Genomic DNA, 71,932 nt, shown 5'->3' with positions numbered 1-71,932 from the left:
ATTTGATTTGGGCAATGGACAAGCTAAACTTTATCCTGCATGGTGGGAGGTCGATAAGGTTAGTATTTATTTTAGATTGAGTTTAAAGGTTTTATGAAATAAGTGCGCAAATGAATGAATTATTACTTATGATTGCAGGTGTTTATCCCTGTTTTGGAACGTAAACATTGGATTCTCGTCGAGCTTCAGCTCCCATCCCTTAAGACAATAGTGTATGACAGCATGATAAATTACATATCATTGGCTGATTTAAGAGATGTTATTAAGGGATGGAGCTCTCATTTGGCTAAATTCTTGGATGCGATCAATTATTGGACTCGTTCTGGAAACAAGAAGCCAAAGAAGCTCAATATTACAGTTATTAGAGACGAGACCGCGCCACAACAAACGAGCGGAGCCAGAGGAGATTGTGGTCCTCTCGTATGCTTGGCGTTGGAGCGTTTGACGACGGGAAGCATCAAGTATCTACCTCCCACCGATAGAGATAGAGCTGCAGTAGGCTTGTGGTTTCGGCATTATATGGCTAAATCGATATATACGAGACGCTGCCTACCTGCATCCGCGTTATAAAAATGTCCATAAACAATTGGTAAGTTTATATACTTTTGGTTTGAAAATGTTTGGTTAAGTACCTAGAATTCAATAATTTGCTGTTTGTAGGTTTTAGATGTGTAGAAAGTGTTGTTTGAGCAAATGTTTGGTTTCTGCAGGTTAATCTCAGAAGTGAACTGCGTGAAAATGATGTATGGCTGCAAAAGTTGATTCAATAGTTTAATTGATTGTTTTTTGATTGTTTAATTGATTTGTAAAAGTTGATTCAATAGTAGATGATCGGAAATAAGAATTATTGCTTATTTTTTGATTGTTTAATTGATTTGTAAAAGATGATTTGTAAAAGTTGATTTGTGTAATTGATGCGAACATAATTCTTATTTGTGCTTGTTTAATTGATTGAAATGTAATGGTTGATTTTGTTGATTTCAATCTGCATTATGTTGAAGGCAAAAATGACTATCGCAATGCGAAATGAAAATCGCAATGCGAAATGAAAATCGCAACGAGAGAATCGCAATGCGAAATGAAAATCGCAATGCGGAAATGAAAATCGCAACGAGAGAATCGCAATGCGATTTTCATTTCGCATTGCGATTTTCATTTCGCATTGCGATTATCTCGTTGCGATTTTCATTTCGCATTGCGATTTTCATTTCGCATTGCGATTCTCTCGTTGCGATTTTCATTTCGCATTGCGATTTTCATTTCGCATTGCGATTCTCTCGTTGCGATTGTAATTTCCGTGTTGCGATAGTCAAATGCATGCCTAATAGTGATAACAACTGAATAACAAGAGTTGGTTAAGTCAAAATGGTTGGCCTGAGTCATTAATTCAACTGAAAATGTTAAAAGTTCACACATAAAATCCACATAATACAACGTTTGCATATGAGCTTTTGATGGCAACGTTTACATAATACACATAAAATGTTAAATGTTAAAACGTTTACATAATACAACTGAATAACAACGTTTACATAATACAAAGTTCACACCATATGAGCTTTGGATTTTGATGAGGATCCATATTTTGGTAGAGGAAAAGATGATTTTGATGGCACTGGTGATCCACATGTCAACCTTGTATGACCACTTTCCTTGCACCGACTACATGTCGATCTCTTCTTCTCTTCACCCTTAGACGGTATATGATCGTGACTTTTTGGTCGGCCAGGTAGCCTTCTGTCCATGGCTGGTGGCAAAACTGTTTGTAAGTCATCTGGTATGTCCCACTCAGAAGGATGTGGAATAGGGTAGACAATCTCGGCATAAGTCTGTCGATAAACTTCTGTAGTGTAGCAATCCATAGCGTATGCGCTTGAATCATCTTGGTTTAAATGAAGAGCAACTTTTATAACATGGCCACACGGATAACCAGATGTTTGCCATTTCATACAACTACACGTCTTTGCATTTAGATCGACTAGCCCATTTAAGTTATTATCCAGTACTTGAAACAAAGTGTTTGAACATGGTTCAACTCTCCATGACGTTGACTTCACAACACGTTTCGTTATCTTTTTTTCAGTCCATGGTGTAACACGATGTTCCAATGTTCCTGTAAATTTAAATAAACAATACTTAGTAAAATATATAAATATGATAAGTTACGAATTCAAAGAAATAATACCTGCATGGTTTCTTTTCTTGTAGTACCACTGTTGAATAGAGGCTCGAAAAAACTCCATTAACATAGTAATGGGTAATTTCCGGGAATGACGACTTAGAGCGTTGATTGATTCTGCACTATTAGACGTCATGAAACCATATCTTACTCCAAGTTGATGTACTCTTGACCATCTTTCAAACCCGACATCTTCTAGTGTTTGAGCACACTGAGGCAAAACACGTAGCATTAGAGTTTCATAAGTTAACTTTTGTAAAGACAATTTTAGTTGAAGATTCATGGGTAAAGGCATATATTGTAAAACACCATTAACATTATCCCATGACCCTCCAAAACACAAATCTATCCAAACATGATCAACATTAGATGATTTCATGGTTGTAAATTAATTTACTAAACAGACGAGCTGCGAAACTAAAACCTGTTGCCGGATTGGGAAGGATGTCGTTGGATATAGGAACGGATGTCGCCGGAGAGAGTGATAGATGGAGATGGAATGAGTTGCGATTTAGGGATTTAGTTTATGATTTCAGTGTTATATACCCAAAATTTCAGTGTTGTGATTTACAGATTCTCGTTGCGATTTACGGATTATCGTTGCGATTTACGGATTATCGTTGCGATTTACAGATTCTCGTTGCGATTTACGGATTATCGTTGCGATTTACGGATACGCGTTGCGATATACGGATACGCATTGCGATTTACCCATACGCGTTGCGATTTACGGATACACGTTGCGATTTACGGATACGCGTTGCGATTTATGTGTTCGCGTTGCGATTTTCATATTCGCGTTGCGATTTTGGAAAATCGCAATGCGAATTTGTACTATCGCATTGCGATTTTCAAGAATCGCGTTGCGATTTTGGAAACTGATTTGCGATTCTGGGGATCGCGTTGCGATTTTTATTTCGCGTTGCGATTTTGTTGGTCATTTTGGCAAATCCAAAAAAAGTTGGTTAAAATCGTATATTATAACTTTTTTTTGGTCACTGAGGCGATTTTCTCTTATTATTATTGGTTTCATTTATTTCCTTGGTTTACTCTTTAGTTTTGTTATTTTCTTTTATTATTATTATTTTCTTTTAACATCTTATTTTAATTTTTTAAGGGTATTTCCGTAAACTCATTAAGGGTAAGTAATTCAGATCAAATTTTACCTTTTAATTTAACTTGCAATTTTCTTAATCAAAGACAATTGGAAATTATGTAGTACCGAAAGGGCGGTTCAAGGGTGTTAATCCTTCCTTGACCGTAACCGACTCCTGAACCCGACACATCTTTGGAAAGACGCAGATTAGGTAAGAAATAGGGTATCCGATCAACCCATTTGTTTTAAATAAATGATCAGTGGCGACTCTCAATCCACATTTTTCAAGTCGAAACCCAATTTCGGGGCCCAATCGAAAGACGGTTACGACAAGTACATCATTAAGAGACGGTGACAACGAGTATTTTATGATGTTAAAATAAATATCCTTAATCCCAATAAAATGAATAAGAATAAGTAGAATAGTGAAGGTCGATCTACAGGGGCTAGGAGTTGGACAATTTCCTCGCTTTTGATTTTGGCTTCAGACGTGATTTGTAAAAGAAATTTGTGGGGAGATTTTGGAGAATTAAAGCAAAGTAATAAAATTAATTAAAATAAAAAAAATTAATTTAATTGGTAAAAATCAGCCTTGGACTAAAGTTTTTGCCTCGATTTAAATCGATTCTCGAATAGGATTTTACCTTCGGGCTCACGCCGGTTACAGTCTATAGGGTCCAACCCCTGTAACTTGTTTTTCTCTCAAATGAATCGAAAATCTAAAATCAATTTTTGTGAGTTAACAGCAGTAATCGCTAATTAATTCAACACCTTTAAATTCTGGAAAAACCCGACTCAGATTCTATCGTCTCAATTGAGAATCTAATCCGATTTCAGTTCCCTTAGCGGACCGTCGCTAAGTGTGTTCACAGGAAGTTAAATGTGCCAAAGGCCGATCATTCCTCCCAACCATTAATCGAAACCGAAATTCAATTCCAACGTGCACTTTTTTGAAATGAAATCGCCTTGATTATAAAAGGATGATCAATTATCAATCATTGATTTCCGAAAACTGAAAATGTAACCCTTGCGGGTATGAAGCACTTTTCGATTCTCACGACTTAGAATCAAGTCATTGCTCTAGCCCTTGGCTATAGAAAACTTAGCTAAGAATGGTAAAAATCATACTTAAAATTTTGAAAGAAAAAAATAAAGTAACTTGAAAAAGTAAAATGAAATAAAAACTTTTATAAATATAAATGAAGAAATAAACAAGAATTGAATAAATTCGGAATGAAAATTAATGCTTAGAGGCTTACCCTAATGGGTATTTATAATCCTCAAAAAATCTAAAAAATAATATTCAAAACAAAAGATAATTCGTAAAAATAAAAATAAGATAAATCCTAATTTAGAATTAAAATTCGACTAAGTCTCCTTCTCCACGCCATTGTTGATTGGATCTTCTAGAAGTTGCTGACTGTGCCTTTTAGAAGCTGTTAGCTGGGTGCCACTTCACCTGCCACGCTAGCTATCATGTCATCGTCATGTCAGCTACCACATCATCGCCACATCAGCTGCCACATAAGCCGCTTACTAGATGTCATGTCGGGTGTGTCATGTCCCAAGTCGTGCCTACTAATCCGGCCTACTAATTCGGCCATGAATCCAGAAAAATAAAAAAGTACACGATTTCGTTGTTCTTAGCATAATTTCTGAAATTCAATGTCCTGTATCGAAAATGAATGAAAAGACCAAGTTAACAATTAAAATTATATAATCAATGAGTAATTAATTATAAAATAATGTATAATTTAAACACTAATCAGACAGCGAGAAACTTGTAGAAAAACGGTCAGAAGAATGCCATCTCTATGATATTTAACTGGCATTAACATCAATACCAGTAGTCCTGTGATACATAGCCAACTGCATTGAACTGAACATAAATTCAACATAAAGTAAGGACCACAACACCATAAGCCGAAATTGTTCACATCGGGAAGAATGTCATCACTACGACATTTAACCAACATTGACAATACCAGTAGCGCTATGATGCACAGCCAACTGCATATTCCCACTGCCAAGCTTATCAAAATCGACAGCAACAGTACATTATTAAGAGACAACCAGACACACTAGCAGAAGAACGGGTTGCGTTCAGAAGAATGTCATCTCTATGATATTTAACTGGCATTAACATCAATACCAGCAGTCCTGTGATACATATAGCCAATTGCATTGAACTGAACATAACTTCAACATAAAGCAAGGACCACAACAACATCAGCCGAAATTGTTCGCATTCGGAAGAATGCCATGACTACAATATTTAACAGACATTTACATCAATACCAGTAGCATGGTGATGCACAGCCAACTGCATTGAATTGAACACAATTTCTACATATAGGTGTAGCAAGGACCACAACAACATAATCCAAAATGTCCATCTTGTAAGTTTTTTTTATATCCATGAGAAAAGCTTGCTTAAAACCAATTGCTCTGCCTTAAAGAGTGGTCCATCCATCGACAAGCTTTTCACCAAGGGCAGCTAAATCTACCACATGATGAACTGCTGAAAGTCCGGAAAAATGAAAATAAAATGGGCCCTCAAAAAGATGAATACCTTTAAAAGTATTAGTAAACAATTTAAAAGTAAAACTACAACATCAACATGGAGAAGGAGGAGGAGGAGGGAAGTCGAAGAAAGGGTCTAAATAATCTGAGAAAGAGAATGGAGTCCTAAAACTTGAGCTAAGAATGATATGCTAATGCCCCCTTGAGAAAAACCAGAAATTTGAACCCAAAGTTTTTTTGAAAAGGAACCATATTTATCAGAAACAAAAACCAATTTCAATTATGCAGACATTGAAAAACATATAGTTTCTAAGAAAGAAAGAAAAAACTAGAGCACATGCTATCAAGACCAACATACTTATAGTAAATAAAATAACAACTTTGACAATCCTTACATCCGTTTAACATCTCATATCATCAAAGCAAAGCATAACCCACAAACAGAGAAAAAAGGGAAACTCCATTGATGATTTAAAGGGGAATAGGTTCCCTTTTTCCTCATAACCAGTAAAAGTAACTTGAAAAATGGTTTTAAATAAAACTACAAGGAAACCCCTTTACCTAAATAAAACTAAAAAGAATGAGATTTGAGAGTAGAATCACCATTGGCAGCATCGGGTTTCTCCTTAACACGAGAAGGTGGGATGATGAGATTGTCTGTTTTAGACCCAAAAGAGTGTCCAACTTTCATGGCCGAGTCTTGAGAGCTCTTATGCACTGATACACATGAACCCATCTCTCTCCTTCTCTTTTCTTTTTCACTTTAGTTTTTTTTTATATATCTCCAACTCTTTAGAACCTTGACATCAGCTGCATAGTAAAACAGAGAAAAATATGAAACGTTTCTTCCTTTTTTGTTAATCCAAAGGCATAAATGGGAGAGAGGAAGAAAATAGAGCGTTTTATTGGCGTTATGCTAAATGAGAGTAGACAATGGGAACCTTCAAGCTCAACAATAACCATAAGCAAAGCGATGCATGGAATAATTTTATTAAATAAATATTTAAAAAAATCAAAGATAATCAAACATAAAGTAAGACAACTAAAATATTTGGATAAGAACTTTAAAACTGTTAATATTCATACAAAAAATGTATTCTTTTATTTGACTAAAATATTCTTTTGATTGATGAGAAAGGGAACAGATTAGAGACTTTTGATGAAATGTCCTCTGAAGTCATTAACTTCTTCTCAAATCTGCTTGGTTCCCCTGACCTTAATGTTAAACCTCCTGATCCTCATCTCTTAAAAGACTTGCTTTGGTCATCCTTACCTTCTGATTCCACTGCTGAACTGATCAAAAATGTCTCTAATGAGGAAATCAAAGAAGCTTTCTTCAATCAAGGGAATGACAAAGCCCCTGGCCCTGATGGGTACTCTCCTTTATTCTTCAAAAAGTCCTGGCATGTTATTGCTGAAGACATTACTGCTGCCATAAAACTGTTCTTCCAGGATTCTTTCTTGCTTCCTACTTTTAATGCCACAACTATAGCATTGGTTCCAAAAATTCCAAATCCAAGTAAAGTCAAAGACTTCAGACCCATTTCATGTTGCTCTGTGGTTTACAAAGCTATTTTTAAGATCCTGGTCAGCAGACTTTCTAGATTTTTTCCTGACTTAATCACTCTCAACCAAACTGCATTTATCAAAGGTAGAAATATTGTTCACAATACCCTCTTGGCTCAGGAACTTGTCAAAGGCTATAGCAAGAATTGTATTTCTCCTAGATGCTCTTTGAAAATTGATCTTCACAAAGCATTTGACTCTCTAAATTGGGGTTTTATCATTGCTATCTTAAAAGCTCTTGATCTTCCTCCTGTCTTCATTAACTGGATTCAAATCTGTTTTTCAACTACAAGCTACTCCATCTCTTTTAATGGGAGTTTAATTGGTCATTTCAAAGGTGCAAGAGGAGCTAGGCAATGAGACCCCCTTTCTCCTTTCCTATTTGTTCTCTCAATGAATATTCTTTCAAGACTTCTCAACCTAGCTGCTGCTAAAGGTACTTTTGGTTACCATCCTAAATGCAAAAGAATTGCTCTTACTCACCTCTCTTTTGCTGATGACCTTTTAATATTTTGCAAAGGGTCAGTGGATTCTGTTATTGGTATTACTACTGTCCTTGATCTTTTTTATGAAATGTCTGGGTTAAGCCTTAATACTTCTAAATGTGATATGTTTGCTGTTGGAATTTCCTCTGCTGATCTTGAAAAAATTAAATAGATTACTGGCTTCAAGCTTAGCAGACTCCCTGTTCGTTACTTAGGTATTCCCTTGGTAACTAGGAAAATTTCTGAAAAAGACTGCTCCTCTCTCGTTGATAATATTAAAGCTAGACTACAATTTTGGTCTGGTAGAACTCTCAGTTATGCTGGCAGATTGGAATTAATTCGAGCAGTGTTATTTAGCATTGCTAACATTGGAGCAGACAACTTAATCTTCCTTCTTCTGTTATTAAAAAGATTGAACAACTCTATTCAAGGTTTTTCTGGAAAGGGACTGACAAATCAACTGTTGGTGCTAGGGTGAATTGGCAGAAAATTTGTCTTCCTAAATCTAAATGGGGTCTTGGCCTCAAGGACTTAAGAACATGGAATAAGGCATGTCTGATGCTTCTTTAAAACACATTCTGGCAGGTGAAGGTTCTTTATGGGTGGCATGGCTTAGGAACTACATTTTCAATGTTTATGACTTCTGGAATATTGAGATTAAGTCTTCAATGAGCTGGAACTTAAGACAAATATTGAAAATGAGACCAGAAGCTTTTTCAACTTTACTGCCTTCTATGACAAAAGTCAAAGAAATCTGGAATGTTATCAGAGTAAAGACTCCTAAAGTCCCATGGCATAAACTGATATGGTTCCCCCTCCATATCCCCAAACACAACTTAATTACTTAGATGGTTTTCCTTGACAGACTTCCTACAAAAGCAAGGTTACAACGCATGAGACTTCTTAACGACTGCCATTGTATTTTCTGTGGTGCTGCCATGGAAACAAGGGACCATCTTTTCTTCGAATGTTCCACTGCTCGTTCTCTATGGACTGATGTATTCTCTCTTAATGGTTTGCAGAACCATCTTTTATCTTGGAATGATCTCCTTACTTGGGCTAAATGGAAGGGTAAATCTCTCATCAACTATATCTTTAAGCTTGCTTTCAATGCACTTATTTACACTCTATGGGAAGAAAGAAACAAACGGATTTTTCAAGAACGTTCAAGGACCATTGAAGATCTTATTCAAGTCATTAAGGAAACGGTTGGTTTTCAATTAAGGGGTAGAAACCTTAATAGATTAGATACTGTTAATATGACTCTTTGTAATAATTGGGGTATTATTTGATTGTTGTTATTTTTTGTATGTAGCAATCCTTGTATCCTGAACTCTGTTTTTTGTAGCATCTCTTGCTCTTTGGGTAATAATATGATTTAATTATCCAAAAATAAATAAATAAATAAATAAAATTAGTTTTGCTCTAATTTTCTCGATTTTTGTATAGTTTTTTTGTATCATTTTTTTTGTTGGTCGTCAACCGTTGATATTCATTTTTTTTATTTCACATCTTTTGTTTTTCCTTTGTTTTTTTAATTTTTAATAACTTTTTATTTTTCTATACTTTTATGACTCGTTTTTAGTCTTCTTCATAAATTGTTTGGTCGTTCTCTTCGTTTATTTATGATTGAATTTGAAATTGCTTCGACTGATTAAGATGATGCTTATTTGTTATCATGTTGATCTTCACTCTTTTAGATTCTCGTATTGAATTTGGATATGTTATTTGTTTGCGAGATAATTTTCTCATGATGTTCGATTCTGATTTATTTATCGATTTAATAATATATATATATATCATTCAAATGTTTTTGGATGAGTTATTTTACCTTATTCTTGTATATTTTCAAGTAACTAATTTCTTATGTCAAAGATTATAGAAAATATCTTAATTCTGTTAATAGGTCTAAAATTATGAAATAATAATTTTTTTATAGAAAGTCGCTAGTTTTATTAAAAATTAAAAATATCCAAAATTACAATGAAGATTTACAAGCATAATCATAAACCTAAAATATAATTATGACATTTTCCTATTTACATAAAGACAAAAAACTAGCCACCTAGATCACATAAGAACCAAAGAATGAAAAGGTTAAAAAACCTAACAAAAAACTCGAATAAAATAAAGATATGAACATATCTGATTGTATCGGTAAACGAACCACAAGGGGATGAAGCTACTGAAAGATTATCGACTCGCAAATCAGAGTCAATCGACGTGAGAAAACTATTCACGAACGCAAAATGCGTATCCAAATCAATCCGAGAGTTCAAAGCAGGGAATATCATCATAATAACAAATAAGCACGAACTTGATCAGTCGTGGCAATGTCAAATCCAACCCTGAGAAAAAAAAACAAAAATAACGAAAAAAATTGTAAGCTACCAAAAGGCAGAGAAAAACATGCCACAAAGACAGAGATAAATGTATCATAAAGCAGAAAACATATCACAAATACATAATTATTCTTATTAAAAAACTAAAAAAACAAAGAAAAAAAAAGATAATCGGTGGGCGACAACCAGTATTAAAACTGGTAACGATGCCGGTTAAACAAAATTAAAGAATAAAAAGTTATATTATCAATAAAATTAACACAAATTATAAAGAATAGTAAAAGGGAAAAGAGTGAAATAATAAAATTTTGAAAAAAAAATACTGTTGCCAAATAATATAATTATATTCATTAATTAATATTTTTAGTAATTTACCAAATACAATTATATTTATAATTAAATTTTTAATATTTAAAAATTTCATTTATCAAAATAATATCTTACAATATAGAAGATTAATATTTCATGATGTATATTTCTATTTACCATCAACAAATCAAATGATGATATATTATCATAAACTTTTAAAATTAAGTAAATTAAATTCATTATTGATGTGAGAGTGATTATAACATATATATATATATATATATATATATATATATATATATACCTTGTACGAATCAAGTTATCTCATTATCATTAGTTAAAAGGATGATTATTATCTTTAAACAAGGAATGACGTAAGATTTTATGTTAAGATGACGAATTTAAACTAAAATTTCAGGGGACGAAAACGAATTTTCAATAGAAAATACGTAAAAAAAATATAAAATGTATGACAATTTTAAATTTTCAGGGGAGACTGCCCCCACCTATCCCTCGATCCATCCTTGTCTTTAAAGGTCTAGAGTTCGAACATCAACAACTGTAAGGTATTTGAGTGATTATTATCAAATAGTCAAGAATCTTTAAAACATATACTACCATTTGTAATCGTGTTAAATTAATTAAAAAAAACTAATTCATATTTTATTTTCTTAGATTCGATAACAATATTAGAATAAATTGGTTGAATTCGTTTCGTAGCTTTGAATTTCTTTATTTTATAAGATGTTAATTCATAGCTTTGAATAAATAAATAGGTATGGACCTAACTCTTGGATTCCTTTCATTTACGCCAGCTAGCACGAATATGTTTGCATTGATTTAAATGGTTGGATTTGGATTCAAGTTTAGTGTGTATATGAAATAATAATATAGCCAATTTTATTTGAATTAAACAACTAATTTTTTAATATCGAAAGGAAATTTTCTAAAATTCAAAGTAAATTACTTATAATTTTTCATTAAATAATGAAAAAAACACTAAATAATTGGATGAAAAAAAATCAAAAATTGAGTGATAAAATATTTTTCTTAAAGTTAGGTGATTATAACAGAAAAAAAGAAAACATTAAGTGACTAAATACGTAGTTTACCCATGAAGAGTAGGTAAGCACGTCGACAAAATTGAGTAGTAAACGGTGCGGTTGAGGACAAATCTATATACGCAAGTCCCCAACTACAACGATCTTCTTCTACCTCAGCCAGCGGTCCAGCGTCCTTTCATATTGCCGTCTGAAAACATCTGCAAACCCGAAAAAGAAAAGGCCGAAATCGGGTCGGATTCCAAAAATGGGCGTAACACCGAAAATTGCTCCGTCCATGCTTTCATCGGATTTTGCTAATTTAGCATCGGAGGCAAAGCGCATGCTTGACTTTGGAGCTGATTGGCTTCATATGGATATCATGGTAAAAAAAGCCTCTAACTTTGCTCTTCTAATGGATAATTAATTATAAGAAAATTTATTTTAAAAGATCTAACCCTTTTTTGGTTTTGGGTTTTCTTCTACAGGATGGGTATGTTTCATTGCTTTGACCAAAGTTATCTCCTCTTGAGATTTTGGTTCTTTCTCCTTCTCAACTTTTTTTTTTGGGTATTTTTATGAATTATTTTAGAAAAGTAAAGGAGGCACTTTCAAATAATCAGAATCAATGGCTGCTATGCAAAATTTTTATGAATTCTGTTCTTAGACTGAGGGTATGAATATATGTTGGTAAAGTGAGGAACTATGTGTGTTGTATCCATAATTGTTAATATCTTGGAAAGTGATTAGAAAGTACAAACATTGGAAAAGAATAACTAATTTTAATTGTTTAAATTGAGCAAAAAAAAATTTGGGTTCTTTTAATGACTAATCCATATTGTTGTTTAGATTTGCAGTTTTATGATAATAGCCAAGCTCTTTCTGTTAATCTTGTCGAGTACTTTTAGATGATTGATTACTTGTTGAATGTTGTTATATTTATATACAGGCACTTTGTCCCGAATCTAACCATCGGCGCTCCCGTCATTGAGAGTTTAAGAAAGCACACAAAGTAAACATTCTTTATGCCCTGGCACTAATATGGCTCACTAAGATTATTACCAAGTTTGACAACTCTAAATAGATCAAGGATTCTGCTTTTCCTACAGTGCATATCTGGATTGCCACCTTATGGTTACTAATCCGATTGATTATGTTGAACCTATGGGTAAAGCTGGCGCATCCGGTTTCACTTTTCACGTTGAAGTATCCAAAGGTAGGTTGTGATCCGGTCTTCCGTTTTCATTTTTGTTTTACTTCATGTAATCTTATCTACCTTTCAAATTCCTTGTTCCTTATGAAAAAGTATCGGCTTTTGCAGAAAATTGGCAAGAACTTATTGGAAGAATTAAGTCGATAGGCATGAGGCCTGGTGTGGCGTTAAAGCCTGGGACACCAATTGAGGACGTTTATCCTCTGGTATGAATTCCTTTTGCCTGATTTTTTAGATTTTGAATCTTTTGTTTCAGCTGGTTCTTGGAATTGAATGGGGTTCAGCCTAATGCTTCGATCACCATTATCTCGTTTTTGTCAATTTTTCTCGTCGGTGGGTGATTACCTACTAGATTGACAGCGAGAATCCTGTGGGAATGGTTCTTGTGATGACTGTAGAGCCAGGATTTGGTGGACAAAAATTCATGCCAGAAATGATGGATAAGGTTCGTATCATTTTTCATTGTTCAAATTCTATTTCAGACTTTCTGGAATTTAGGCATAATAACATAAACAGCCCTTAACATTTGTCACCTTTTCCGATTGTTGTGCCCTTGAAGTTTTTTTTGGGGTACTTTACACCATAAAGTTTCATTTTTTAGTCACTATGGTCATGATTTTATTTGAATGGCATTTTCTTTTACTTGCTTTGAAGGTTCGCGCTCTAAGGAAGAAGTACCCATCACTTGATATAGAGGTAAGTGAAGTTCTTACTTTGTAATATTCTATAGCTTATTCGTCGCTTAAATTCGGTGATGATTACTTATTCGAAATTACCGTCTTCTTTTGATACTGTAACGTTATGTTACAATGATCCTTCATTCTAGTTGAAGTATTCTTATACAACATATAAATGAACACATAGGTATGGAGATATGACATCCTCCAAATACCTGGATGAAATTTGTATCCGACAGTTACGCTTGAGTCCGAGTGACTTGGCTGAAACAGCCTAGCGTTGAGGGTTTTTTTTGGGGGTTGATTTGCAGGTGGATGGTGGTTTAGGGCCTTCGACAATCGAAATGGCGACTTCAGCAGGAGCAAATTGCATAGTAGCAGGGAGTTCGGTATTCGGAGCTCCTGAACCGGCGGCGGTTATATCCCTCATGCGAAAGAGTGTTTCCGAAAATCAAGAGAAATATTAACACGATTTCACATGCAGTATAAGGCGTTTATGGGTTTCCATGAGTATGTGTAACAGAATATACAAACATGATGAGTGTTGGAATTCAATAAAATGATACTAATGTTCATCATCTCATGATGAGTGAATAATATTTTGTTCTCAATTGTCGCTTAATTTCAAAATTCATGAGACCTTGTTTCTTGTTTTGTATGTAAGATGCATGAAATTACTAACAAAGAACTCGTAATAGTGGACATACATGGCCCTGAAATTTAGATAAACCCTTGCTTTTGAGAACCTTTCTTCCTTTTGTCTTTTTTGTGTGTGTTCTTCGTTCCTCCCATGTATTTTTTTTTCCTTCAAAAAGATGATTGGAAAAGTTAGTTTTTAGAATATGGACTTTTTGAATTTGTCATTGACAATTCCAAAAATTGCAGCGGAAGAAGGGGTTGTTGTAGGCCGTAAATAAGACGAGATATATCGTAAGTTATTCGAAATTGACTTGGTCAAAGTTCGGTAAATATTCTACTTGATACTCGAGCTCGGTCCAAAAAAAGTTGTCATAGCTTGGTCAAAAATAGTGGTCAAAGCTCGAGCTCGAGTAGAGTTCTTACCAAGCCGAAACGAATTACTTGATACTCGACCCAAAAAGCTCGTGAGTACCTCGAAAATATAATATTTAAGATTTTACTTTTTTTAAAAATAAATTATTAATAATATTAATATTTATGTGTTGATTTTTTTAAAAAAATATACAATGTAAGTTTTTTATATATTTAAGGTTCAAGTTCGAGTTTGATGAGTTAATTGAGTTAAGATTTTTTTTCGGGCTTCAATTCATGATTTTAAGTTCGAGTTCAATTTTAAAAATTTTAGGTTCACAAGTTTTTAATCACTGATATTCGATTTATTGATCGACTAATCTAGATCGGATATTAGAGAGGCAAGAGCGACTCTCTCAACTCAGTTTGCTCCATTTGCAAACGTCAGGATTCGAATCCTTGATCTTGGTTAAGGGACTTAGTGTCTCATCCCACTAGATCAATTGGTTGTTGGTTATAAAATGGTCTTTAATTTAATCAAAATTTATTATTATTTTAGTATAACAATAATAATTTTATAACCATCCAATATATAACAATTTTATACTTTTTTAAAATTAATAACTCAAAAACATTTTAATATAGTTCAGTAACCTAGTAACCTATTGTGTATTTACTTTGGATGGGTCTACAACGCACGTCGTGCACTGTAACATACTATTAAAGTGATACACCAAAATACATTACTAATTAAATTATCCTTATCAAGTAAATATAAAAACAAATTACACGCTTTATATCTAAATTATCACTTTTATTTTATTTTAGTATCTATTTATAATACATTTAGTAATTAATTATTATTTTAATTCTGTATAATATTATTTAAAATCAAATAGATAATTTATCGAAGAATTTTCCTTACCCTAACATTATCGGAGACTGATTCCAAAGTTATTCGTCTGGAAAGCTGCAACGGATCCACGTGTCACTACATGAGTCTTCAACTATTTCTAAAGCTCCGAACAACTTTTCTGTTCCAAACCGCATATCAGATGGTAAGAATACATCGTTTTCAGGGATCACAAATCTCAACCACGTGATTTCTTCAAGCACCGAGCCAAGAAATGAAAAACTGACACGTGTCAGTGCCACGATAGTAATTTTCTCACTCAACGGTGGCATTTGTCTCTTTCCCATCGCAAAATGAAGGAAAGATCCACTGCTCTTTCGTTAACCCTCTCCCTCAGTTGCCCTTTTCTCTTCCTTAAAACCCTACCGCCACCATTGCAATGGCTTGCCTCCCCAAGCTCCGAGCTGCCACTGCCGCCGTTTCCGCCTTCGTTCATCCACTACGGTGCTTAGGATCCGCGGCTGCTTTGGAGCTCCCCTACGACGATAAATATTACGACTACGAACAAGCTCACTGGGACCGGCGCTCGGCTCAGCCGAAGATTGATGTGGATGGGTCGGCGACTGAGAGGGGAGTACAGTGGGTGCTTATAGGGGAGCCTGGTGTCAAACGACATGCTTACGCGGAGAGGCTCTCGAAGCTTCTAGAAGTTCCACATATTTCAATGGGCACCCTCGTTAGACAAGAGCTCAATCCCCGCTCTTCTCTTTACAAGCAGGTCTAAATTTTTTTTCTTTGTGAATAAGTATCTGTCTAAATTTTAGTGTATTATTTGTTGTTTGTGTGTTTTTGAAGGTTCCTGTAATATGGGAGAAGATCCTTTTTTTTTGTCTAGCGTAAAAGATTACAAAGAAATTTGTCATAGTCTGATTATTGAACTTTGTTTAATATAATATAGTGAAGAATGCTAGTGGCTTGAAGTCATTTGGGTTTAGGTTGCAAATGCTGTTAATGAAGGGAAGCTTGTTCCAGAGGATGTAATTTTCGCTTTGTTGTCTAAGAGACTTGAAGAAGTTTACTATGGAGTTGAAAATGGTTTTATTCTTGATGGGATTCCTCGTACCAGGATCCAAGCTGTAAGTAATCTGTGATTTTGATAGTGTTTATATGTAGTCCTATTTAATTTTAGGCAAATCAATCTCCTTTTGGTGCTAAGATTCTAAAGCTGAATGTACCTCCTTTTTTTAGTCCCATTGAATTGCTTGTTCTCTTGTTTTTTATTTTCTTTTTCTTGCAGGAGATTCTTGATCAAATTACCGACATTGATCTGGTAGTGAACTTTAAATGTACTGAAGAGTGTATGTTGAAAAGCTCAGAAAGCGAGGTTCTTCACATAGGCAATTCCAAAGATGTAGGAAATTCCTGGAAGAAAAACGTCCGTGTGTACTCAGAGCAGGTAATGACATTGGATTATCCATTTGTCTGAAACATGTTATGTATTAGTCTCTTTTGTTACTCTCTGGTTAGTGAAATGCTTGTGTGAAAATATGATAAACAACTGAATTCTTGAAATCAGGATCAAATATTCGTTTTGATGTATGTAGGCGAAGTCGGTGGAGGATTATTACAGTAGGCAAAAGAAGCTTCTCAACTTCCAGGTGCCTGGTGCACCAGCAGATGCATTGCAAGGTCTTTTGGCTGCGCTACATCTCCAGCATATCAATGCTCTCACTTCTTCACAGAAGCTGACGGCGTAAACGTTGATATTCTTTAAAACTAGTGATATCCCGTCGCTATTCTTTAAAACTAGTGATATTCTGGCGTCGTAGTAAGCATGTAACTATTGAGTGATAGACGAGTTTTTGAGTGTGGCGAACAACCTAGTTGGATACTTGGATTTGCCTTGAAGTTTTGTTTCCCTTTTGTGAGTTACTATGCAGTTGGAAAGTATGTAATGCACTTTTTGCTAGGAGAACAGATGATCATTGACCTATATAGTATCTTAGGGTGCGTTTGGTTCACGGAATGTAAGATTACCAGTGGGAATAAAAGATTACTAGGGAATAGAATTACTGGAAATGTTATATTACTGTGTTTGGTTGGTTTGGCAGGAATGTAAGATTACGTGTTTGGTTGAAGGAATAAAAGATTACTAGAATGTATATTTTATCAAATTGTTCTTGTTTATATTTTTTAACAATTGAAATTTTAAATATTTAAATAAAAATTATTTATATAAAAATTCTATTTGTTGATAATATATTACTTGAGTATTTAAATATATCATGTATTATTTTAATTTTAATTAATATTAAATTTTACATAATTTATGTAAAATATATTAAAATTTTACATCAACATTTAACTAAAATATTCATAATAATAAAAGATAAATAAAATGTTTATAATTTAAGATATTTTATAATTTATAGATATTTTAATTAATATTAAATTTTACATAATTTATGTAAAAATGTTTACATTGTAAAAATTCTTCAAAGATATTCGTAATAATAAAAAATGTAAATTATTATTTTTATCTAAGATATAATATTTATTATATTATAAAAAGATATTCTCAGATTATAAGATTCGATATGAATAATAAATCGATTTAGATGTTGACATGAATAACAAATAATAACGGTCAAGTAAGCAACAATAGAATTGACCCAAGACTCTGTCAAGAAAACAAAATCTATAAATGAAGTCAGCCTCTCATTCCATAGCTGCATTACAAAGAAATATGCATCTCATTTGCTTGCCATTTCAACTATAAAATAACGACATAAAGAATGCTGGTTCATAAATAAAACAAAAATACCTGTTGCAGATGCAGTGGGGGCTACCAAGCATCGTACAACGACTGCACATATATAAACTTCAGTTTCAACTTTTCCTCTTACTCGTATGATTAATTAGCAAGGAAAAAATTGCCAGATCTCTGAAGTATGGCCAACTCTATGTTGTTGAAGCTTGGGAGGAGAGACATGATGAAGCCGAAAACAATCATATGGATTTCCTTTATAATCCCCCACCATTGATTACCACCATTTCCTAAATCGGGGTCGGCTTCATTCTCATTTTCAACTGCCTGGTTGCAATCATCTGTTGGTCGCTGCTCCTCCTCCGCTTCTGCTAGTCGGTTAACATATGATGTTAAATAAATAAAATATGAATGAAAGGATGACAATAACAAATAAAGCAATCATTTCTAGGTTGAGGAAAATACAGCGTTTGTTAACAAAATGTAATGCATCAAAAGTTTGTACGTTCTTAGCCCTGTCAATGGCTTGATTAGTCTCATCCATCATCTGGTTTCCTCTATCCATTAGCTGTTGATTTGTCATATCTGCAGAACATTGAAGTTGTCTCAGAAGAAGTTCAAAATTGAAGAAAAATATGATGCCTACAAATCATTTCCAGTACATTCCAACAACATCCCAAGAATCAATGTAAATGACTCAGAATTGGATCAGGCAGAACGGTAGAACAAAACTTCATAGTAAGATCATTTATGAAAATTCATGTTGTCATACTAACAGAATATATTAGCCACTAGATAAAGCTCTAATCAACGTTCGAATAGTTCTTCATAGTAATGTTCGCATTGAGAATTACTGGCACATCTTACAGCCACTACCATTAGACAGTCACTCTAAAATAAACGAGAAACTGAGAATTGTTATGGCATGCGTAAAAGTAAAAAGGGAAATAAAAGAGGCAAACAATGTTTGGTGTGAATTGATGCATATGTGTATATTGTCAATTTTAGAAAGAAACACTGATTGGTGAAGAGCAATGTCTATCTATGTAACTATTATACGCACATTTTAATTTTCAACTTGTACTTCCACAACCTCTCTTCTTGTTACACAATGCAAAGCAGTAACAATACCACTATACCAGAAACAGAACCTCCATAATTTCATCTAATGCAAAATTTTAATGTCTATCTTTGTGTTCATATGAATCAAATGCAAAATTTCCTCTAATTTTTACAACAAAAAAGAACCTCCCAATCCAATACCAGAAACAGAACAACCACAACTCTACGTGCCATGGACGCAGAAAACAAAAAAACTCCATAATTAGAATGAAAGAGTCTATATAATCCAGTTATAAAGCGCTCACCTTAGATTTCAAAGGCTTCCAATAGCAATTAGGATGATGACACCAGTTATTTTCAAAGCCTCATGTAAAAGAAAATTAATGGATGCAGAATTGAGCTTGTAAAACATAACATCTGACAAAGATCAAAAATTACAAAAGAAATTCTCATGATAGTTACTTCAAGGTGCAAAAGAATATGCCGCATGAAATAAAGGGTAGCATCTATTTCCTTTTTGAATTAAAAGAAAATGCAGCACTAAATATCATACGAAAGTTTTATACTTCATTCAACTTACACTTTCAGGTCTATTCTATCTAAAAGAAACCTGAGATTATCTCATGGGATTTCCCCCTCAAGATCCATCATCTAGCAAGCAACAGTAGAGAAAAAAGGAACAAAAGCAGGGATTTGCAAAACCAGAATACGTCACAGCCTGAAAACTAGAAACATAAAAGCACTATTGATGTTACTAACCCTGCAATTTGAACAATAGCAGTTCAGCAATTAGCAACAGGATTATCCGCAACCAAGAATGAAAAGGCATAAACTTTATTAGCAGTCGTCCCTAACATCTGACTAGCCAAAACCATCTTCATATCCCCAGACATTCCTTTCGATGATTCATAATCTTTAGCGTACTGGCACATCAATCTTCCCCCAAGTTCCATCTTCTTCTCGACTAATTTCTTCAGCTCCTCCACGTTTCTAACATCTACAACCTTTTCCCCCTTCCCCTCCTCTCCAAACACTTTATTTTCCAACTCCGATTCATCCTCGTACCACGCACTCTGAGGCATTTGAGTTTGACATTTTTGCTTTTGCATTAGGTTTCAAAGAGCTCAAAGTTCCTTCGCAGAAGCAAGCTTACGGGGAGTGGGTATTTTAGCCAACAGACGACGGGAATAATCAAATACCTAAGGGAGGCGGGGGATAGATATTCCCGGGAAAGCTGACTAAAAATTCACTGTTTATATTATTTCATTCCTGACACTTGGTAATATGATTGATCCAAACGTATGTATTTTCTCCCAGGAAAAAAATATTACTCCCAAGGAACCAAACAGGACCTTATAATATAAACATTGCTTTGTCTTCTTCATTTTCATCTACATTTTGTTTTTCTAATTAAATGCCAAAAGGCTAATTGTCTCTTCAAAAGTATTTTACCATTTATAATGGCTTTGTTTAAAACAAGTATGACGAATCTTTGATTTATACATTAATAACCATAAAAAACCAAAATTTACTTGCAAATTTACATCTCAAGAAAGAAAACAGTAGTGTCAACCATTTATATACTTGTCCACATATATGGTCTACAATTTATTCCGAGTTCATCCACACATCTCTTAGGAGTTTATATCTGATAGCATTTTGATTGCTATTTTCCTTTGATATCCAGTTGGGCTTTGATTGAACAGATGATGGGTGGTCATCGAAGATTGAAGATAAGGGTGAGTTCAATTCATCGAGTTCATCATCGCTTACGTGTGATTTTTTGAGGACTGACGATCCACTTCTTCTCAGGTGAGATTTGCTTCCAACTTCACCAATGATGCTAGCAACAGCTGTTGCTGAAGGTGGCGAATAAACCGGAGGAGATGCTGCACATGGAAAGTTTGTAATAGACCCTTCCCTGGCTTCAAGAGGATCCTGAGTCGAAGTAGAGGCAAAAAGGGGCTTAGGCTATCAAACAAACTAGCACTTCTCGAGGAAATCGTTACATGGTTTTACTCGAGTAAAGTTCTTTTCCGGTGTAGATATGTCAAGAACACATCATACTTCATGAATTGACATTTTAAGTTCAAATCATACGCACATGGAAGATGTCTAATCTATGAGTACTTCAAGATTATAAGACTAACCTCAGTTTCCAGGGCTTCAAGCACGTCATCTGGAACTGGATCAGGGCAAAACTCATCGGGGACAAAATGTCGAGAACTCTCTTGATCAATGTTGCAGAAAATGCCGGACATACCTTTGAAAATAAAGATTAAGCAGCGTAAATAAACATCAAAGCATGACCATTAAACCCCCCCCCCTCCCCGAAATAAACCAAAAGGTCTAAAGTTTGGGTGCTGAACCTCTTCCCTGATGGGTTTACTTAGAAGCATGTCCTTGGGAAGCATCATGAGATCACTCAAGGCATTCAAAAGATTGAAAGACTTTACTGATGTGGTTTGTCGCTCATCACCGTCATCCTGCTTATTCTCGTTTCCAACAAAGTCATCATCGTCAATACCAAAGAGATCAGTCAACCATCTGGACCAGTTTCCGATCTGACATAAAAAAATCGAAATTTCTTTACTTCAAAGGAGAAAAACCAAGGTACTATCACCAATATCAAAATATTGCAAGCAGTTGTAACCACTGCTTTATGATGGTTATGATGGATTATGGATAAAATATAATACACCATTATCAAACTCAGATTAATCTCAAGACTACCACATTTGCATTGCTTACCGCATTTTTCAGCTGTGCACCAGCACCGAAACTTGTTTTCCCAGTTGGAATGGGAAGCACCAGAGGATCGCTAATGGGATCAGACACAGGATCAGTGGGGATTTCATCAGCAGAATCACGAAGAATGGCGTTGAACATCGCCGCATCTAATCTAGCCACGCATTGCTCCATTATCTAGATGCATGATAAGGATGGATTATAACATAAATGAAAAGGGAAACAAAATCATCACAGTACTCGAATTCCATAGCAGACTGCCCTCTAGGATAAAAGGCAAAGCAACAATCAGTTTAGCACTTCTAGAATTTCAGTTTTTACCTCCAATGCTTTTCTAGTCTCTTATACTAGTGTGTGTTTGTGTACGTTTTAGTCGATTTTCAAAAGCAAAATATAAATACCAATTTAGACAGCAAACACAAGCAGCCACATTCATGCCCTGCAGCTCGAACTGGGCAAAGTTTTTCACAAGCATCTTTGAAAGCCTTCTTCCAATGGTCTAACGAAAAGTTCACTCGGTCTTGATTACTTGAGCTACGTATCCTCCCATAGCTTTTACTTGAGCCAGAGCTCAGACTTTTATCAATTTCCTTTCTAGACACAGTCTGCATATGTGGAGTGAGAGTCTGACGATGGAAATAAGGAACATAATTTGGTCAGACAACCATCGGAGTATGACATTCAGTGTACGATCATGTAATAGAAAATCTTTATCGATATAAGGGAAGAAAAATAGTTTATAGGGTTACCTGCCACCAGACAGACTCGTTGATTCTAGAAAAGATCCATGTTTCAACTCTTTCTAGGGCAGAAATAAAGACGAACGGATTGTCCCAATCACTAGATGTTTCCTTTTCTTTTCTCCCAGGAGATGACTCTTTCCATTTCAGTGGAGATGATGCAGGTTTCTTTCCCTTTCCACCTCCATTTCTTTCCATGGGTCCAGCAGAAAGTGGTAACTTTAACTCTCTGATACTTTCATTTATAATCACTCGCAACACGACACAGTTTGACAACCAGAATGTCAATCTGTAGTTATCATACATATGATCTATGAGCTAATGAAAAATCATGCATATGATATATGAGCTAAAAAATGAAATCCAATTGCCAGCTTTGTGAAAAATGTTCATGTGAAACAACAAGCTTAATATGACTTGAACGTACCTTGGAACATCATTTCCACATGCTTTTGTAACCAGAGCAAGTCCCGAAACAGCACTTCGAGCTGCACTCCCACTCCTTAATTGGGAGCCTTCCTTACAAGCATGAAGATACAGCCTAGAAAGACGCCGAGCTGGAGCATGCACTTTACTCATGGAGCTTCCGTGCTCGGCAACTACTGAATAAAGAGAAGCCTCGATGGCAGCAGCTTCTCTCAGCTCTCCTTCAAGCATCTTTATCATGTTTTCCAACTGCTGCACTTTGTTATCTAAAACGGCACTTCTGGTATCCTTGGGATATACCTTTGAAACTTTTCTTTCGTTGCTCAATTTGCTTCTGAAGCTTCCTGCCCCATGCTGTGCATCTGCTGCAACACCAACTTCCTTCAACTCCCCATTCTGGTTATTGGTCAACAACCTGTTGCTCCTAGCCAAGTCGGATGAAGCTCGAATGGACTTCACATTCATTAGTCTATCAGTTTTGCCATCATTTGTACCATGATCCCCCTGGCTTAAAACATTTTCTTCTGATTGAATATTCAATTGCCCATTCTGTTCCAGGTATTGTCCTTCATGTCTGTTTTCTTGCCAGCCATATCCCGAGTATCCTTCCAAAGAACAATCATATGCATCATCAGCAGCTGAAGCCTTAGAACCAGAAGATGCATCTTCCTTACATTGATCACAGCCATTGCTACTCATGTTGCTCTTGATTTCATCCTGTGTCTTTTCATTAGTCAACAATGATGAAGACAAATGAAATTTAGGGGTAACAACATTTTCTCGTAGTGGTGAATTAGAACCATAAGAATTAAACGTGGAAGCACGAGCATCTACAAAGCCCTCAAAGTCCGATGATAAATCCGTTGATGATGACTTTGCTACACTTGTTCTTCCCAAGTTCAACTTTGAAGCCAACATATTTTCCCCTTTAACTTCCTTGCCATCAATTACAGCAACTGATCCATTCTGCAATCCAGTTGCGATGAAAAGAAGGTGCATTTCAGCTAAATAATTCTTTCAGATAAATTTTTCCAGCATTGGGAAATCATAAAGGAAATAAGAAGTCACCTCTTTATTTTGAGGAAGTGAACTACGATTAGATTCCAACGTTGAAGAAGAAATGGTCAGAGATGAGTGCGAGGAAACATCATCATCAGTGAAGGAAGCAATCTCAGCTTCTTCGGCATATTCTTCATCCATGAGGGACTCGCTTCTTTTCCTGTCTGTGGTAGCTCCTTCGACAGGCCGCCTCTCGACGAAGAAATGTTCTGACCCTTGTAAATTCGATCAATTTTAATGAACAAGATTGGCTGAGCAGCGCTACTACTATAGGTCCTTTTGGTGTTCATTGAAACAGTAACATCTACTGCCTCTTTGATAACACCACATTCGGCCAAATCCAAGATGCCAGTCGCCAACAACTGGATCTTTTCCCTTCGAGGTTCATACAAGTTAAATTCTAAGAAATTCTTATGGAACACATCAGCATCCCGGCCTTTAACAGACATGTCCCTCACTAGATTCACGGCTAACTTAAAGACTCATTAAACTCGATCTTCCCCTCGCCCACAATCGAACCCAGTGTGGGCGAAGCAGTCTTGGTAGACCCCGAATTACGTTCACCATTTTCCCACTGAATCAGGACGGACCGAAGTGATCTCAGTGACTGTGACGGTGGCCAAGGTTTAATCTCCTGAATTTGGATTAGATACTCAACGCGAACCGTCGGCCCTCTCCGGTTCTTTGCATTCAAACCGAGAACCATTGTTGCACAAACACACTAGTATTTGACCCTAAACTATTCAATCCACAGGAAAATTGAATTCCTGCAATGCAAAAAGCATTATAACTTCAAAAAGAAAAAGAATTTCATCAATAAATTAAATGCACAACTAATTTGTAAACCCCAAATACAAAATAAAGGCATCCCCTTTTTGCCTTTCAACGTTTCCGGTTTCCAGGCATTTTCTCAGCAACTAAACATACAAGCTTATATCTAAAACACAAACACAAACGCATACTCAAAAGCAACCGATTTTTCACTTTGGGCTATACTTAATGAGGGAAGAAGGTTCACCAGTAAAATTAGAAGAAGTGCAACAGCAAAAACATCGGCAATGCGGGAACTAGAGCACTAAAACACCGCGTTTTGGAGTGGTTTCCATAGTAGAAGAATACAACAAAGCTGAGAGATATATTTATGGCCTTTCTTTTGAGGTCCTGAGTATGTCTGGCTGGCTAAACGCCGACGTTTTGGAAGGTTTCGTCTCGTCCTTTTTCATTTTTCACTTTGATCGTGACGCCATGGCGGAAACGGTTCATATTAATTTAAATATCCCGAAGATGTAAAATGAGATTTCATCACGCGCTTTGAAGGAAAGTGAAGGAAACTCTGGGGGTCTTTTCCGTGTAGTTTGCGTCACTCTTTGGGATGTCGCGTGGGATTAAAGTGAAACAGGGGTTTCCTTTCACCGACAACACACTGCAGTTTTTCACTCCAATTAATAACGCTCGCAATCCTAGGAAAGTGGGCTCCACGCTTTTATAGGCTAAAATAATTTTACATAAAATGTAAATGCCACTTCAATTACATTTTTTTTAAATGTTTTAAGACAATATTAATATCAGTGGTTTCAAATATTAAAAGAAAAAGAAAATAATACGTATAAAAATAAAAATAAAAAATATTTATTAGAACCAAAGCAAGTATCGAGTAGGAAAGGTGGTGAAATCAGATTGTAGTTTGCAGTTAGTTCCCAACCAAAATGAACTTCAACTCAAAGCGAACACTGTCACCAAAGGGAAAGAGAAGAAGAAAAACGAAACAAAAGGAGAGAGAGAGTTGAGATGTCAAAGTCCAGATGAACAATTTTTTTGGGGTAAAATATAAAATAGTTCCCCAACTTTTATGTCTCTTGCATTTCGGTCACCTAACTTTTGAAAATTACAATACAGTCATCAAACTTTTAGTTCGTTTTCATTTTGATCCCCACAGTTACCTCCGTTAGTTTTGCTGACGTGCCACTTAACCCCCTTAATTTTATGAAGTTTATGAAGTGGCAGCAGCTTCTTCTTCTTCTTCCTTCCTTTTTCCTTCTTCCTTCTTTCTTCTTCTCACACTCTCTCTCAAGGAAATCTCAGATTCAAAACCTTGCCATTTAGGATGGAGCGTGGAGATTCAAATTTCAAAACCTTCCTTCTTTACCTAGTATTCTTAGGTTTCTTTGCTGTGGAAATACTCTTATTGTACTTTCTCAATGCTTTGTTTCACAGGAGGGTGAACTTGATGCCGTTGCTGTAGTTCATTCTTATGAGGATGACATGCCTGCAGGATCTCATAAGACAAGGCTAACTGCTCTGAATGTATGTTTTAACTTAGACATCGTTTTCTTCTCTCCAAAGGATTTACCACTGATAGTTCGTTTTAAACAGGTTCCTCCTATGGGTTTGTTCCACCCAACACTTTTGATTTCTGATTTATATCCTCCTCCACCCCGTGCTTGGTTAGTAATACTTATGCAATATTGCTCTCTTCTCTGGAAGTAGTTTTGAATTGTTTCCTTTAGGGTTATTTTGATGGTGTGCTTCACCAGCTTTCATGACTATGAAGATATGCTGGAAGAAACATGGCATATAGAATTCCCAAGAAGATCTGGCATGCCAGATGGTATTTATCCTAGCAATAAAGCTGGTTTACAAATGTGGGATAACTATCCATTTTTTCCAATGAAACCTAAGAAAGAAGAGACGGTTGGCCTAGCGGAAGCCATAACCAGTAGCATTCTTTCAACTGGTAGGTTTTTGCATAGTGCTAATTCAGCATGTTCTAATAACCCATAATATCCCATCCCAACCTAACTACTCAGATTTTTATTTTTATTTTCATTTGATAGGTCGCATAGACTTTCAAAGAAAATTGTTTTGTAGCATACAATTGGTGAGACTCGTAAGATGTTTAGACCATGTGATACCCTTTCATATTTTGAGAATCGAACTTTTAACTTGGTTTTGTGCTTCAGATTGGTGGAGTGGCTTTAATAGGTGGGTTCATTCCTGCTGTGGATGAAAGGTCGGTTTCTCTTTCTTCCCCCTTTCTCTTCATCCTACTTTGGGCATAGAGCAGTTAATATATGCAGTGATGGCATGTTCGATAAAAAATAAGAATCAGATTTAGTTGGTTTATTTGAACCCTAAATCATAAAGTATAAGTCTTGAAGAGTACTTGGGCTAGGTCAAATACCCTAGTTCTATATTGGCACTGTTGACTAAGAACGCATTAAGTGCATCGACTAAGTGGTAATAATGCTTCTAGATTACGTTGTGTTTCATATTTCGTTGCATACTATCTTCATGGAAACTTTAGTTTAAGAATCTTTTATCTGTTTTTCGTTTAAATCATCTCAAGAGTTTTTAGAATAATTTAAATAGCTTTTCGAATGTGCTGTGATTTTTGGTTTTTTTTTTTTTTTGAGATTAGGGTTTTCAAAGGAGGAGGAGGAGAAGGAGTTGACGGGAGGTTAACTGCCATGTCAGCCTAAAACTAACGGAGGTAAAGGCATGAATAGAAATGAAAATGAACTAAAAATTCGATGATTATATTGTAAGTTTTAAAAGTTTGGTGACCAAGATGCAAGTGTCATAAAAGTTTGGGGGCTATTTTAACATTTTACTCTTTTTTATCAAACCAAAAAGATGGTCGGTTGGTGAAGATCGAAGTATTATGCTACACCAATTCAAAAAACAATTATTTAATATTAGTATATATTTCATAAAAGTGTTCAAAAATAATTTATTTGTTTATTTAATTTGATATTTTAGTGAAAGAATTGAGTAATAATGTATTTTTGAGGTAGCTAGGATATGAGCTATGTGCAAGTGGCAGTACAGAAATATTTTTTAGGATAAATATATATATATATTAACGACATAAAATTTTTAGATAAAATAGATATGAATAAAATTTTAAGACGATTATCATCCGTAAAATAAATAAATAATAAAAAAACTTAAATTTTAAATTGAGTACGAAAGATTTCAGGGTTCAAGGTAAACACGTACCCGCCCTCCTGGGGCTCGCCACTGTATGTGCTTGTCTTATCTTGTAAGATTCATTCGATAACAGCCATCGACCATAACAGATCAGCGTCTCTACTTGCTGTTGAATCAATATCAAATAAGATTAGCACACCTGACGACATATTGGTTGGTGCTGCTGCCCACTGCTACATGAAATCCAGTTCTGAACTTGCACGTAACGACTTTTGTCTCTCTTTTTTTTTTGGTAAACAACAGTGGAGTCATTTTTATCGGTATTTATCTTATTTTGATCATTTTGAAAAAAACATTATTTCAATTATTTACATTATCGAATTGTAACAAGAGCCTAAAATAATTGGAATTGAACCAATAATTTATAAATTTGATTTGGCGTATAAGAGTTTTGAATAAGAGATCTAGTCGTGAGACAGATGGTACTATTAATAACATCATTAAATTTCGGTGAATCGAGATTGAATAGGATGATGAACTAGAGTTCCACCGAGTTTATTGTTTGTTGAGGGGGAAATATGGGAAATTATAGTTAAAATAATATAAAGGGTATATCATCACTAATATTTAAGTACGTTTTTGTTTTTCTCACCAAAGTTTTAGAAATGACATATTAGTCTCTAATGTTATCGATATGTAACAAAATGATCGTTCTACCGTGGTGTGACAACGTTAACAAAAAAATTAATCTTTAATTTTATCTATAAACTATTACTAAAATATCAAATAAGTGCTTGAACAATAATTTTTTTTATCAATTTATTACAAACTTTGAAGGACATTTTTGATATTGAGATAAGTGAGAAATTATTTTTATAAATCAATAACGACCGAAGTATAATTTTCTTTTAGCGACGATCAACAAAAAAAACCTAAACTTTAGGGAGCCATTTCTTTGCAGACAATGATAGATCTAACCGAAACCAAAACTTTAGGCTGAATTTGGAATCACGGAGATTCTTAACTATTTCTATACCATACACATATACCCCATGATAGATAGAGGATAATAGTCGTCATCTTTTAAATTATCATATATTTTAGATTTTTTTAAATAATATGATTTCACTTTCATTATAGAATTTTAAGTCCGTCCCTACGTGCAACTTTCCTTGTTACCTATGGCCACACAGCAACTTTCTTCTATTAAAAGTGAGTGCAAGACATCTATTTTACCAGAAATTTCTATTTATAAGGTCTAAAATATGAAAAGTTTTTACTTTACATTTCTCAGGAATTGCAGTCAAATCCAGGCCTAACTCATTCACGAAACCACCTTCCAAGAGCTTTATCCGAGCAGTGTCAGCAGGTTTTGTTTCGAAACAAGCATCAGGTGTGCACCTACCATATACATTGGCTACGATGTAGAATCGGATTTCTGATCAGCATCGGCTGCCGCCTGAACTTGAGCGGCATACTGCAAGTTCCAGAGGACATCCGCAAAAGATGGCCGAGACGATGGGTCGGGACATATGCATTTTCCAGTAATTGACACCACAATGGATAACGACTCCTGTGAGCAAGTGGTCAACACCGTTGGATCCACAATTCTCTTTCGGCCGTCCTGGCTGCCGAAAGATGCCTGTGATGTGCAATACAGGATGTTAGCCGAAAACAAGAACTTCAACTTAGATTGCATATTTGCTAGCTGATAGTCGTTGTGATAATATTTTGTATGTTGAATGGAGGAATTCATCAGAGAAAAACAATGGCTTACCATTTCATTCAAAAGAAATGTCTCTCCTTTTCCACTCACTATAGGCCCGACAAGCGACTCGAGTAATATAAATCCGAAGTTGTAAACATCATCCTCTAAATTTTGCCTTTGACTGCAATATAGAATGAAAAGCAGATTATTATATAAACAACAATTGCCGATGAAGTTTCAATAGTCTGCTGAGGATTGGTTCCAGGCAATACCTAGACTTCAAGCCGTCTCCCTTCGCCTGCAGAGCAATAAAATGTTTGTCATTTTCTTTTGCAGGTAAGAAGTTAAATGCAAATAGCAAGGAAACATGCCTCTAGTCTATCATTCTCTTCCATGATGATTGACATCCCATAGTCACTCAGCTTTGCAATCCGATGCTCGTCCAACAATATATTGTTCGTCTTCAAACGGTTGTTATAAACTCCGGGAATAACCCCGGTATGTAGAAAATGCACGGCCTTGGCTACATCGATTAGAATTGCTAACCTATCTGACCACTTAAGAACCTTTTCTGGACAAGTCTCTGCATCATTTTCCAGATTATGACTGTCAGAATACAGTACAGTACTTGTGTACATCTATAGCTTGGCACTTGGCATATGCATATAAATACAATTCAAAGTTCAAGCAACACTGACCTGACAAAAGCAAATGATAGTTCCCGTTCGGCACATAGTCGTATACAAGGAAGGCTTTGTTTGCTCCGGAATCGTCTTGTACACCACCATCAATGCAGTGACCTAAAAGGCCTACTAAATGTGGATGCTGAATCTTTGACAAGAAATCAAGCTTAACTTTAAGATTTTGAATTGAATGTTTCTTCAGTAAACTCAATGATCGGATGGCGACATAGGTTCCATTCTCCAATCTTCCTTTATATATCTGAAAAATAGAAACAAATGAAGTCAGATAGGCCATTGATGATATCAAATGCAAAATGTCTGAACCAAGTACCTAATTTGTGACCCTTTGTTCTAGTATTTAAAGGGTATAATCTTGTTCTGTAAATCTTAGCTCCTGCAAGCTGTTTTCTTCGGAGCCGAGCTTCGAGGAAGGAAAAAAGTGAAAGAGAGAGTTTTGAGGATACCTTTCCAGTAGAGCCTTCACCCATAAACATTGATGAATCGAAGTTATTTGTGGCTTCCTCCAACTCTTCCATGGTAAACAGTATACATACCGGAGCACCTTTTGCCCCTAGTTTCACAACTTCAGAAATGAATCCTAAACAAATAAAATCAAATAATTAATGATCAGTAATTAGCATTAATAGTTACTCAAATATCCCTTTGAAGCACTATAAAAACCGGGCTAAAAATCATGATGAACCCCCTTCTAATAAGTATGAACTTGGATTGATTTGGATGATAGTAGTAGCAAAAGAATAGTTTTTGCTTACTGGCATTTGCAAGAACTTCGGGTGAAACTCCGGTCGTCGGGTTCTCTTGAATGGCCTTTTGCCGTATATTAGTTTCAAATGTTCGCCTTGGTCGGCATCTTTGAAACAGAATAATAATCCCGAATGCCAAAAGCATCAGAAGCAGAGCTGATACTACAACAGCAACTAATAATGCTATCTTTCTTCCGCTGCTTCTTGTGCTTGCTTCATTGCAATAAGAACCTTGATGCTGATGTTGGTCATCAGTTGACAAGCAATTCCCACCATATTTCACTACTCTCTTTTCTGATTTATTGTCTAAGCAAGAAGGAAGACCACCAACCAACTTGTTACCAGAAATATCGACGAATCCGAGTTTGCTACCACAAATTAGATGCTCCGGAAATGAACCACTCAGCCCATTTGATGCCAAATTCAAGTAACTGATGCTTGGCAAATCGAACAAGGCAGAGGGGGGAGTTCCACTCAGATGATTGGAAGATAAGTCAAGGTGCTGAAGATGACTCAATACGCCAAACTGAGCCGGAATGTCACCGGAGAATAAGTTCTTAGCAAGAAGAGCTGTAACCAATCCTTGGGGCATGACAGGCAGTTCAGAATCAAACTGATTCTCTCTTATATCCAGCATGCGCAGGCGAGTCAAGCAACTTAAATCAGGCAAATTACCCGAAAGCTTATTGTGGCACAAAGCAATATCTGTTAGGCTTGAAATTCGGCATATCGAAGACGGAAACTGACCCTTCAACCTATTTCCCCTCAAACTCAGAACAGTAAGATTTGATAAGGAATCAAGTGTATCAGGAATAGTACTATTGAAGTAGTTGCCATCCAATGTTAGAGTTTGAAGCTTAACCATTCTAGATATCTGAGGGGGGATTGAGCCAAACATGAAATTGGAGCTTAAATCCAAAAGTTCAAGAGAATATAGCCTATGAATCTTATCAGGAAGCGAACCCCAAATTCCAAGTGACACTAAGCTAAGAACCCTCAAACTGGTTAACCTTGTCAATGTGGTAACCAAGGAATCAATAGAGAAAGTCTGAGACAGTGTTTTACCAGGAACTGCATGCCCATTGAAGCCACTAATATTGGCAAGCTTATTTCCCCTAATCTTAAGCTCATTGACAAAATTATCCCGGCAAGATATCATCACATGTGAAGTTTCAGACAAGTTACAGAGGTCCCCATTGTAATTTTCCAGAATTTGGAGCTCTGGAGGGTACTCTAAATGCTTCCTTATTTGCAGCAAAAGTTGAGTTTGATAACTTTGTAATCCATTTGCAGTAAGGAAAAAGGAACTCCATGAAAACAATACTAAAACAAACAAGTAAAAGCATCCCATTGAACGCTTGTGAAGAAACAAACCCTAGAATTGAAAGCAAGAATGTTAAATTCAGAAGAAACTGGAACATTCCTAACAAAAATGAAATTTTGATAAGCAGTGGTTTACCTGAAGGTTGAATCTTTATCTGCAAAACCCAAGAACAGAATTTTCAATGAAGTTGAGAGATGCAAAATCCTGCTGATGTTCTCTTAGTAAATTCAAGAGCACACTTAAAAGCATAAATGCCTGAAATTTAAGCAAATGTTGGAGGAAAAACAAACAGAAAAAAAATCTTACTCGGGAAAATCAAAGACGGTGTTTTTTCCAAGAAAGTTCAGCTCTTTAACTAACTTCCAGTCAAAAAATGAAGATACCCAATGGAGAGAAATACAAAAAACATTAACAAACAAGCAACTTTCATAATCCAAGGAACATGTCTTTAACTCTCTCTCTCATGCTACTTTCCGGGAAAGTGAACAACCACGGAGAAACCAGAACAAGGTTAAAAAAATGGTAACATGAAGCAATTAGCAAACTGTAAGGGGTAATTTAAGCAAATGAGACATTAAATAGAAGCCTGCAAAATGTAATGGCAGGTGGTAGTTGAAAAGTACCGTACAAAAAGAGAGAAACCATCAAAGATAACCGATAAATCAATTAAGAGGGAGGTGCATTAATGAAAAAAGCCTTTAGTTTTTGCTCAAGAGAAAGACAAAGTAAGAGAGGACTGGCTGAGAGGAAGCTTCTTTGAGAAATGCAGAAATGGAGAGAGAGAACATTTGTATAACTAAAAATAATAGTTTTTCTGATATTTGTAACCATACCATCACATGGGGTGGGTTTTTATTTTATTCTATTCTATTTTAAAATTTTAATAAAAATAATTATCTCCATCATTGATTAACAAAAGCAAGGCATCATTCATATCAGTACGAAATCTAGTAAAAGGACCAAGCGATTTCTGTCTTTTCACCAGAAAAAAATGGTTGTTAATGGAAATAAATCAGTAGGCATTAGCATTGAAACTTGGATTGCTGCTAAAAAAAGCTTTGCACTCACTTTACACTTTAGCTTTGGAATCCCATGCAATATGATGAACTACAACACGTTAGGCCACGCGCTTGTGCCCATGTTTTGATTGAATCCCACCTCAGAACCATGGGTTTTAGTCTCTTTTTTCTGATGTTATTATATGTTAATGGAGAGAATCTTGCACGTTCGTGAAAAATGAACCATTTCACGCGCCTTTCAAAGTGGTGGAAAACATGCCGAGACAAAGAGGCATGTCGGCTGAGGGACCAAAGCAGACCGGCTTGGGCCAAGGCATGTTTGGATATGGAAATTGCATCTGACTCAGTCAAGCCATCGTTGCAGATATCTTCATTCATCAGCTTTACCTTTTTGGTTTAACATTCCATTATTATTTTTTAAATAAGAAAAAATGCTTTAATATTTCTTTATTGTCAGGTTCATCAGCGGCAAACAAGGGGTGTAAGATTCCTTGTTTCATCCCATGACAAATAGATAAAGATGGCTCTTATTTTTAGGCCTAAAGCCATAAAGACAGCTCAAGCAAAGAAGATTAAATAGCATGTAAATGAGAAAAAGCTAAACAAATGGGACAAAGATAGTCAATGATGAGATAGATAAACGGACCCTCGTCTATTTTATTTTCTTTCTTATTATATATAAATATAATGTATTATGTATATGTATAGACATGGTTTTTGTGGAATTGACAAAAGATGGGTGGAGTTGAAAATAGTTGCAGTTATACAGATGCCAACAGTTGTGAACCACCACTACTGGTTTCTTTCAAAGCTAAGCGCCATTTCCGAACATGAAAGTACAACCTTAAAAAGGAAACTGAATTTTGTCTGTAAAATACATAAATAAACCAGCAACCAAAACCAAACAACAAATGGAAGGCTGACTATTGACACAGATAAGCTGAAACTACAGTTGAGCAAGCCATGAGTACATTAATGGGTAAAACCTGCAATGGCTAAAACCATACAAACCTTATTTCATCATATATACGTATGAAATTCCCATAAACTATTTAATTAATTGTAGAAATGACAATCTTTGGCACTTAGAATGATGTTCCTCAAACCTCCAATGGGTGATAGAATCATTAGCAGAAGGCCCAATATGATACAGGTCTGAATATTAAACAATAAAAATAACACAAATATCAGACTTATTGTCAAGAAAATAGATGAAAATACGAGTAAAATGAAGAAGTAACATAGAACTCGAGGATAAAATACCCAGTTTGTACACCAAGATAAGCTGAACCCCTTTGGTTTATATATAGCAAGCCACATGATGCAAGGAAGCTGAAATTGCAGCAAATACATATACATACATTACATACATCAGAATGACAAATTTCACAAATTTGACATATATACACTCACTTACAAAATAGGTTGTTGTTGCGAAAGCAAATCCTCCAAAGAATCCAAGAAGACCCCCAGAGAAGGGAAATGTAATGGCAACAAACATTGTTGCAGCTGTAACAGAGAACATGGCAACATGCAGATATCGAGATTTTAACCTCGGATTTTCGAGTTGTAAACTTCGGACAGGGAAATTACTTTACTTACCGACGTAAAAGTTGCGGACTAAGAATTGAAGCATTTGAGTTGGTCTAAAGTGAAATTTCTTCACCATTACGGTTTCGATCATATCGAAAACAGGCATGGCAAATAGCTGCATTTTACCGAACGGAAAAAAAGGACACCAGTGTGAAAACTGTGTTCTTGTTGTGCCGATAGAACAAGGATATTTAGATATCTGATAGCTTCCGATGACATGGATTACGACAAACAAGTTAGCCGCGACGATAAGCCATGTAGGTTTCTCCAACGTGATAAGGATGTTATCATTGACTTTGTTGCCGAACATGTAGTATCCAATGAGTGCGACGGGGAAATTAACATAACGCCACAACAACGTATGCAATGACCACACCTCTCCACATTGGACCTTTTGATGGCTTCTCTGGTGTAGAAGGGATTGTTGCTTGAATCTCCAACACCACATTGTGTCCGGCATATGCAAAAGCTACATCGCCTAATGCAGTAAAGAAGTTAAATACAGTTACGGTCGGGGTGGTGGCTTGGTAGCCATATTGCAGATCGGGTTGGATGCCCTTGTGGACTGAAGCAGTCCAGGCAATCGTAGAGTAACTGCATAAAACGAATTAGAACATCGATAAAATTCAGGGCTTTTGTTCAATGTTTATATAAAAGGCAAAAACATACGTGAGAGACATGAGAGCAGCAGCCAAAAAGACCCCAGAAATGGAATTGAAATTCGGGAGGTGGGCGAGTACGAAGTGGACTGAGGCAAAAATCATGATAAAATACGATGTTTTGATGTGCTTGCAGGGCTGATTGCAGACCGAATGATAGATTTTCTCCAACGATTTTCCTCCTGTAACCATGTAAACTATGTCGATACCAACGTCACAGATCAGTTGTTGAGGCACAACTATGTAAAGGCCGAGCTTTTCACCAAAAGCTTGCTGGCGAGTTCGTGATATCGATCCAACCGTTTCCCAGGAATCATTTCATGCATCTCAACTATTTGTCACAGAGTGTATAGTGTGATCACCCATGATAGGATCAGAATCACAACACCAGGACCCCTTCACACACACACATATAGAGTTAAACTATGGATACATGTATATCGAGATTGATCTCAAGAAAAAAGGATCGATCCCTTGAACATAGAGATACACACCGACATAAAATACTTTAATCGAAACATACCATCCGAGATGTGACATGGCATAAGGAAGACTGAGGACTCCTGCACCTACCATAGCAGTGACATTGTGGAATGCAGCCAGTCATCAATCTCCTTCTGCTTCTTAAGTTCATCTTCATCTACCTGAAATTTCAATAACAAAATACCATTGATCTTTTTTTCTGTCAAATTGAATTCAGAAAAACATGTTTTCGTTCATTGTTGTTCGAACTTCCTATAGGAACTTACCGTGGTTGGAATATCATTTTTTAGCTTGAGGATGAGGAGATTGAGTCTCCATTGTTGGAACAGAAGTTTACACAATGCCAGAAACTATGTAGGAACAAGAGAGGAGAAGATCAAGATATCGGATATGATCATGAAGCATTCAAGAAAAGCAAAGAAATAAATATTTGATTGGTAGTTTCAAATATGAAAATGACGACAAATGTAAAGCCAGCTTGATTGGAACAGAAGTTTCCTTCTTTGATTCCAAAGGATTCCATGAATATTTTATCTGATTTTATTGCCTTTTTTCGCATGTTCATTTTCTGATAAAAACTTTTACTATGAAAGGGGATAGATAGTTGATTCTCCTTGTAGTGTTGCAGGCTTGACACATAATAGCCCCCATAAATTTTGTAATTTCGACTTTTCATTTTTCTTAAAATATCCGTATTCGACCCATTTATTCAAATACATCCCCTAGGGGGCTTAGTGTATCCGCCCCTGGTTCGTATGCATTAATAAGATCCCCAGAATACATAACAGGACAAAAAAGCGAGCATTCTACTCTTCCACTGCAGGCTCCTTGAAGCTTAATGACTATAATAGTTTGTTTATATTCTGCAAACTTTTACTATAAACCATATGCATTGATTGAGAATGGACCTATATGCCTACAATTCACGAGTAAAAGTTGTAGTCTTTGGCTTGAATTACGATCTGCCTCAATCCTTCAATTGGTGATAGGACCATCGATAAAACACCAATTACAATGCAGATCTGGGGGAGAAAAATGAAAGGAAAGTCGAATAAGATCAACTAAACGACGATTCGAAGGTCGAAGAACGTCGAAAAAACGAGGTTAGTAAGATTTTAATCACGTGTTCTTACCCAGTTAATCCACCAAGACAAGCCAAACTTCTTTGGTTTATAGATGGTAAGCCACATGATGCAGGGGAGCTGAAGAACACAAGGTAAAAAAATGAGTTCTGATGTGCAAATTCTTCCAGGAGAATTGTTAGTTTTTTTGTGATGGAAATTTGACGTACGAAGTATGTTGTTGGTGCGAACGCCAGTCCTCCAGAAAATCCGAGGAGACTGCCAAAGAAAGGGAAAGTAATCCCGAAGAACATCGTTATTGCTTCAATGAAAATATGTGATTCATAAACTTACATTCAAGTTACGCCGAGGGAAATGAAGAGTTCTGCTTTTACTTACCAACATATATAAGAGTTGCGAACGATGAATCGAAGCATTCGGGAAGGCTTGAAGTCTAGTTTCTTTACTAGCAGAGTTTCGATCATGTCGAATACCGGCATTGCATAGACCTATAGAGAGAATACATAAACCGGAGCCTAATCAGTTAAATCTGAAACCGAGAGATTAATAAGAAGCATCCATGGATGTGAACCTGGTAGCTTCCGATAACATGAACAACGACAAACACGTTAGCCATTGCTATGAGCCATGCTGGTTTCTCCAAAGAGAGGAGGATGTTATCTCGGACAGAATTGCCAAACATCCAATACCTGATTAAGGCAACCGGGAGTAGCACATGGCAATGACTACATATGCGACGATGACACCTTTCCACATCGGTCCCTTTGATGGCTTCTCGGGTGTAGATTGGATTAACTGAGAACGTGAATTGCAAATTTTGCGATATACCTCAAGGACATGACAGCAGCAGCCAAGGAGACACCAGAAATCGAGTCGAAGTTGGGAAGGTGAGACAGTATGATTTCTACAGAGTCGAAAATCATGATGCAATAGGTCAGTTTTATCTGTCTGCAGCTGGGGCAGACACTATCATGGAACTTCAACGATTGTCCCCTGGTAACCATGCAAACGATGCAGAGACTAACTTCAACAAGTTGCGGTGGTACCACACTGTAGAGACCAAGTTTTTCACCAAAGGCATATATTGCTCGAGTTCATGGTATCAATAGAAACGTTTTCCGGCAACGAGTTCGTGCATCTCGACCATTTGCCACAGAGTATACAAGGTAATGATCCATGAGAATACCTTGATAAACACACCAATACCCCTGAAAACCAAATGAAAACGAGACATAAGTGGATTGAATTTAATTCCGGCTCGAAACTAACTTTCGGTAAATACCATCCGAGTTCGGCCATGGCATATGGGAGACTGAGCACACCAGCTCCAACCATAGCGGTGACATTGTGGAAAGCTGAAAACCACCATTTCCTACTTCTTGATGAGTTAATTGATAGCCAATCATCAATTGCATTCTGCTGGTCTGTTTTTTCTTTCAACTGTGTATCACAAATGGTACGCAATTCTCTCAGTTATACATACGTACGTACGTACATACATACATATATACATACATGCATACATACATACAAACGATAACAAATTACAAAAGCTGGTCTGGTCAGAAAGAATGATATTACAAAACTTACCATGTGCTTACATGTGAACAGTTATTCATATATATGTACATAAATAGTTATAAATAATTAGGCTTGACTTTAAAGACCATTGTTCGGACAAGTTTGATTGATTATTACACTAGGTCCGATGAAGCTAAAAGTAATAAAAAAACAGATGTAATTGACTTAAAGACTTATTGACTAAGAGCATTAACCAATGAAAAACAACTATCGTAAATTAATATGCAGTTTCCGAATAAAAATGGTGAATTTTTCAACAGTCATAGTTTGAAAATAAGGTGCCGTATGAAAATGATATTAAGGTTTGGTGTTCCTTCGGTTGAGCGTATGAAGTGAGCTATACAGTACTGCCTTTTCTGATGAATCTCAGCCATAGATATCACGACACGTGTGAAAAAAGAGACATTTGAACCAGGAATGAGTTCTCAGGCACAGGACTTCATTGCCATTTTCAAGCTCCTAAGCGAAAATCAGCAAATTTTACAGAAGAGCTGAAGGGCAAACAAATACATCATACGGACAACAGACGCAAGACAAAACAAAGATGCAGTTTTGCATGCAAAAAGGAGATGATGTAAGATGATAAAAGGGAACTCACTGAGTTGTCGGGGACATAATCAACATTGTAAGTTTGATGAGTTTCCATGATGTCTGAAACTGAAAAAGAGCAGAGAGGAAAGGGAAGGTGACAATGATAATCAAACGTTAAAAAACCAGTGGAAGACAAATCCAAACTGGTTCGGTTCGCTTGGTATTTATAAAGGCTGAAGGGCTCCTCTCAACCATGTCATAATGTACACTCAATCGACTTATTACAGTCGTTGGTGCTCGAACCTATAACTTTTAAGAACATTAACGATTCTTTTAACTATTAAATTAAATTAAACTAAATTAATTCGTGGTCTACTTACAAGTTTCATGTTCTCTTTGTTCTCCCTTTATTATTAAAGTCTTTATGCTGAAGAAAGCTGGGACTGAATTCTACGAACCAAACAGCAGGTTAGTAGGTTCTACGGAAAAATTAATTAATTTTATTAAAAAATAAAAAATATCGAATATTATAACGAAGATTTAACTAATTAAAAATCATTATAAAGGTTAAAAATTTAATTAAAGATTCAAAAAAATAAATTAGAATATATATGATCGTATCGATAAATAAATCACAAAAAAGGATAAAATTATTTACGAATTGCAAATCAAAGTCGAACAATATGAAAAAACTATCCACGAATACAATTTACGTATCCAAATTCAATCTAATGGTTTAAAGCATGTAAGATCAACATGATAATAAATAAGCGTATCTTGATTAATGTTGTTATCTTTTAAAGTTCTAGGTTCGAGTAATTGTGTCCTTATGTTGTGTGTTATCATAAGCTTATGAATAGATATTATCTTATAATCATCATAAATTATTTAAAAAAAAATATGATTTAAGTTTAAAATTTAGGTACGTTTGTTTCACTGCAATTGGTTTTATGAAAACATTTTTCTTTTCTTTTTTTCCAGTGTTTGATTGGTGTAAAATAGATTATCAATGTAATTAATTTTATTGGTCAATATAATTTTCTTTATATATTTTTTGGAAAATAGATTACAAATTGATTTTTTGTAAATTATTTTCTGAAATTTTCATTTAAGAGTATAAATACTCAAAAAATATTATTTTATATAGTTAATATTGATATAATATTTTAGTATTATTTTAATAAAAATATTAATTATTAAAATATATTACTAATAATTTTAATAATATAATATTATATATTTTTTAGTTCCATAATAATATATATGATACTATATTTTATTTTAATAATATATAATAAATTACTAATAAGATTATTTTTATTTATTAATTTCATAAAATAATATTATTAAGTATATAAAATATATTTATTAATAATTTTTTAAATATAATATAATATTTTTATTTTAATAAGGAAAAATATAATCAATAATATATTTTTATTGTAATAAATAATTAATATTTATAGAATTTTATTTAATAAAATATAATAGTCTCGATATTTTTATTTATAAAATTTTAATTTAATAATATTAACAAATAATAGTAAATGAATTATTTTAATATTTTCAAAACAATGATATTAGTTCTTTTAATAAATAATATTATTTATTAAACTTGATATTTATAATAAATAATTTTAAAAAAGTTATCAACCAATGAAAAATGATTTACATACATCATCCAAATACCATAAAATAATTTCTAGAATTTATTTTTTAGGGTAATTCATTTTATATGGAAATTTATATAAAATTTCAAAAAAAAAATTAAAGGGTAATTCATTTAATAGAATTCATTTTTTGAAATTTATTTTTTCAAAACAAACTACCCTTAGAATCATTTCAATATAAAGAAAAGCATTCACATAGTTATATTAAAATAATCATTTTTAATATTATTTATCTAATATTTTATAACCATGTAATATATCAGAAGATTCCTCAAACTAACCGCTGAACATTGTATTACGTACTAACATCAAATTTTATCATCATTTTTAATGAAATGCTTACTTCTGTAAATGATGAATTTTTTTTAATGATATCCTAATTAAACATCAGATTAAATCGGTTTAAATTTTACGTGAACATCCCATTGACCCATGGAGATTCAAGGGCTCAGATTAAATGTATGGGTCAATGGTGAGGAATAAAATAGAAATCAATATTCAATTCAACGGCTGAACTTCAATTTCCAAATGAATAAAGAATATCACATGATTCATGTACTTTTACCGTCTTATGTTGTTGGGCTTGCAACTAATTATGACACTTCAATTTGGACATTTTAATAATTTTAATATAGTAAATAAACTAAATTAATATAAAAATAATCATCCTTTATAATAATTATTATGATATCCGAATTGATTAATAAATAAATTAAATATTAATATTTAAAAACATTTGATATTTAACCTATAATCAGTTGATTTAATGGGATGAGATACTAAACTAAGGTCAAAATTTCGAATCTTGATGTTTGCGAATAAAACAAAATGAATTGAGAAGATTTACCTCGCCTCTACAATATCTGATCTGGATCAATCAATGAATAGATCAAATATCAATAACTAATTTAAAAAAACATTTGCAATTTTATATTAATTATAAAATAATTTATAAAATATCTTTTAATATCTTTTTATGCATAGATAAAGAAATTAGATGTCAAGTAGTGTCGGGTTTAATTATGAGGAAAAATAATTACATTTAATATTTTTTTATAAATTATAAATTTTAAATTAATCAAACTATATCATTTATCTTTTATTATTAATAAATTAAATTATATAATACTATTAAAAGAACTTTCCTCAATGTCTTAATTTAATATTGCTTACCTGTTTATTGAAAATAATGCTTAATTGGTAAAACTGTTTAATAATAAAATAAGGATTCACACATCCCATCCCTGCAAAATAAGGATTCACACTTCACACCAAATATAAGAAAATCGTTCCGCACAAGTCTATTATTCGCATGCCCAACAGCAGGCATGCACCTCTCTTCTAAATTCTGCCAAAGCTGAAGAGGCTAAAAGCCTCACTCACTTAGCCGAAGCCATGTGTCGGATCAAGTCGACCACCCGAGAACTGCGCCACCAAAAGGGATAACACCATTACACAAAATCCCACCATCGAGAAACATACACGAGTTCGTATTTACTTTGAAGGGTGTTATAACAAGAATATAAGGGAGTGAGTATGATTTACCTGTAACCCCACTCGTTGTCATACCAGGCAACAAGCTTAGCAAAGTTGTCATTCAAAGCAATTCCAGCCTTGGCGTCGAAAATGCTTGACCTGTTAAACAAATCACAACATCGCATTACAAAAGCTCCAATTTCCCCGTCTAAAACAAAGTAGTATCCGTTCTGATATGCAAACGCAATCGCTTGAATCTGAATCATCTAGAGAGAACAATACTTCTTTTTACCACTGAAGCCATTCAATGGGTTCTAAATACCCAGAAACAAATTCAACATTAAAGAAGTATTATCGAAAGAATGAAACCTCGCACCTGCTGTCTCCGACAAAGTCGGTTGAGACCAAATCTTCATCTGCATAACCAAGAATTCCCTTCATGGTTGTCTGGGATGCCTCCCTACACAGAAAAGACACATGGTGTCATTACATAAACGGCATGCATCTTTCAAAGAAAGTGCAGCACACTATAAGATCAAATATTCTTAATCCTTACTTGATAGCAGCCTTGATATCTTCATAAGAAGCCTTCTTCTCAAGCCTCACAGTGAGATCGACCACAGAGACATCGACAGTGGGAACACGGAAAGCCATTCCAGTCAGCTTACCATTCAATGCCGGCAACACTTTGCCAACAGCCTATGTAATAACAAGATGATAATCAACCATTAAACTTCAAGTTCCAACAATCATTTAAAAACAGTATATAGCAGGCTAGTCAGTCCCGTAATGCAGGGCGAAAACACAGGTCCTAACATCTAAAGCTAATCAGAAATTATCTGAGGAGTGACGTTTGATTACTTAGAAAGTAAATATTTTTTAAAAATATAAAATTCTACTAAAATTACAAGTTCTAAGAAAAAAACAACATAAAAATATCATACAACTTCCCCAGACAGAAAGACAAATCATTAAATGTATACATGCCTTGCTTATAAAAGTAAAATCCTGACTAATTTGAGTTTATTTCAAATTAAAATGTGCCTCCAGATGTAAATGGATAAAAAATAGCAAGGTGATAAGAAAAAATATATAATCCACTGATTTCTAAGAATTTCTAAAATCCATATTTAGAAAAAATGATTAACACCATTGAATAGATGTTATCCGACTTATCCAAACAAAATCAATATTTTTTGAAAAATAATCTCCCAGTCTTAAAATCTGAAAATGGATACATACCTTAGCAGCTCCAGTGCTGCTGGGAATGATATTGAAGGAAGCAGCCCTACCACCTCTCCAGTCCTTCATTGATGGGCCATCAACAGTCTTCTGGGTAGCTGAAAAAAAAGGACAAGTCAATCAACAATACAGATCTTGATAGACAAAAAAAAAAGCAATAAAACACCAAGTACTTACCAGTGATCGAGTGGACAGTAGTCATAAGACCCTCAACAATACCAAATTTGTCATGAATTACCTGGGATCATGTTCACAGGTTCATTATTACTTGAGAGATAAAATATTAGCCAATGCTTTAAAACAATAACAGGGAATAATTATTACCTTAGCCAACGGAGCAAGGCAGTTGGTAGTGCAGCTAGCATTGGAGACAATGTCAAGGTCAGGCTTGTATTCCTTCTCATTTACACCCACAACAAACATAGGGGCATCCTTACTGGGAGCAGAAATGATCACCTTCTTTGCACCACCCTAAGATAGATAGAGGGGAACGACCAAACCCCAAAAGGATAAGAAAACCAGAAATGAAAAGAGCATGATATGGTATCTGTATGATATTTTTCATATATTTTGATGATTAATATATACCCTAAAAACACGTCCAAATATTTATCGAGCACGGATGTCAATAGCATTTATGCTCCAAACAAGCAGTACAACATTCCCCCTTCAGTCTTAATAGACACGAAAGGCATGTTAAACTTGGGGAAAAACTAAGATCACGTACCTTCAAGTGAGCCGCAGCTTTATCCTTGTCAGTGAAAACACCTGTAGACTCAACAACATATTCAGCTCCAGCCTCAGCCCATGGAATTTCCTCAGGGTTTCTACCATCAATCACAAAATCAAGTCAAAAAATTAATTCCAACAAACAAAATCTCACCATACTCGATCAAAGGAAAAGAAAACCATACCTGATGCCAAAAACAGTGACAGGCTTTTCACCAAAGAGCAGGGTCTTTGAGTCCTTCACCTTAAGTTCATTGTGTTTCCATTGGCCATGAACACTGTCGTACTTAAACATGTAGGTCTATACAAATACAATTATCAAAATCACATCAATTAACAAATTACTAAATAATTTAAACAAAATAAACAATTAGATTCTCTACTGTAAATATAAAAACAAGATCGGTTCACTGAAAACCAAACAGTAACAATTATTTTATCCTAAATATTTGATAGATCAATATTTAAATACAACAGAGTCAAAGTGAAATGCTATTAAATTATTTATACTTCAAACATATACATTATGCAAAAATCAGATCCGGAAAAATAAATTCAAATCATGACTACTTACAGATCATCTTTGTTTCAACTAAAAAGAACTTTTAACACGAGAATTCATTCCAATTAAAGCTATAGGAAAACATGAAAGAAAGCAAATACAAAAGTGAAAATACCGAGGAAAATAAAATAAAAAAATAAATTACGATTACGAACCATGTAATCGGTGGTGATGAAAGGATCGTTAACAGCAACGAGTTCAACATCTTCGCTTTGGAGAGCAACTCTAGCAACCAAACGACCGATCCTTCCAAATCCTTCACCAAAACCAAAATAAAAATAAAAAAACAGATCCATAACCAAAGATTAAAACATATAAATATTTACCGTTGATTCCGATCTTAATCTTCCCCATTACGGAAAAACAAAAAGAAAACAAAGGCGATGGTGGAGTAAGTGAATATCGGTTAGTGAAGATGAAATGAGTTGTGTTATTGCGGTGAGGAAACGAGAGAATAGTTAAATTATAAAGGAGAGAAAGAGGCAGAAATGGTGGAAACTTCTGGTAGGAAGTAGGACCACCAAACATGTGGTGGGAAAATCAAGGGTTGCTCACGTGATTTTTGGGTTTGGATTCTTTTCCAAGTAATGGCCCGATTTGTGGATAGCAAAATTGTATTCGTGGGAGCGATTTAAATGGTAAAAAATTATTATTATTATTAAATTTTAAGTTTGAATATTTAAAATATTAGTATACTAACAATTAACATTAAATGATAAATAGTTATTTATAAATAGATATTATCTCGTATTTATTCAAGATTAATAAAAAAATTGCTTGTTGAAACTAGATCATGATTTTTAATTATTTATTTCATTCTTTAATATGATATATATTTTTTAGGGTTAACTACACATATGATCATTTATATTTGTTTTTTCTATTTTTTGTTAATGATTTCAAAAAAATATAAGATATTGTTAATTTCGTTTTTATTTAATTAAGATATAATTATTTTCGTTATTCAATTAAGATGTAGTCGTCCCGAGTTAACCGTCGTTAATAGCAGTTAAATATTTTTATATAACCGTCATTAATAGCAGTTAATTTTTTTATATAATCACACATTTGGTCCCTGTTATTTACATATTCTCTTAATTTAGTCTTACTTTTAAATCTATTATGTTAGTTTGTTAACTTTGAGATTTATTCGACTGATGTACATGATAAAGTAAATCTAATTATATTGTTTATCAACTATCATTTTATCACATTCTTTTATATATTTGGTCACTCCATACACTTATAATTTTGTTTTATTATCATTTATCAATTTAATTTTGTCAAAATATTTATAAAGTTCACAAAACTTTAATATTTATCTCTTTCTTTCTTAGATGGGTAAAACTTTTTGTCGGATTTAATGGTTTTGGACGTGGTCAACCAAAAATTTAAATAGTAAAAAATATGCTTTCAATAAGAAAAACAATATATTATGAAACTAACTTCATCGGACCACTATCGACAGAGATTTGAGCATTAAAAGATTAAAATTTTAACTTGATTTTCATTACTTTTGAATGAATTTTGAGAAAAACAAAATTATTGAGAAGAAAATGAGGGATAAAAGGTAAAACGGTGTACCATCTATGTCACGTACATTGGTAGATGATAATTGAAAGGATTTAAGATCTTTTTACAAAAGAAAAAATATCATATCGTAAATCGTGTTAAAATACTAACGGTTTGATGACTTAAAAATGAATTAGAAAACTTTAGTACTATAATTTTAACTTTTTATAGCTCAATTATCAAAACAAAAATATGGTCAAAGTTTAATATCTAATAATGTATTTTACCCTTTAAAAAACAACAATCACAAAATTAAGCATAATAAAGGGACTAAAATGAGAATTCGACCTTTAAGATTTATATCAAATTAAGATTAAATTGAGAGAATATGTAAATAACATGGACCAAATGTAGGAATATATCAAAATATTTAACTGTTGTTAACAGTAGTTAACCGTAGTTAACTCAGGTGACCACATCTTAATTAAATAAAAACAAAAGTGACATATCTTAATTAAATAAAAACAAAAATAATCGTATCTTATTTTTTAAATCAATTATCAAAAGTGAGCAAAACACAAACATAGATAATTAATTAACCCTTTTTTTATTTTAATTTCATACCTAAAATTCTAGATGGTTAACAATTTCATCTATTTTTATGATAAAATATATTGTGACAATAATGTACCATGCAAAGAGCCAAACGTGATATTATTCGATATAACCGTTTATTCAATATATAATAGTAAAATTCGTCTAACATTTCATTATTGTTTTTAAATTACAGTTCTTTTATTTTACAAAAAAAATAAGAAAATAGTTTCCGTAAATTAAAATAATTCTTAACAATATTTTCCGAAATTACTTTATGGGGTTTGAATGATAGAGTACAAATCATTTTTACTGGTTAATAATTTTTTAAAATTATCTATTACAAATATCGATATAATAAATAATTCCTCAAAAAATAAAATAGTTATATATCATATAGTTCTTTGGCAAATCGAGTGGAGCTGAATCGAAAATAAATAAATAATAGATAAAAGGGTAATTTTTGTTCGGTAGTAGAATCAATTTATTACTTTTGTCCTTATCATATTTTCGTATCAATTTAGCACTACAAATTGCTCAATTGCATCATTTTATACCCTACCTCTACCTTGAATCTCTAAATTATAAACCTTAAACCTTAAACCATAACCCCATTAACTCTAAAACCTAAACCTTAAACACTAACTTGGATTTATAATTTAGGGTTTTAAGTTAGGAAGAGTAAGGGTGAGCAAAACTCGACTCGACCCAAAAAATCAAATTTTTCGATTCGACTCGAAAAAACTCAACTCAAATTGACTTCGAGTTATAAGTTCATAAACTCGACCCGACTCAAAAAAATTCAAGTTCAATTCGAGTTGTAAAATATAACTCGAATAACTCGAAATTTTTAGTAATTAATAGATTGATTTTTAAGTTTGAGTCGAGTCCATCGACTTTGTATGGTATATATAAATTACATATGAAAAAAATACGAAAATATATATATTGTATATGGTTATAAAATGTCATTTAAATTGGAATCAAATAATGTTATAATATTGTAAATATTTACAATTGAATTTAAATAGAAACTCGAAAATTGGACTCGACTCGACTCAACTAGAATTTTATAAACTTGACTCGATTCAAAAAAATTTAAAGTCAACTCTGAGTTATAAAATAAGACTCGTCAACTCGAATAACTCGAATTTTTTTTACTCGACAAGATCGAACACTCACCCCTAACGAGAAGGGTATAGAATTATGTAATTAAAACAATTTTAAGAGCTAAAATGATGCAAAAATACAATAAGAGCAAAGATGATATATTGAGTCTACTAAGAAAAAGTGACCCTTAATCTTAAATAATAATACTAAGTAATAACTAGAATAACTTGCAAATATGATAAGGGTGGAAGCACTAAGCCCGGGCAAGTGCATCCCATTATTTTAAGAAAATTGTTAAATTTAATTTAATGTGTTAAGAAAAAAAAAATTACGTACTCGTTATTTTTAAAAAAGAAAATTAAAATTTTAAAACATATTCTTAAATTTTTAGATCCGCAATTGTGACAAGGGAATAGCCTTCATAAAGTGTTCCAAATATGATTTGAAGAGGTATCGAATCATGTTACATGCTTCAAACAAGCAAAGGCTAAAGGGCTTTACTATATAATTTTATTGCATTCGTTACAAAACCTGAACTTCTGTGATGCAAAACACCTCTTGGTCTTTAGCTATATATATCAAATTTCTTCTACAGGGAGGGAGGAATCCAATATACCTGTGTGTTTGAATTTGAACATAACCGGCTTTAGCCGAAAGCTCATCGGCTTCGGCAGGGCCGCGGCTGCCCGTTTTGGTATGGAATCGGCCTTATTTCACCTTTTTCGATTCTGTGTAGAAGAGGCGTGAAAATCTCCCATGCCGCCTGATTTGTTAAGCAATATGAATGTTAGTATGGATTTTCGGTGTGAGTTTATCTTCTTCCGATGAATGCGTGGATTCTTACCTTTAACTCGTCTCTGCGAACAAAATGCTGTCGATCGCCTCTTACCCTGTGTCATAACCATTTTTTTTTATAAAAATAATTTATATTATTTTAAAACGATTACGACTTTATTTTGGAAAAATTGGGTTTTTGGAATTAATTTGGAATAAATTGAATAGAGTCGCCATCAACCTTTGGGTTAGGTAGGTCGAATACCTAAAACGTCTTTTAAAACAATTTTAAGAAATATCATTTTTTAGACAAGATTCGGTCTGCGTTACCAAAGATTCATTTAAATGGATTCGGGAGTCGGTTACGTGCGGGGAAGGGTAAACACCCCCACAACGCCCAAAATTGGTACTGTGTCGCTTACACATCGTTGTAAATGGTGGAATTTATGAGTCGAATATGAAGTTAAAATGTGATCTATTTATCGAACGTTGATTAATTTGCTTCGAATTAAATAATTAGAGAAAATTCTTTAACTCGAAAAGAAATCTCGAAATTAGCAATCCTTCATCGGGAAAGCTAACTCGACTATTTCTCATCCATAAAGAATATTTCCCTCTTGATAAAATGTGAATCGAATATAAATAAAATTGATGTTTGCATACAACAAAATAAATTGATTAACTAAAATGTGAATTGAATACAAATGCAAATTTTGAAATTGACATTTACATAAAATAAAATAAATTACTATTTAAAATAACACACATTGCATCATTTGCACAAATTAATTAGTGAAATATACTCGACTTGTTGCAAGTTCCTATGTCGTTAAAATGCCGTATCGGATCGCACCACTTCGACCAAGTGATACTTTCCACGCTCATTCTACGCATACGTGTTCTTAAAGTATTTGGACAATATTTAAATAAGAAAAATGGAAATAAATAGAAATAGAAATATGTGAAATAAATATTTACAACAAATAAAATTTAGCATATTTAATTACATATGGTACAAATAAATACATAACATGAAAAATGTACAGACATAGGGGATTAAAAGAATGTTACAACCCAAAATATAATGGTCAAAAGTAAGTATTTAATAATTACAATGACTAACATGGTAATAACAAATTAAAGGGCTAAAACAGAAAAATAGAAATTAAAAGACTAAAATGGCAAAACAGAAACGTAGGGACTAAAATAGTAAAAGCAGAAATTAACAGGGCTAAAAAATAATTACAAAATAAACAGGGCCCAAATCACAAACAACAACTAATACAAACATCAGAAATGTGAATAAGCCATAAATAATGCTTAGGACTAGATTGCATTAAAATATAAACATGAAGGCTGAATAAAAAATTAAACCAAAAGTAAAACAGTGACCAAAATGAAAGATTTACAAATGTTGCTGTCAAATTCGAACATAAAAAATATAACACATGATCAGTGACTAAAATGTAAGATACATAAATATCATATCCAAATTCGAACGTTCACAAAAAATAAGCAACACACAAAAACCCGTGACTAAATTGAAATAATTATAAATATTGGGACCAAAGTCACATAACCAGAATAGCATAACAAGTAATAGCAGGACTAAAATGTAAGGAAGGAAAAATAAAGGCTCGAAATCAAATAATATATAACTTCATTATATGGCTTAATAATTATATTACAAAGCGCGGGGGACTAAACGTGTAGTTAATCCACACGCTGATAACACGCATGCCCTGGCCCCTCTAAACGACGTCGTTTTGAACGGTGCCAAAACGGCACCGTTCTGGCCCGAGTACTTAAACCCAGAATGGGCTTCAACTCTCATCTCCCTCATTTTCCTCTTTCAGAAACAAAAAAAAAAAGAAGAGATATAGTTGAGAACTCTCTCAACTTCTCTCGCCGGAGACGAGGGCTCTGGCCGCCACCGACGGAGTCCACGGCGGAACTCACGGCGGCCGGAGAGAGAGAAGCCTCCAAAAGACTCCTCTCTTAGCTCTCAACCCAAATCTAAAGTCCCTACCCCAAAATCCAAACAGAAAACCCTAGATTTAGGATCTACCTCACGGAAAACCGAGACTCCAACGACCCCTTTGGACTTCCGATGGTTCCTCCGATCAAGGTATGGGTTCCCTCTCTCTGTTTTTCGTGTTTTTGTTTGAATGGGATGGATGATTTTCTCTTGGTTTCTTTCTTTTCTTTCCTCTGTTTTTTTTTTCTTTTACCGAATGCCTCCTCTTTTTTTTGTTATCACCCTTGAATACCCCTCTTGTCTGGTTGCATGCTTGATTTATTAGGGGTTTTGAATGAAATCATGAAGCCTACGGGGTATGGGGATTGTTTCTCTGATTTGGTACGATTGAATCCCGAAAAAATCGGGATTTAGAATGATATTTTAATGGGTTTTAGATTTGATATTTTTTTGACTGATTTGGGCACTGGGGATGACGTTCAGTTACTATTTGGAAGCTGGATGACAACGGCGGTGGCTTGGGATCGTCGGCGGCACTCACTCGGCTGAGAGGCTGGAACGTCAAGCGGCGGCTGGAGCTGGAAGGCCAAACGGCTGAGCTGAATATTTTAGGGTTTCAAACCCTAAGCTCTGCGTGATCTGGACCGTTGGATGAGTCCAGATCCAACGGCCAGAAATGAGGCGGCTGGAACATTTAGGGTTTGAAACCCTAATCTGTTTAGGGTTTGAAACCCTAATCTGTTTTAGGGTTTGAAACCCTAATATGATGGGTTGATTGTTGGGCTCCGGGATTGGGCCTTTGTAATCTGAATTGGGCTTCTAAGCCTACAAAAGTGTAATATTTGTAAATTAATAATAATAATAATAATAAATAATAATAATAATAATAACGATAAAAATAATAATAAAGAAGACCCGGACAAAAACGGGTGTCTACAGCTGCCCCTCTTTGCACATTCTTGTGTTAACAAGAATAGGGCAAAGACGACAATACAACACGTTTTTGTCTGGTTCTCTTCCATTTTCCTATAAATTGGATAATGTTGGTTGTTGGGGACGACACTGCTCGTACGTGATGAAGAGTTTGGTTATCTATGGTTGACACGGCTCCTACGTGATGAAGAGATCTGGTCGGGGAATGACACGGCTCATACGTGATGAAGAGTTCTGGCCATCTAAAGGTGATAACACGGTTCCTACGTGATGAGGACGGCTGGTTATCTAGGGTGACACGGCTCATACGTGATGAAGAGATCTGGTCGGGGAATGACACGGCTCATACGTGATGAAGAGTTCTGGCCATCTAAAGGTGATAACACGGTTCCTATGTGATGAGGACGGCTGGTTATCTATGGTTGACACGGCTCATACGTGATGAAGAGATCTGGTCTGGGGATGACACGGTTCCTACATGATGAGGACGACTGGCCATTTTTAGGAGTTATGGTTTCTAGAGAAACCAGATTAAAGATTTGTTTCAAATAAACTCAAAGATGATATTTTTTTTAAAAGCAACTGTCTCAAAAGAGACAAAATTCGTTTTAAGGGAAACGACTCAAAGACGACGTTTAAAAGGAAACTGTCTCAAATGAGACAAAATTCGTTTAAAGGGAATTGATCTCAAAGATGTTTGTTTTGTTTCAAGGGAAACAAATTCAAAGATGGTAAATTTTGTTTTCCAAATAAACAAACTCGAAGATTTTTCTCACAGAAACCGTCTCGAGAGACACAAAATTTGTTTCCAAAGAAAGAGATTCAATGATTTTTTTTCTTTTTTCAAAAGAAATTGTTTTAAGGGATAAAACATTGTTTCCAGAGAAACAAACTCAAAGATGATCTTGTTTTAGAGAAAATGTTTCAAGAGAAAATGTTTCAAGTGTAACGACTCAAAAATGGTTTTATTTCAATTGAAACAAACTCAAAGATTTTGTATTTCTAGAGAAACTGCCTCAAGGGAGTCAAAATTTGTTTTAATAAAAACAATCTCAAAGGTGGGTATTTTCAAAAGAAGTTGTCTCGAGAGACAAAATTTTGTTTCAAAGGAACCAACTCAAAGATTTTTTCAAAAGAAATTGTCTTTAGGAGATAAATTTTTTCAAAAGAAATAGACTCAAAGATATTTGTTTCAAAAGAAACAACTCAAAGATTTTTATTCAAAAGGAACAGACTCAAAGATTTATCTCAAGAGAAACTGTCTCCAGAGAGACAAAATTCGTTTTAAGAGAAAAAGATTCAAAGATTGTCGATATTGTTTATATGGAAATAATCTCAAAGGTGTTTTCAAAAGTGTTTATTTTGTTTCAAATGAAACAATTTCAGGATTTGTTAAAGGGAAACTGTCTCGTGCGAGACAAATCAGCTTTGAAAATCTCAAGTGATATTAATTTTGCTTTAAGTACAACAACCTTGAAATTTGTATTATGAGAGAAAATGATGTCTCAAGCGAGACGAAATTTGCTTTAAGATATAGTCTCAAATGAGACAAAGTTTGTTTTTGAGGAAACGATCTCAAGTGAGATCAACTTTGTTTAATGTGAAACAAATTCGAAATTTGGATCTCAAAGGGAAAATGTCTCAAGCGAGACGAAATTTGTTTTAAAAGAAACAACAATCTAAGGTGAGATTAATTTGTTTTAAGTGAATCAAATTCAAAATTGGTATCTCAAAGGAAAAATGTCTCAAGCGAGACGAAGTTTGTTTTAAGAGAATTTGTCTCAAACGAGACAAAATTTGTTTTTAGAAAGCTGTCTCAAGCGAGACAAAATTTGTTTCAAGAAAACACCCTCAAGGCGATAAAAAGTCTGTTTGTTCATGCACGTTAAGGAAATGTCTTGATTGTTGACTTCAGGAAGCCCAAATCATTGTTTCTGTAAGTTAGACATCTGGTCATTTCCGAGCTTTGATTTTCCTGAGAGATCAAAATGATGCATTTTTGACTGACTATATTGGATGTTATGATGGATGTCAAGATGAAATTTATTTGATTTTTTTGTCCAATTTGTCCCCAAGTGAGGAGAAAATGTCTTAATATATATGATGATAAATGTTTGATGCAAATTTTATGTATTAGGTATGTATGTATTGATGTATGTATGTATTGATATATGTTTGTATTGATGTATGTATGTTGATTTGTGAGGGGAAGGGTTGTTTGTGCAGTCTTCATTCTATCACTGACTTAGTTTGTCTTCATTTCCACCATGGTGTACTTTTGCACACCTTGATCTGAGATAATTTGTTTCCTTGCCCCAGCAAATTTTGCCCCAAAATAGCTTCTCTTGCCCAACTTCGATTCTGAGCTTCGGAGATATATTTGTTGAATTCCAAGATATTTCCGGAGAGATTATCTTGTTTGAAAATGTTTTTCTTCTTCTCAAATTTTCAAAATTTTGAAAAATATTGCCTCCTTCTAAGTTTCACAATTGAAGCCAATCATAAAACATGAATTCATTGGATATCAAAAGAATCAAATGCTCTTTTAATCATTGATAATTACAAATCTTTGACAAATATCAAGATCGACAGGTGGGTTTAGAGGTTGGCTACCTAAATTCTAAGGTGTGTTTCATCCATTGGTCCTCGTGAAGGTAATGACATACCTCTTTTTCTTGATTTGGCATTTTAATCGAAGGCGATCAAAATGACACCACTAGCATAGTCACTTGCTAAACTCTTTAGAACACTTTTGTTTCAGTTCTCTGAAATCTTCAATTTGTTCAAGCTTCGTAGACTTACCTAGTCAAGGTAGTGCAGAAATATCGGTCTAAAACGAGAATTCTAAGTGCTCGTGTGAAGTCGACTATAACAGGTGTTCCTCAACTCCCTTAGTCCATATTCATCGAAACTCCTTATTTATTAAATTTGATTTAATTTGCCATTGTTGGCTAGCTGAATTCAGCTTTATTGTACATATTTATAATTGCCTTTATCAGGCTAGCTGAAGGATTCATGTCGTCACAAAGTCTTCGACTTGACAACCACAGTGGAGCATACACCGGATTGCCAAATACCCGATCAATGTCATGGTTTGAATGTACTCTATTCATAAAGCCAGGGCTTTCGAGTTTCCCCTATTACCAATTGCTTTAGCGGAATAGCTCAGCTTTATTGTATACATATATGTTTTTGTTTGTTTGTTTACGTATTCCATTTCTTAAACTCGCTGAGGAGAACCTGTTATAGTCTCGGTGTTTGTTGAAGGTCAGAAAATCTCATCGTTAGAGTTCAATTCCCAAGCAACTGACCTAAACTAGATTCATCTACTTGACCATTCCATCTGAGAAGATTATGATCATCATTGAACGTCATAAACAGAAATAATAACCAATTAGTTTTGCAATCTCATGTGCTAGTTGCCCCATTTTATCCGCTCCTAACACATACCTGAATGCCAAACCCTTTGATTGACTCTTTATGTGAACAGAAAACTAGCTCGGTCCCTGCAAGAAAATGGTATGTATTCTGGTGTACCTCTGGATTAGGATCAAGGGGTCATTGTTTTGCAGGGTTCAATCTTGTCACTTGTCAAAGATTTACAACCTCAATTATTAAAATGCTTTTAATTAAAATGATATTCAAAGAATTCAAGATTAAAATTTGCTCATTGTCATTTTTTTAAAGGAAGTATTTTATTTACAATGTTCGAACGTCAAGTGACTTACAAAAATTTAAACATAAGAAGAACAAAAAAAACAAATTCAAACAAGATGGCATGCATGAGAATGCAACAAAATCTCCTGATGGATGCCCCGACCGACTTCCGATCAGAATGCCCCATTACACATTGAACGTTAATGTCCCTAAATCGATCAGATCTTGGACCTTGCACTTTAATGCCCTACAATTCTCAGTGGTATGCCCTGAGATCCCAATGTGATAGCTGCATATGGCATTAATATCATGGCCTTCAGGATATGGGTCAGTTCTTGGTTTGGATTGAACTGGAATCACCAGGTTGTTCTCAATTAGAGCTGGGAGCAATTCCTCATATGTCATCGGAATTGGATTGATGCAGGTCTTTTTACGAAAAACATTATGAGACACGGTCCCAGATTAGTTAAATCCACTAGACTGACCTCAGCTCTTTCCTCAATGTCAGTATGGCTAGTACCACATATCTGGCCATTATTAATAGCTCTTTCAATCATTTCTCCGCACATGACAACGTCAGAGAAACTCTTAGTGGTAACCCCTATCATGTAGTCGATATAAGGAGACTGTAATGTATCTATGAATATAGTGATGAACTCTCTTTCAGTCATTGGTGGATGCACTTGAGATGCAATATCCCTCCATCGTTGTGCGTACTGTCGAAAACTCTCATAATTCTTCATCCCCATATTCTGAAGCATTGTTCGATCGGGGGCCATATCAATCATGTGCTTGTATTGGCCCAGAAAGCACTAACCAAATCCCTCCAGGAGCGGACTTGAGAACGACTCAGTTGGTGGTACCACCTTGAAGCAGGTCCAATCAAACTGTCTTGAAAGCAGTGGATCAACATCTGATCATTGTTAGTGTATCCAGTCATTCTTCGAATAAACATCGTGAGGTGGGCATTGGGACAACTGGTTCCCCTGTACTTTTCAAACTCGGGCATCTTGAATTTGGGCGGGAGCACCAAGTCGGGAACTAGTACTAGTTCTGTTGCATCCATCCCGTTGTGAGAGGTTTGTCCTCTCATTCCCTGAAATGTCTCTCTGCACCACTGTTTCAGATTCTCTGGGATCTCGTTCTTGGCTCTTCTCGTCGCTTGGTGACTAGGAATCCTGTTGGACGAGATAAGTGGTTGTGAATTAGCCTGTGCTTTCACACATTTAACTGTTTCACGGGTCAATGAAATCTTTTCTTTGCCTTTTTCTTGGTTGAGCTCAGCCATCTTTGCTACCATTTGGTCAACTAGATCTTTTTGGTTTTGCAAGATACGATCCACGGTGGTCTTTTGCATCTGCTCCATTTTAACCTCCCACTCAACTTGCATCTTTTGCAAACTCTCGTTCAGCTCTTTCTTTAATTCCTCAAACTTTGCATCCATTCTCAGTACTGTGTGAATGCAATTGCACAGTTAGAAGTGCTTCCTCAAAGTTTCCAGCAAGGTATGATTAATGCATGTAAACATGCTTAAATGAATGTTATGCAAAATGCAACGATGCAAATGCAAATGCAAATGTGGATCCCAACAATGAATATTTTAGAACAATTTTCACCAGAAATAAAAGTTTTCACATTACAAGACAGTCCACTTTACAGACTTGACTTCTCTTAGATGTTGAATCTGAAATGGGTCGCTGCTTCATCTGGGATCTTCATCCTTGAAAATGATGCCCCTCAAGCGTTTTGTAAACAGACTCTTTTAACGCCCCGGCGATGCTGAAGTCAGTGCATCACTCTTCGATGAATAACGTCGGAACGATCGTAAATAATAATCTACTGCTGGATCAATCCCCAGACTTCAGTCTTAAAGGTTACACGATCTTCGAGCTCACTGCTTTGTCTCGGATTTTTGTATTTGGAACTGATGCCCTAAAGCATTCTGTAACCTAACTCTGCTAATGCCCCAGTGGTGCGGAAGTCAGTGTGTCGCTCCTTGATAAATAACGATGACATGATTGTAAATAAGAATCTACTGTTGGATTACTTCTAGGATCAATGGATCACCATTCCAGTCTCGAATTATGGACGATCTTCGAGCAAATCTCATTTTTGTGTTCTGAGCTTCTTTTTAGCCTTCGGTGCATGTCTGTGTACGTGACTGCTTGATTGAAAACTTTTATCTCTTCTTGTGAAGATTTTCTCATGGATATCCCCTTGCGGATCAACACTTCCCGCATTATGTCATGAAGATGCAATGTAATGCAAAGAAAGATGAAAAATGACACAAACAAATGAGAAAAAAATGAGTTAGTAACACAAACAAATAGAGAAATGAGTTAGTGCAAGCAAGATAATCAATATAGTTAAAATATGTTATCTACAGATAAATATAACACCTACCCGTCATGATATCTACCCGAACATGCTTTCAATAGATAACAATACCCGGACATGCTTTCTACCCACAATTATCTATTTTCAAGAAATTAGTCCTAACCGCATGATATCTAGTTCGCATGCTTTTATTCGAAAAGAAAATAAATTCTACGAACTTAGCAAAATATAAGGATTTAGAAACGCTCCTCCTTGGTGTACACTTAGTTTGGGTACCTACTGACGGACATAGGTTCGATATAGCTATACCTAGGGTGATAGTTCGACGGTTCACTATATGCTTGGTTTCGGCTCTAACGGAAAAAAGGGACTCGAATTGTCCTTGATGTCGGTGCCCCCTTGGGCTGCCAGACCCTCAATCCTTACCCATTACAGGTTTCAAACGGACCGAGTTCAATTCGAGGGATTCACTGCCTTATACCCATACGAGGAATAAATTCCTACGATGGTATAAGGTATGTATCCCATGGGTTATTTGCTAAAACTCATACGAAGAATAAATTCTTACGAGAGTAAAGCAATCACCCTAACTAATTTGGATCGAAGCTCATGTCTAGAGCTCATGTTATGCCAATGAAAGTGATGTGTGTGAGGAGGAACATACTTACCTTTGACTCGAAATGAAAAGAAAAAACTCGACCAAAACTTGGACAGAGCTGAAAGCAAAAAGATAAAATGTTAGTATGATAATTAAAAATGAAGCAATTAAAACTTCATTAAACGGATCATACATTAACTAAAAACTAGAAATCATAATTTCCACCAAGATGACAATATGTAAACGACATACAGCCTGACTCTCTAAAAAAGTCCCCAGCAGAGTCGCCAAGCTGTCATAACCATTTTTTTTTATAAAAATAATTTATATTATTTTAAAACGATTACGACTTTATTTTGGAAAAATTGGGTTTTTGGAATTAATTTGGAATAAATTGAATAGAGTCGCCATCAACCTTTGGGTTAGGTAGGTCGAATACCTAAAACGTCTTTTAAAACAATTTTAAGAATATCATTTTTTAGACAAGATTCGGTCTGCGTTACCAAAGATTCATTTAAATGGATTCGGGAGTCGGTTACGTGCGGGGAAGGGTAAACCCCCACAACGCCCAAAATTGGTACTGTGTCGCTTACACATCGTTGTAAATGGTGGAATTTATGAGTCGAATATGAAGTTAAAATGTGATCTATTTATCGAACGTTGATTAATTTGCTTCGAATTAATAATTAGAGAAAATTCTTTAACTCGAAAAGAAATCTCGAAATTAGCAATCCTTCATCGGGAAAGCTAACTCGACTATTTCTCATCCATAAAGAATATTTCCCTCTTGATAAAATGTGAATCGAATATAAATAAAATTGATGTTTGCATACAACAAAATAAATTGATTAACTAAAATGTGAATTGAATACAAATGCAAATTTTGAAATTGACATTTACATAAAATAAAATAAATTACTATTTAAAATAACACACATTGCATCATTTGCACAAATTAATTAGTGAAATATACTCGACTTGTTGCAAGTTCCTATGTCGTTAAAATGCCGTATCGGATCGCACCACTTCGACCAAGTGATACTTTCCACGCTCATTCTACGCATACGTGTTCTTAAAAGTATTTGGACAAATTTAAATAAAGAAAATGGAAATAAATAGAAATAGAAATATGTGAAATAAATATTTACAACAAATAAAATTTAGCATATTTAATTACATATGGTACAAATAAATACATAACATGAAAAATGTACAGACATAGGGGATTAAAAGAATGTTACAACCCAAAATATAATGGTCAAAAAGTAAGTATTTAATAATTACAATGACTAACATGGTAATAACAAATTAAAGGGCTAAAACAGAAAAATAGAAAATTAAAAGACTAAAATGGCAAAAACAGAAACGTAGGGACTAAAATAGTAAAAGCAGAAATTAACAGGGCTAAAAATAATTACAAAATAAACAGGGCCCAAATCACAAACAACAACTAATACAAACATCAGAAATGTGAATAAGCCATAAATAATGCTTAGGACTAGATTGCATTAAATATAAACATGAAGGCTGAATAAAAAATTAAACCAAAAGTAAAACAGTGACCAAAATGAAAGATTTACAAATGTTGCTGTCAAATTCGAACATAAAAAATATAACACATGATCAGTGACTAAATGTAAGATACATAAATATCATATCCAAATTCGAACGTTCACAAAAAATAAGCAACACACAAAAACCCGTGACTAAATTGAAATAAATAAATATTGGGACCAAAGTCACATAACCAGAATAGCATAACAAGTAATAGCAGGACTAAAATGTAAGGAAGGAAAAATAAAGGCTCGAAATCAAATAATATATAACTTCATTATATGGCTTAATAATTATATTACAAAGCGCGGGGGACTAAACGTGTAGTTAATCCACACGCTGATAACACGCATGCCCTGGCCCCTCTAAACGACGTCGTTTTGAACGGTGCCAAAACGGCACCGTTCTGGCCCGAGTACTTAAACCCAGAATGGGCTTCAACTCTCATCTCCCTCATTTTCCTCTTTCAGAAACAAAAAAAAAAAAGAAGAGATATAGTTGAGAACTCTCTCAACTTCTCTCGCCGGAGACGAGGGCTCTGGCCGCCACCGACGGAGTCCACGGCGGAACTCACGGCCGAGAGAGAGAAGCCTCCAAAAGACTCCTCTCTTAGCTCTCAACCCAAATCTAAAGTCCCCTACCCCAAAATCCAAACAGAAAACCCTAGATTTAGGATCTACCTCACGGAAAACCGAGACTCCAACGACCCCTTTGGACTTCCGATGGTTCCTCCGATCAAGGTATGGGTTCCCCTCTCTCTGTTTTTTCGTGTTTTTGTTTGAATGGGATGGATGATTTTCTCTTGGTTTCTTTCTTTTCTTTCCTCTGTTTTTTTTCTTTTACCGAATGCCTCTTTTTTTTGTTATCACCCTTGAATACCCCCTCTTGTCTGGTTGCATGCTTGATTTATTAGGGGTTTTGAATGAAATCATGAAGCCTACGGGGTATGGGGATTGTTTCTCTGATTTGGTACGATTGAATCCCGAAAAAATCGGGATTTAGAATGATATTTTAATGGGTTTTAGATTTGATATATTTTTTTGACTGATTTGGGCACTGGGGATGACGTTCAGTTACTGTTTGGAAGCTGGATGACAACGGCGGTGGCTTGGGATCGTCGGCGGCACTCACTCGGCTGAGAGGCTGGAACGTCAAGCGGCGGCTGGAGCTGGAAGGCCAAACGGCTGAGCTGAATATTTTAGGGTTTCAAACCCTAAGCTCTGCGTGATCTGGACCGTTGGATGAGTCCAGATCCAACGGCCAGAAATGAGGCGGCTGGAACATTTAGGGTTTGAAACCCTAATCTGTTTAGGGTTTGAAACCTAATCTGTTTTAGGGTTTGAAACCCTAACTATGATGGGTTGATTGTTGGGCTCCGGGATTGGGCCTTTGTAATCTGAATTGGGCTTCTAAGCCTACAAAAGTGTAATATTTGTAAATTAATAATAATAATAATAATAAATAATAATAATAATAATAAAATAACGATAAAAATAATAATAAAGAAGACCCGGACAAAAACGGGTGTCTACACCCTGTGCAACAGAAGAAGAAAAATTAGAGCAAATAAATGCATTGTGGACAAGAATATCTCAAGGATCAGTGAGGGAAAGGATCATACGTGTCGAGGATAGGACGTTCATAAGCCTCCGGGATCGTAACACCTTGATAGCGTTGCGTGTATGACAAGTCTAGCTCACCTTGGACTGTATACATCTCGAGACCAGGCTGCTTCACCTGGCATCAGACACAATATACAAATTGGTATACAAGCATAAAGATCTTACCCTGAATTCTGATAACAGTTCTCAAAGCTTAAACCAAAAAAGCTATAGATCGTGTCGGCCGTTGGCTACACAAGCAGCTTTCGTAGAATACAGCTGTGGATTTCAATAAAATATAAAAACGCAGCTATTAGAAGTATTCAAGATTGGTGTTCCACAATGCACAAAAGTCACCATAACGATAACCATTCGGTACATCATGAAGCATAAACGAAACATCCGAAATCACAAGAAGGAAGATACTCACTCATAGAAACTACTAATAGTTTTCAAATGTAATAAGATTAGCAAACTCACCGTTAGCTTCATGTACATGGCTTCAGAAGGTTGTAGGCGTATGACAAACTCGTTTCTCCCTTGCTTTTGACCTAAATAAGGGCGGTAAAATTCGAGGAAAAGGCTGATTAAAAGGTTAAAATACTTCATAAGTGTTAATAACGAAAAGGGTTGTGACGAGTAAGCAAAGTTATAATCTTAAACTTCCATAGTCATACATTTGAAAATGTCACCGGGAACATCCTTAAATTGAACGCATATCTCTAATGAGAAACTCAAATTGTACTTATTATTTGGTCAGTCCAAATGAAGTACATAAACCAATCAATAGTGATCGTTGACAGACACGAGCATGGAAAGATAAAAATAACAGTTGCAAATTAGACAACTATACTACCTTCCCATCTTTCATTATGTATACGGAGAATTACAGTTGCAAATGTTGGAGTGTTTGAGTCTTTGGGAACTGTTGGGTCATCTCTGTAACCTTCGTACTGTCCGAGTACAACCTCTTCATCTTTGATCAGAAGACTGATTGAAGAACCTAGGTTCATATGATAATTAACAAGGACAGCACCAACTTAAAGCATATAAACTGGAAGGAAAACGAGAAATTATAGGGAGTATTGATGCATTAACCAATATACTCCTTCAATAGATTCATCATTCATTGACACTTGATCATTTGTTATCTATATGGTAAAGCTTCTAGTGCATAAATACAAAACATCTCTCAGTCGCTTCCTAAAGCATGGAGTTAAAAGGAATGAACCTTCACTTTCTCATCACGAATGTGCTCGGGTTTGAGAGAGACGGGCTTCTCCATAGCAACAAGACAAAAAAACCTGCAGTTGGTATGAACTAGTTAAATAAGTGCAGTAGGCTAATGGACCGGTACAAAACATGTTCTTCCTTTCAACTAGTTTTGATTTATTCTGCATTCCCTTTTGGCAAAATGGGTCAAGAAACATAAAGGCTTCTGAAGCTAACGAAAGCAGTCGGTTCTAAGGAGCTTCTCTTTGTCACAAAAGGTAGCAGCATATAACATGATAATATAAGAGCAGATGACCACACAAAACATAGGAAACAATAATTCTGATTCAAAACTCCAATTATACAGGTTGCAAATGATGTTCCATTCTTAACGATACGATATCGAGTCAAGGGTTTGAAACGACGTCATTTTGATGTATATTTGAGTTTTTCATAACGACATCGTTTTGATGCTTGCGCCACGTCATAACGCTGTTAAATAGTTAACGATAGAGTGAGCAAAATGATTCAATTTATAAAGTTTACTGAGCAAAATAGAAAAATTGAAAGTTGAGTGAAGAAAATAGGAGAAAGTATAGTTCAGTGAGGAACGATATAATTTACCCTATAATATGTACATACAAAATATAATATATATTTTCCTACTTTTTAATCTCTGTCAATTGTTTTCACTTATCTAACAATATTAATTTTGTGTAAAACTCTTTAATTTTACATTGAGTAAGAAATTCTTCCCCTATATAAAAGGATTTTGAAAAACCACCTATCAATTGATGAAGCTTTGGTTGTTGCCGTTGTTGATGATATTTTGTTTCTTAAGGTAAACAGTTGTCTAATTAATCATTCTTGAAAAAAAATTAAGATTTTTTCTTTTCTAAAACTCTTCCTCAGCAGGAAAAAAATGGAACTTTAAACTAATCCACCCCAAATTTCACATTTTTGGCTTTTGATTTTCTCACGGATGAAGATGAAAGCAAATTGACTAAACCACCCTTCCTGAAAAGCTACCTTCATTTCCTTTCAGCGAGGATCGGAAGAAGATTAAAACTGGGAAAGGCAAACCAGTTTATGGAGGTAGTGGGTTTCACGTTGGACTGGACTGCGAGTGAGATACTTGTAAACTTGGCATCCACCTGAAGACCAAATCATGCTTTGCTCGTGTAGAGGAGAACAGATGAACTTAAATGAGATTAGCTATACTAATTGGGGTTCTTGTAGCAGTTGATTGATAAATTATAGGTTGGACTGGTTTTATGTTGAAGATATTTTCGACATATGAAGTTGGTTGATGTTGTTGTTCAAGCAAATACGGGATTTTCTTTGCCGGAAATATCTCCTGTTTGTGAGGATACGGTTGCTTGATTCATCGGCGGCTTCCATTTTATGAGCTCAACAGTTTTCGGGGGGCTTCCTTCTTGATGGTGCATTTGCACGGGAAGAGATCATTGCTTTCAGGTCACGATGATCGAACAACTACTTAATAGGCTCCCACGGAGACCATCAAAATCGATTGACAACCGTGAGAGGGTTATATCTGCCTAGCTATATAGGCCGATGCTTGAGTAGTTCACATTTTCAGGTAAGGTCTTCCGCAATTAGACGTGAAACGACATCTTATATCAAACATACTCGATTACGTTAAATGTTGTTAACCATTTGACAATGAACTCTGTTATAGTTATTGATGCTCGAATTCGTGAATCTATAAACAACAACAATTCTTTTAATCAACTGAAGTAAATTAGTTCGTGCAACATCAATAAATATATTTAGGATTTTAATTTTATTATCTTTCAAATTATACCAAGATCATTAATGTTTTCGAATATGAACGTTACCGATCTTTCAATCATAAATATGTTAGGAAGAGAAAAATCTTCTATCATGATTGGGGAGAAAATTAAATGATTTGGAAGTGAAGATTTTTTTTTGGAGGAGAAAGGAGTTGGGAGTTAAGAGTTTAGTATAAAACAGATATTTTAAAATATATTTTGACAAGTTACATAAATGATTTCTAACTTAAACAGTATTTAATTGCAAAAACAGTAATTTAATAAAGTTGGATGGTTGTTGGATGTGAGTATAAGATGTCATCATCACCCAGCGATGGAGTTTCTTATTTGATTAGTATCATTCCCCAGATTTAAAAACCCTAATCATCCAAACCCCCCTGTAAAATTTCAATCTTAATTAACCATTTGAATTCCCCCTTCCATCGCAGCCATGATTTTACCTTTACCTTAGCCCCCCCCAAAAGAACAAAACAAGGCCTTACTCCGAAGCTAAAAGAAAGAACCAAAAAAGAAGGCTTTATCTGTATTTCTGGTGTCTGCAAACCCATCAAGAAAATCCCAGAAATAAAAACCCATAAATTGTTTCGGGCAAGAAAATCATAAAAGGGGTTTTCTTTCTTAATATTTTGAGTAAGAAGAGAAAATCTCAAGGGAAATGTCAAGCGTGGCTTTGAAATTATACAGTGTATTCTTCAAGTTCGTCTTCAAACACCGTTTGCAGAACCTGATCCAATCCTCTGTCGATGAATCCTCCAGTCCGTACGGTGTGACGACCCGACCCGAAGAATCCGTTTCCGCATCCAACCCTTCATTCACCGATGGTGTCGCTACTAAAGACATCCACATCGATCCGTTCACTGCCCTTTCGATTCGGATCTTCCTCCCTGAATCCTCCCTTTCCCCTCCCGAACAACCCGACTCGAAACCCATGCCGAGATCGTCCCAAAAAGATGATCCCGATTCCCATAATCACCGCCGTAGTAGTTATGGCCCGCCGAATATCGGAGCCTCGAAAAATGATTCGAGAAGAATCAGTTTCGAGGGGTTAAATTTAAGATCCGAAAATAATGCTTATCGAGGTTATTCACCTTCACCTCAAAATTGTCGAAAGTTACCCATAATATTGCAGTTTCACGGCGGTGGTTGGGTGAGTGGAGCAGTAATTCAATAGCTAACGATTATTTTTGTCGGAGGATAGCAAAGTTGTGTGATGTTATTGTGGTAGCCGTCGGTTATAGGTTGGCGCCGGAGAGTAAGTATCCGGCGGCATTTGAGGATGGATTTAAGGTGTTGAACTGGTTAGCAAAGCAAGCCAATTTAGCTGAGTGTAGTAAGTCCTTGGGCAATGGGGCGCGTGGGGCTGGATCAGAGTTCACCAATGCTGAATTTCAAAGACATTTTGTTGATGCTTTCGGGGCTTCAATGGTTGAGCCATGGTTGGCTGCTCATGGAGATCAATCAAGGTTGTTACTCTACATGGAAGTTTTGGTCATGATTACATTTATTTTTTTCTGCTGAATTTATTTGGCTCAAAAGGTTGAACTTAGTTATCTGTAATTGATCCTGAACTTGAACGCAATGCCGCAACCTTGATTTTATTTGTTGTTTTTGCAAGAATTTTTCTGTCACTAATGTGCATTGTTTTTTGTTGATTTCCTTTTATGGATAGGAGCTAGAAAGTGCAATGATTTAATACTTTTGAATGAGGTTTAGATCGTATAACTTATGGTTATGCTCTCAACTGAACTGTATAATTGGATGGCAAATCTTTGAAATCCAAAGTCTCTCAATGCTGATTGCTCTTTCCGTATCTGAGGCTTTGGAAGCTTTTGTTCTATGTTCTACTATATGATGAACTTTTGGAAACATATATTACTTGATCTCAGTTTGGCTAGTCTTTTGTCTCTTGGTGCATGACTTCTTCTTCATCAAACACGGTTCAATATTTCAATTTTGTTTGTGTTTTCTGTAATCTTACGTTTGCGCTCTATCCAAATAAAAAAATGTTTATCTCAAGCATTTCTCTTCCATTTCTGTTTTGGATTTGATTGTCTATACCAAGATGTCCTTGAGATATATACATTTTGTTCATGGTTGCCCTTGGTTTTAGCTTGTGTACCTATTTATAGTTTTGATTTAGGTTTGTGGCTTGGAGGTTCCTTATTGACATCGTATATGGTCAAAAAGTATGCATTCATCAAATTATATACTATTTGAGGATAAAAAAATATTTTTAATTTTCCTTTCCTATTTTCTTGCTGTATCTTGATTTGACTGGTTTAACCGAAGCATCGGAAAGAGAAAATATAATAATCTAATATCGCCTCTTGTCCGGAGTATATCTTCCATTTGGTTAGGTGACATTTATTAGTAAGTATGATTACTATTAGGCTTTCATGTTCTTTATCCTCTCATACTGTTAATGCATTTAGGAGTGCTTGGATTTTGGTGTAATCTATATATATAGCTTGATTGAACATGATTTTTAATTCTTCCCATTAATTAAGTTATTCCCATAGTTTTCTTATTTACATTGACTTATCGTGTTGATCAAATGCATTTGAGACAGTATGTAGCTGCTAGACTCTGAGTCAGTGCTTACTGTCTGTTTGACAATTTGATTGTATCATGTTCGTTGTTGTGTCTTTATGTACCTTCATCAATCTTCTGTTTGATAATCTCTGGTATTAATCGAGTATACAGTTGTCATGTGGAACAAATGCATGCATAAGATAGAGTCAACCTGGAAATAGAACTCGAGTGAGGTAGAATTCTGGTCGAAATAGTCCAATCTTGATCTCACTCCGACATTTGGGCGGGATTAAATGTTTGCGAATCATGTTCTCTCTCTCTCTCTATAAATAGACCTTCTCTTGTATTTTTGTCTGATGTTTAATTATAATTATTCTTTAAACAGATGTGTTCTACTTGGGGTGAGTTGTGGAGCAAATATTGCAGATTATGTGGCTCGGAAAGCTGTCGAGGCAGGCAAGCTCCTGGATCCTGTCAAGGTTGTAGCACAGGTCCTGATGTACCCATTCTTCATCGGAAACGTTCCCACACAGTCCGAAATAAAGTTGGCAAACTCATACTTCTATGACAAGGCAATGTGCCTACTCGCATGGAAACTCTTTCTTACCAAGGAAGAGTTCAGCCTGGACCATCCAGCCGCCAATCCACTGATCCCAGACAGGGGTCCGCCTCTGAAACTCATGCCTCCAACGCTAACCGTTGTAGCAGAACATGACTGGATGAGGGACCGGGCAATTGCTTACTCAGAGGCACTTCGGAAGGTAAACGTTGATGCACCTGTTCTAGAGTATAAAGATGCAGTTCATGAATTTGCAACCCATGGCATGCTTCTAAAGACTCCTCAGGCCGAGGCCTGTGCCGAGGACATTGCCATCTGGGTTAAGAAATACATCTCATTTGGAGGTCACGAGTTCTCGTATTAATTGGGAGGTTTCAAATGTAGGGAAAAAAATTACAAGGCTGATCATCATCCACTGACATCCTTTTTTCTGTTTATTTGGTTTTGAAAAAGAGAATTATACAAGGATGCCTTACAGAGGATTTCAAACAATGAATTGCATTTGTTCTTTATTGCTAATCCGATCATCGAGTTTGCCGGTCAGTTTCCGAGTTTATCCCATGCCCTGTTCTATTATTTTTTTTGTACGATAAAAACATTTCTGATGGTAGATCAGTGAGGTAGTGAGTTGAGTTGAGATTACTTTTTCTGAGATGTTGTCAATAGCTTTTTTTTTCTTCATGTGAATTAGAATGTACAATTTCTGGGGAATATAATTTGATTTATTCAATGGAACAAACTTATATTTACAGTGTAGGCGTGTAGCATACGAATCTTAGCTATATTATTTGGATTCCAGTAGTTTTTTTTTCTTGAAGATCTTTATAGGTCAGGCATAGGTATTGGATGCAAATACTTAAAGAAAATTTAAAGACATCAAAGTAATTTGTAACACCCTAATCTAATATGATCCGATGATCGGTCGATTGAAGTGTCACACGTGACCACCGAGGTGACTAACTCAAAAATTTCCTCTTTAAATTGATTGTAAAATATCATATAAAATAATTCATGGTAAAATAAAACAAAACATAATAATCTGGGTTTACAAAATACGATGAGCTATCAAAACATCCAAAATAGTAACAATATTGAGTTTACAAAATAGAGTTACGACTGAATACAAAATTGTCCATAATAATACATGCCCTCTAATACAAATCAAGACGTATTCTGTAGCCTCGGCTGATCTCGAATATCTGGCGACGATAAACGATTCACGAACGGTCTCCTAAGAACATGCTCATGGAAACACATTCTAAACGCTGAGCTTACGAGTTCAGTGCCACATTAATAATTGTACTATATTACATGCAATCACTAAATGAGCATGCTAGTGGCATAGGTATGAAGACATAAGAATGTTGTTATGAACTGTTGAAGTAGGTATCATAGTGTGGCCAAGGGTTCTGCATCTCGGAGCACACGCCTCTCTAGTCTTCCTAAAATACCTTAGGTATTAGGGGTGAGATCCATAATTGCATTGGAAACGTACAACCGACCAATTCACTCCTTCAAGTCTTGGAGCATCTGCGCCTAACTGGCAGTTGAAGTGCCTTGACCTGATTGAGATATATCCAAATAAAACGATCTTATTATGCTAAAGTAACTCGGGTGTTCTGATTGTTTTCCTGAGCATCAAACAAGTCTAATTTTATGAAATCCTAGCTATTATTGTTTTTAATTGTACTGCGCTTATTACTGTTCTAGCTTGAAGTTTTATTTGATGACATTCTAGTGTTATAGGGCCTCTCAAGTCTAACCCATTAACTGTTTGGATTATTTATCCAAAATTGTATGCACGTACCAATACTGAGCCTTTTGGTATCGGAATTAACCCCTGAGTATTCGATGCACATCCTTTGGTATCGATTTGAAATGACTATTGTACACTGAAAAGGGAGAGTAGTATCGATACTTCTGTACTAGGGTATCAATACTATTCTAATTATCAGTACCAAAATTTGCTTCGATGTTTGAAAAATATCTCAGTATCAAGACTATTCTGAGTATCAGTACCAAATTTTGCATCGATGTTTGAAAAATGTCTCAATATCAATACCCCTCTAGGAATATCGATACTCTACTCGCAGTATCGATACTTCCATGAGTACCGATACCAAAATTGGCTGCTGTAATTTGCCAAGTGAACTCGGGAGTAGTATCACAACCCAATGAAGGAGTATCGATACTTTTAGCCTAAAACTCCTTTGTTTTGAACCATCTGACAAACAATATCAATATTGTTCTTCCAGTACCGATACTCTAACCCATAAATGTCCTATTTAGGCACGAAAATGAGTCCTCATTACACTCAATAGCCCTATTGAGGTTCCCAAAAGTTATTAAACATGCTAAAAAAACCCAAATACTGAAATATACCATGAACACACTGAAAAACACCAAATATTGAAATCTACCATGAACATGCTTCATAGCTCATGCAAGCTAACAACTCACCTAATGATCTACATGTGGTAGAGTTGAGTTAGAAATGAGTTAACTAAACTCCTCAACCGTTGGAACTATCAAAATTCAACCAAGTGCTAGCTTCTTTTTCCCCTTGCTTTTGGAGCTTTCTCCAACCTCTCTCACTAAACAAAGATCAAGAAGGAGTTACTAAGTTGTTTAGGAGCTTGGGAACAGATTAAGAATAATTTCTAAGGCTTAAATCCACTAAAAACGAGCTAAAATACTTGAGCTTCTTAAATCCACGTATCATCCATGGCACCATGGCCAAAACTTGAGATTAGGGGCTTGAAAGCTCTAGTGATGGAGTTTTTGATTCTTACCTTCGTTCTTCCAAGGCTTATCACACTATCAAGTTTGCACCATTGGTGGTTCTAGGTTGAAAGGGGAAAAAAGAGATCAAGGGAGGAGAATGAGACAAAAATAGTGAAGAAAATGAGATGTCCAAAGGTGACTTCATTCTCATTCAATGGAATTCAGCCTTTCAAATTCAAAATGGTATAATTATTTTTTGGTCCTCCTAACTTTGACCACAACTTAAAAATACCCTTTTTACCAACTATTGGGCTCGATCTAAGCCCAATTCTACTCAAACTTGGGTCAAGTCTTCTTATAAGCTATGCGTTTATCCCAGGCCCTCTCGGGTTAACCCGAATCTCCTAACCTGGGATTTGCGGTGTTGCATAATTTGTATCAAATACAATATATTTGTACAATTATAAGTACAAGTTAACAGCGATAATATGTATGTATATGTCTTTTCTTTGAGAAAATTAAAGACACTTTTCATTCAGAAAGAAAAATAGGTATAATATGTGTTAAAGATATATATTTGCACGAGCATAAGAACAAACCAATCAAACAAAAATGACAACATATATATATAGGTTTTATCTTCAATTATTCAATCAATAGGTTTTTTTAAAAAAAATTATATTTAAACACTTGAAAAAATTATATATAAGTTTATAATAATTTTTATCAGATTTAAAATTAAAAAAAATTATCTTAAATCAAAGTCAATCCAATTAAAAAAATATAATTAAAAAATCTAATATAATATCAAAGTAAAAAAAATGATTCGGTTCATCAATTGGTATCCCTACATTGGATCCCAATCTTTTTCTCAACATTGGACCCATAATCACTGATTTTACCACGTCGTCTCCAAGTTAAGGAAGACACGTCTGGGGTCTTTGAAAAGCCTACGTGAAGAAAATATAAAATAAACAAATTACTTTTTTAAAAAATTAATTTTACAAAATAAGAAAAATAAATTGAACACCACAAGGACTGCTTGTTTGCATTAAATATTTCTTATTTATATGTACACGTATATGCACTCAATCAAATATTACGTGTATTAGTTGATGTAACATAATTAATAATAAATAAAATAATATATATGAACATTAAAATTTATGTTTTATTATATTTATAACATAATCTAATCTTAATCTAATTTTTATGAATACCAAAAGGAGTCTTAGTTGAAGTAATATAGTTAATAAAATAAAATAAAAAATATATTTTTTATTTCATTTTCCATAACCACTATAGTTGATATAGACATTTTGAAATTATGGC

At 34.9% G+C, this 71,932-nt stretch overlaps 6 protein-coding genes and 5 pseudogenes across 6 annotated transcripts in view; 4 read left to right on the top strand and 7 right to left on the bottom strand.

The window, feature by feature from the left end:
- LOC120118363 (uncharacterized protein At3g27210-like) overlaps positions 1-6,603 on the bottom strand; it is a 22,591-nt gene extending 15,988 nt beyond the window's left edge. The window contains exon 1 of the mRNA XM_039138408.1: positions 6,402-6,603. Within this exon, the coding sequence (XP_038994339.1) occupies positions 6,402-6,413 (12 nt within the window). The 5' untranslated portion in view covers positions 6,414-6,603. The remainder of the gene's footprint in view (positions 1-6,401) is intronic.
- Positions 6,604-11,703: 5,100 nt separating this feature from the next.
- Positions 11,704-14,008, top strand: LOC120118268 (ribulose-phosphate 3-epimerase, cytoplasmic isoform-like). The gene is made up of 8 exons (XM_039138354.1): positions 11,704-11,925; positions 12,029-12,033; positions 12,490-12,552; positions 12,650-12,756; positions 12,862-12,959; positions 13,106-13,198; positions 13,408-13,449; positions 13,742-14,008. The coding sequence occupies exons 1-8, from the start codon at positions 11,809-11,811 to the stop codon at positions 13,895-13,897; spliced, it is 681 nt and encodes a 226-aa protein (XP_038994285.1). The 5' UTR covers positions 11,704-11,808; the 3' UTR covers positions 13,898-14,008.
- A 1,625-nt stretch (positions 14,009-15,633) lies between these two features.
- Positions 15,634-17,331, top strand: LOC120118874 (probable adenylate kinase 7, mitochondrial). Its single transcript, XM_039138810.1, has 4 exons — positions 15,634-16,051; positions 16,269-16,409; positions 16,571-16,729; positions 16,878-17,331. The coding sequence occupies exons 1-4, from the start codon at positions 15,713-15,715 to the stop codon at positions 17,028-17,030; spliced, it is 792 nt and encodes a 263-aa protein (XP_038994741.1). The 5' UTR covers positions 15,634-15,712; the 3' UTR covers positions 17,031-17,331.
- A 3,253-nt stretch (positions 17,332-20,584) lies between these two features.
- On the bottom strand, positions 20,585-25,193 carry LOC120118638 (annotated as a pseudogene).
- Positions 25,194-25,320: 127 nt separating this feature from the next.
- LOC120118362 (actin-related protein 9-like) lies at positions 25,321-27,442 on the top strand. Its single transcript, XM_039138407.1, has 6 exons — positions 25,321-25,332; positions 26,290-26,379; positions 26,449-26,519; positions 26,610-26,809; positions 26,910-26,953; positions 27,036-27,442. The coding sequence occupies exons 1-6, from the start codon at positions 25,321-25,323 to the stop codon at positions 27,132-27,134; spliced, it is 516 nt and encodes a 171-aa protein (XP_038994338.1). The 3' UTR covers positions 27,135-27,442.
- Positions 27,443-29,178: 1,736 nt separating this feature from the next.
- On the bottom strand, positions 29,179-32,540 carry LOC120118637 (probable inactive leucine-rich repeat receptor-like protein kinase At3g03770). The gene is made up of 7 exons (XM_039138654.1): positions 31,170-32,540; positions 30,861-30,994; positions 30,412-30,655; positions 30,085-30,296; positions 29,986-30,011; positions 29,783-29,894; positions 29,179-29,647 (listed from the first exon to the last, which is right to left on the bottom strand). Exons 1-7 carry the CDS (start codon positions 32,509-32,511, stop codon positions 29,423-29,425), a joined length of 2,295 nt encoding a protein of 764 aa, XP_038994585.1. The 5' UTR covers positions 32,512-32,540; the 3' UTR covers positions 29,179-29,422.
- Positions 32,541-34,516: 1,976 nt separating this feature from the next.
- Positions 34,517-36,374, bottom strand: LOC120118621 (annotated as a pseudogene).
- A 787-nt stretch (positions 36,375-37,161) lies between these two features.
- On the bottom strand, positions 37,162-38,730 carry LOC120118677 (annotated as a pseudogene).
- Positions 38,731-42,367: 3,637 nt separating this feature from the next.
- Positions 42,368-45,577, bottom strand: LOC120118636 (glyceraldehyde-3-phosphate dehydrogenase 2, cytosolic-like). The gene is made up of 11 exons (XM_039138653.1): positions 45,438-45,577; positions 45,267-45,367; positions 44,735-44,850; positions 44,548-44,647; positions 44,145-44,291; positions 43,998-44,058; positions 43,821-43,918; positions 43,135-43,277; positions 42,955-43,038; positions 42,648-42,737; positions 42,368-42,527 (listed from the first exon to the last, which is right to left on the bottom strand). Exons 1-11 carry the CDS (start codon positions 45,463-45,465, stop codon positions 42,482-42,484), a joined length of 1,014 nt encoding a protein of 337 aa, XP_038994584.1. The 5' UTR covers positions 45,466-45,577; the 3' UTR covers positions 42,368-42,481.
- Positions 45,578-48,849: 3,272 nt separating this feature from the next.
- Positions 48,850-64,419, bottom strand: LOC120118361 (annotated as a pseudogene).
- A 752-nt stretch (positions 64,420-65,171) lies between these two features.
- LOC120118630 lies at positions 65,172-68,625 on the top strand (annotated as a pseudogene).
- Positions 68,626-71,932: the final 3,307 nt, after the last annotated feature.

Source organism: Hibiscus syriacus, unplaced genomic scaffold (assembly GCF_006381635.1).
Source record: "Hibiscus syriacus cultivar Baekdansim isolate YM2019G1 unplaced genomic scaffold, ASM638163v2 tig00110328_pilon, whole genome shotgun sequence".
Taxonomy (NCBI): domain Eukaryota; kingdom Viridiplantae; phylum Streptophyta; class Magnoliopsida; order Malvales; family Malvaceae; genus Hibiscus; species Hibiscus syriacus.
This window is presented reverse-complemented; position numbering and strand designations above follow the sequence as displayed.

Coding starts and splice junctions, on each gene's coding strand:
- LOC120118362 (XM_039138407.1), top strand. Junction 26,380..26,448: donor CAAGGCTAACTGCTCTGAAT/GTATGTTTTAAC, acceptor CGTTTTAAACAG/GTTCCTCCTATGGGTTTGTT. Junction 26,520..26,609: donor CCTCCTCCACCCCGTGCTTG/GTTAGTAATACT, acceptor GTGCTTCACCAG/CTTTCATGACTATGAAGATA.
- LOC120118637 (XM_039138654.1), bottom strand. CDS start 32,511: ATGGGATGCTTTTACTTGTTTGTTTTAGTATTGTTTTCATGGAGTTCC. Junction 30,995..31,169: donor CGAAGTTCTTGCAAATGCCA/GTAAGCAAAAAC, acceptor TTATTTGTTTAG/GATTCATTTCTGAAGTTGTG. Junction 30,297..30,411: donor CTATCATTTGCTTTTGTCAG/GTCAGTGTTGCT, acceptor AAAATGATGCAG/AGACTTGTCCAGAAAAGGTT.
- LOC120118636 (XM_039138653.1), bottom strand. CDS start 45,465: ATGGGGAAGATTAAGATCGGAATCAACG. Junction 45,368..45,437: donor GATTAAGATCGGAATCAACG/GTAAATATTTAT, acceptor GTTTTGGTGAAG/GATTTGGAAGGATCGGTCGT. Junction 44,292..44,547: donor AAGCTGCGGCTCACTTGAAG/GTACGTGATCTT, acceptor TATCTATCTTAG/GGTGGTGCAAAGAAGGTGAT.
- LOC120118268 (XM_039138354.1), top strand. CDS start 11,809: ATGGGCGTAACACCGAAAATTGCTCCGTCCATGCTTTCATCGGATTTT. Junction 13,199..13,407: donor TGCCAGAAATGATGGATAAG/GTTCGTATCATT, acceptor CTTGCTTTGAAG/GTTCGCGCTCTAAGGAAGAA. Junction 13,450..13,741: donor ACCCATCACTTGATATAGAG/GTAAGTGAAGTT, acceptor GTTGATTTGCAG/GTGGATGGTGGTTTAGGGCC.
- LOC120118874 (XM_039138810.1), top strand. CDS start 15,713: ATGGCTTGCCTCCCCAAGCTCCGAGCTGCCACTGCCGCCGTTTCCGCC. Junction 16,410..16,570: donor CTCGTACCAGGATCCAAGCT/GTAAGTAATCTG, acceptor TTTTTCTTGCAG/GAGATTCTTGATCAAATTAC. Junction 16,730..16,877: donor TCCGTGTGTACTCAGAGCAG/GTAATGACATTG, acceptor TGATGTATGTAG/GCGAAGTCGGTGGAGGATTA.